Source organism: Vicia villosa, linkage group LG3, assembly GCF_029867415.1.
Source record: "Vicia villosa cultivar HV-30 ecotype Madison, WI linkage group LG3, Vvil1.0, whole genome shotgun sequence".
Classification (NCBI taxonomy): Eukaryota; Viridiplantae; Streptophyta; class Magnoliopsida; order Fabales; family Fabaceae; genus Vicia; species Vicia villosa.
The window spans coordinates 23,057,753-23,129,841 of record NC_081182.1 but is presented as its reverse complement, the minus strand read 5'-3'; the positions used below and the strand labels follow the sequence as shown (position 1 = coordinate 23,129,841).

Below are 72,089 nucleotides of genomic sequence, written 5' to 3'. Positions count from 1 at the left end.
ATGTACATGTCATCTTCTTTGTGCCAGCTATTTAATTTAAAATAATTACACATCAACACTTTTTTGAGCAAAAATTACAATGAAAAATCAACACTGTTTGAAAAAATAAAGAGAGATTAATTTCGTGAATAATTTAGGGGAACTAAAACTGTAATTTAACTTAATAAATAAAATATTTCTATTACTAAATTGAAGAAAATCTAACTAAAGCCATCTGATATATAATTTATTGTTACAATTTTATTAAATATAATTTTTTAATACTAAATACTCTGTTAAATAAAAATTAAAAAATAAATAAAAAATATTTAAAGATTTCACCTTGTTTGCTATAACTTCTTTTTATATAAAGTTTATTATATTTGTCATGTTAAAATATTTTAAACTCCTCTAAACTTTTTTAAATGTCACTTTTTAGAAGAGTTTTTTTTTTTTTCTTCCTTTTTCGTTTGTTGTTTTAAAAGTTTAAAGTAGAACGATCACTTTTTCTTCCTTTAATTTACACTAACGGAATCGTCTAGAGATACTAAGAGCATCTCCAATGGTAGTATTTTTCTTTTGAGTTCTTCACCTAGACATTAATATAATAATTAAATATTGAAACAATTTGCCATGTCATAGTAGAGTTGCATTGCAATGCAACTAGTAAAATATTGTGGTACCCAATCAAATTATTTTATGAGGTAAAGTTATGAGACCCATTAGAATTACATCAATAAAATAAAAATTAAATAAATTATTTTGAGATGATATGGCTAGTAAGACTCATAAAGAACTAAAAAATGAGTTGCACCATTGGAGATAGTCTAATGTGGTATGCATGCCTTTGTTTTTTAAAATGTTATAAAAATGAAATGATAGAAAGAGAAAATTGTTTAAGCAAAAAGTTCATTATTTTTAAAAGAGATAATAAATTAGTGTCTCTAATTTTTTCGTATATAAAGATATTTGAATCAATAATATATTTGGCATAATTTACTAAAATAATTGAATCAATAGTAAACTTGTTTTCGTTATTATTCAATTTTTATCAATAACTTCATTTTTTTCCCTTTCATATGATTTTTATATTAGAAAAAACAAAATTTATTAAAATTATAAATAAATATAATTTTCCTAATTAACTATTAAAACTTCAAACAAACATCATATCGTATTTTAAAATTTAATTTGAAGTTTCAAATATTTATATTGAATAAAAATAATTGTGTTATTTTGTTATTAAAAGAAATGATAACTTATGATATGGTAAAAAATTTATTTCTATTATTGATCATCATCAAAAATATTATTAACAAATAAAATTTGAAATTGACAAATTAAAATCATATATTAAGTTATTAAAATATTTGAATTAACAATATATATATTTTTCCGTAATTTTAATTTAATTTATAAAAATATTTGAATTAATAATAAACATGTTATCATTTATAAAAATAACACCGATTAAGTATTTGAATTAATTATAATTTTTCTGCAATATTGCTAAACTTTTATGAGTCATATAAAATGACAATTGACAGCTATAAGTCCACTTGGACAGGTGGGATTTGGATTGATATGATATGTTGTGAGCCAATGAATTTTTCATTAGTGGTGCAGATTTATTTGAATGTGTGAATGGTGTGAAATTTTGAATGCAGGGAATCATGATCTAGAATCTCTAGAAAATCAACTTGGATAACCACTCTTATAGGTAGAACCAGAATACAACAATTTCAATTGTTAAATGATATAAGCTAAGTCACTATATAAGTATGTATAGAAAATTATGTTCTAAACACAAATTTATAATATAAATATCTCTTATAACTTCATTATTTAAATTAGCAAGTAGAAAGTAAATGATTTGAGTGTCAAACATGTTACATAATATATTGAAACAATATCAACATTCAGACCCAACTAAGATAAGAAGCATAACAGACGCAACAATGATACCTATGACCGCTAAGGTGGCAACAATTGAACCTTGGTTAAATTATCTCTCTAAGCCTGTTCTTAAGAAATGCTGGAAAGCCTAATATGATGCAATCAACAAAGAAATTGCAACATATTCTTTTGTATCCCTGATCAACAGAATAATCATGTAATATAATTTTTTATTTTCATAAATATGATAAAGTTGACAACAGTTCAATGGCCCCAAAAACATGGATTTTCTTATCTTAATCTAACTAGTAAAGGACCCGTGCATTCGCACGGGTCACGTAAAGTCGATAAATATTAAATAAATATTATATAATTATGATTAAAAAATATATATTAATTTATACGAATTAATAGAAAAAAATTTCAATGTTGATTGTCATACAAATATTAATTTAATTTATTAAATTGTAGTAGTTGTCAGGATAAATATAGATTTGTTAATTGCTATTAAACCAAATATATGGTAGAAAAACATGTTTGTCCCGCCGGGTATGCCTGTAATTTTTATTAACAAATATTATAAAATAAAATATATTATATACCAAAAAAACTTATTGGTTTAATAATTTGATTAGATTTAATAAATTAAATAATATTATGTTTGTTAAATTTGTGTAGTAATTTAGAAGTTATATGCTATAGTAATTCAGAAGTTATTAAACACATGATCTCTAATATCTGTTCAATTTAAGTAAATATTTTGTCGGCCCGTCAAAAAAATAGGTTCAGCCCATCGAGTATGGCTATAATTTTTAAATTCTTGTGTATTGTAAATTTATAGATTCTGTTGATATTATATGATTTTATCATCTAATATAAAATAAATTTAAACATAGTTAAGTTGTATAAATAACAATGGTTGAAAAACTAAAAGAATTTTTTTTGAAAAATTGAATGTGATAAGTAAATTATAAAAAATAAAATAAAATCGAATTTGGTAAGTAAATTAATTAATTTTTACGTGAGAAAATTTTAATCTCAATTTTAAACTGAAATCTTATCCTTCCATTTTTACGTGTGAAAAATCTAATCCCAATTTTAAATTTTTATGTCCCTAATTGTAATTTAATTTCCTAATAATTTATAACTATTAAATACTTATAAAAATATTCTTCATGTCCTATTAAAAAAATGTTACATTCAAATCTTTTATTTTCATGAACTTAAAGAGAAGAGAGATATTGAATTGTGTGTTTCTATTTTATTTTATTTTTGAGAATGAAGAGATTGTGTTATATAGTAATTTAGAAGTCATTAAACATATGATCTCTAATATCTAATCAATTTAGTTAAATATTTTGTCGGCCCGTCAAAAAATATGTACGAATTAAAAGAAGAAAAAAAACTTAAATGATGATTGTCATATAAATATCTTAAATGACGATTGTCATATAAATATCTTCCATTTATCTTAATAAAAATATTTGGATCATAAAAAAAATTCATAATTTTTTTTCGAACTATTACCATAAATATTTTTGTAGAAAATGTATAAAATAAACCTCTAATTAATATATAATAAAGTAAGGGTCATGCTAACGTGTGCCCTAAGGGCATATGTTAAGGATACTATAATTAGAAAAAGTTAAATGTAATTAAATGTAATAGAGTCATATTTAAAATTTCAATACATTGAATGCACGCGTTCCAAAAAAACATTTCTATAAATATATCATTAACTTGTGCCCTTGGGGCACATGTTAGCTTTTCCCATAAAGTAAATTGAATGGAAATAATATATTGATTAATGAAATAAAAAAGATACGACACAAAAAAATTGCATTCTACTTAATAGAATATAAATGATTTTTTTACAGCTGTTATGACACACAAACAATTAAAATAATTATTTTATTAATCTAATTGAGATATTTATTATTAACACACATTTATCATAACAAAATAATAATAAAAGACAAAAAATAACTGTTTAATCACATTAATTGGAACATAATAAAAATAAATATTAATAATAATAATAATTAAAATGTTAATACTAAAATTAGTACAAAAATTGAAATCATAAATGTAATGAGAAGGTATTACTATAGTCTCCTTACAAAAAATATCAACGAAATAAATTTTTGATTAATTACATTATGTTAAGGTAACGACAATTAATATAAGGATGAATTATTGTGGATTTTGACTATGAAGTGTAATAATGAAATATATTAATGAGAATACATGTATTAAAAAATAAAAAAGATTTTCCTTTTTATTATTTTAAATTGGAATACATGTATAAAAAAATTAAAGCTTCAAACCTCAAAGAAACTAATGAAAAATTAGGGGACTTTACGTCTCCTAAGCCAAAATGATAATGATAAATGGACATTGGAACTAATGATTTTGTAAAGATAGGAACTAAATTTTGGGAAAATCAATGGGCCATAATCATAATAAAATCTGTAAATTATAGTTTAATTATTTTGGATTTTGAATACGGAGAGTCATTGTTGCAATAATCAAATATATTGGAATATATGTATTAAAAAATTTTGTTTACATTTTGAATACCTGTATTAATTACATTTATCAAATACATTAGTTGGAATATAATATTAGCCCCTCTTTTACCTTGATATATGGAAATTTTACCTTATATAGGGTATAATGTTTATTATTTTGAAAATTAATTAGAAATTTAGTAAAAAATTACAATTAAGGGAATTATACCAAGGCCATTATAATTAAGGGTATAATATTATATTAACTTTGACAATAATACTAATATGATTTTATAATTAGTATTTAATAAAAAGATATAGTCATAAATGGAATCAAAAAGATATGACACAAAAAGATCTATTATATTTAATAGAAAGTAAATAAATTCTTTTTACGGTATTAATCAAAAACAAATATTTTTAGAATTTCTTTAGAAAAAATATTAACATTTTATTATAAAAAATACAAAGTTATATTACATGTATTAAAATTATATTATCTCATTCTTTAGAATAAATATTAACATTTTATTATAAATAATAAAAATAATAATAAAGCTTTGTAATTTCTTTTTTTTGAGCTGACCCTCTCTTGTACCAAAAAAAATTTATATTATGTCATTCAATAAAAAATTATATATTATTGTGAAATTACATTAACATTTAAAATTGAATGATAATAAAATATATTAAATTAATTGTTTGCTTTTTCTTAGGAGAAATTATTCAAATTTTACCGACATGATAATAATCACCAAATTTGCGTAACCTAAAACCCATTGGCATATTGGATAATAAATTAATAATTTATTAATCATATCAATATTTTTTATTATTTATTAAGAGAAAAAATAAAACCTTTTGAGAACTTGTGGATAAATCAGTCTCAAGAAATATCATTCTATGTAATACAAATTTAATATTTAATACAAATTTAATAATTTATTGATTATATACTAAAACAATAAGAATTACTAATTTATTAATCATATAAATATTTTTTTATTTATTAACTGAAAGAAGTTGTATGCAAAAAGAACCGCTCAAAAATCTTGAAATTCAAAAAAGTTGTAGATTATTTTTTTCACAAATACCATCTAATTAAATATAGTTAGAGAATAAAATAATTGTGAGATATTTATCTTTTTTATTTAAATAAATCATAAGTTTTATTTTAGTTTCTTCCATATTTTTATTAATCTTTTCTAAAAATCTAAAAAATTACAAAATATCTTTTATTTCAAAATAAAAAGAATGAATTTCTAAGAAAAATACTACCATTAATTAGTATGAAGTGAATAATTTGTATGAATTTATTAGTGGTAAAAAAACATAAATATATTAAAGTTTCAAATAATTGTAGTCAAATTATTTATTAGTGTTACAAAAACATTAACAGAGACATTAATAAAAAATATTTGATTTCAAATATGATATGATTATATATACAAATTTTTTAAACTCAATTCTTCTTCTTTACATATAAGAAGTCGTTTCACTCCTTTCTTGTTTCTCTTTAACATTAATTTCTATTATTCCCAAAAGATTAATTTCTATTATTCTCAATAAACTGCAATTAATGAGAAAGATTAAGTCAAATTAACTCTCTCCACTTACAACAGCTGTTTCACTCCTTCCTTGTTTCTCTCTAAGATTGATTTCTATTATTTCCAATAAACTAGGCCAAATTAATTCTCTCTCTCCACTTGCATCATATTACACACTCAACACTTTCCTCTCCTTCTTCATGCTTCCTTTCTCTTTCTCAAACAGGTTCATTCTTCTTTTGCTTCAGTTAGTTTCTCACCCTTCATCTCAACATCTCAACATGTCTGTATCGTAAACAACAACTATTTGTTCTTCTCACAACCAAACAACAACAATTAACAACAAAGGTTTAATGATCATAAAATTGTGCTGTACTCCAGCAATTCTGCACATTTGCACACCAGACCAAAGATAATCTAAACAAATTGAAATTCTCGATCATAATTACATTACATGTTAAGAAGTAACTACTTATGTTAAATTGAAATTTGGCCATTTTAAGACTTCTTTATAAATCACAAACTTACCTTCTATGAAGAATCATAAGACAAACCTCATAAAGCATGATAATGTTGGTGAGAATCTTCTACAACATTTTATCAAACAGATAGTGTATCTATACAAAACATGAAAAATAGAAAATAAGAGCATTGAAAGAGAAGATGAATGGAAATGAATGAAAAGGCATACATCAGTCCAAATCAGAAAAAGAAAGTTGTTTCCTTTCCCAAAGAAGGGTGTCTGTCTTCCATCTCTTATTTGCACCATATGTCTGATTTTATAATCAACAACTGCAACAGATCAAATCGAAGACAACTGGAGCTTAAAGGTTGAGCTTAAAGATTCATCTACTTTGGGAACATGTGAGATTGAAAGCGGGTTCTTCCTTCTTCTTTTTATTCTTCACAACACTGTTATCATTCATTGTTGGTGAAAATTTGGAATCAATGGACTTATTATTCATATTCAATAACAATGAAAAATATCATTCACCAAAAAAAAACTAACAAATTAAAGGTGAAAGGTCAACAACGCTCATCGACACAGTCGTTTCATCTTTCAGCCAAATCCTCCAACTGCAAAAAAAAAAAGGACAAAAATGAAACAAATATGAGATGAAATTAACAGAAACGAAAGTGACGAAAAAAATAGGATTTTTACATATTAAAAATATCATTCACAAAAAAAAACTAACAAATTAAAGGTGAAAAGTCGACGCTCATCGTCGCCGTCATTTCATCTTTCAGCCAAATCATCCTCCAACTGAAAAAAAAAAAGGACAAAAATGAAACAAATATGAGATGAAATTAACAAAAACGAAAGTGACGAACAAAAAAGATAAGATTTTTAAAGATTAACGAACCATGGTCGAGGGTTTGATGAAATAATCAAATGAGACTCAAGTATATGAAAGGAACAAATAAATCAACGATTAGAGGAACGATTAACCAAATACATGAATAGATTGAAGAAGAATAAGAAGAGTTTCGTTGTTAAGGAGGAAAAGAAATTGAAGGTGAAGGAGCAAAAAACAATACATGAATAAAACGAAAATGAAAAAGGGATTTAGAACCCAACCTTTGATGCCGATTTCTGATGAAGACAGAGGAGAAAAAATGAAAATGGAGGAATTAGGGTTTGGGAGAGAATTGAGAGAAATAAGAAATAGTAGAAGACAAACCAATGACAATGATGCAGTGAGGAAGAGAGAAGATTGAAAGTTTTGAAAGCAAAAAAAATGATTACAAAGAGGAGAAGCGTGGAGGTGGTTTTGCTGTATTCCAAGAAAGATTGCACAATTCCAAATAAAGTTTTTCACGTTAATAATGATGGTAAAAGAAAAAAGGGATAATGAAAGGTTACAAAATGATTAAAAAATTTATTTATTAATTAAAATATTAAGGGAGATGCAATTACATCTATGTCCCCGTTTATCACCCTCAAAATGGTGATTAGAGGGATAATTATAGGATTTCATATGTATTCTACTTTATTATATTAAAAGTAGATAGCCTCATAAGGAGCTACAATCACAAAAAGTAATACTGTAAATGACAACTCAAGTTCACCTGTAATAAAAAAATATACAACATAATTATTTCCTTCTACCATTAAATAAAAACACATAAGAAAAAATCTACAATTCATTTGAATTATTATATTATAAAGTTAGGATTTCTATCTCGTTTATTGCTACAAGCCACCATAAACAATAAGTTGTATCTCATGACTTCCTTCTTGATCTTCATGAATAAAATAAAGTAGAAATAAAGAGAAAAGTTAAAGAATATAATAAAATCTGAATCTATTTCAATTAAATACCATTCTCTCTCTCTCTCTCTCTCTCTCTCTCTCTCTCTCTCTCTCTCTCTCTCTCTCTCTCTCGCTCTCTCTCTCTACTTTCTTCTTCGTCTTCATATTCAGCCATTCATCCATGGCTTCTTTCTCATTTATCCCTCACTGTTTGCATTGATTTTTAGTTTGAGCTGAAAGAAAGAACGCATTGCTTTAGAAATGCATTTTCGAACTGATCTCACCTACATTTTTTCATAAATACATTTCTGAAATAGTCAATTACTGGTTTTTAAAAATGTTGTTGTTTTGCTTCTTCTTAGATATGGTTCATCCGAATATGTTTCCCAAAGTAGATGTGCATGAAGATAAGGAGGATATTAAACCGGAAAAAGTGAAAGATGATGTTAAAGTGATACAAATTGACGTTGGTTAACGTTTTATAAATGAAGAATAGTATACTTCTCGCGAACATGTGCTTCAATGAGTTTGCATGGTAGTCATGAATTTGGGGTTTGAAATTGTAATTGGATGGTCTGACAATGGTTCTAATAGAAGACAAGCTTTTGTAACAATGACATGCGAGAGAAGTGATACGTATGTTCCCTCAATGCGAAAGTTGAAACGTGATGAAATTGGAACGAGAAAGTGTGGTTGTCTGTTTAAATGGCGCGAATATTGTAGCGTCTATGGGATATGGAAATTATGTGCTTTCTGGAACACATAACCATGTATTGTAAACAAAGCTAGCCAGTCATTAATCAGAGTGGCGCCAAAAAACGTACTTAAACCGGAGGAGAAAGAAGTTATTTAATTTCAGATATGTCTTTAATCAGAGTGGCACCGAAAAACGTACTTGCATATTTGAAACGGAAACACCCAGAAAGTGTTTCAAATATCAAGCATGTATACAGTCAGTGTCATAGAGACAACATGGTGATAAGGGGTCCAAGATCCAAAATGCGACGACTTTTGAAACTTTTGGATGAAAATAATTATGTTTCTCAGTACGCAGTATGTGATGATAAAGTCACTATCCGTGACATTTTATGGACTTCTCCTGAAAGCATCGAATTGTTCAATATATTTTCTACTGTACTCATTATTGGTGCAATATACAATACCAACAAGTATAAGTTTCCGCTTCTTAAAATGATTGGTGTTACTTCTACGGAGAAGACTTTTTCAGTGGGATTTGCATTTCTGGAATCCGATAAAAGAGGTTAATAATATATGGGCTTTGGAAGTGTGTAAGACTTTGTTGAAGGATCAAGAAAACATGCTGATGTTGAGTAAAATCAAATGTAAGTATTGTGTATTATCGTATCCACAGGGATTGAAGCGATATCAAAACCATTCAACATTTTCTATAGTTCTAAGCATAAAGTTTCCAGTTTGTTTGGTTTAAAGTTACGGAAAGTAAAAATTACGTAAATAGCAAAATATAAATTCAAAGGAATAGACTTGTTGGGAATTGGTTTTCATCCACCGATTCAATATGCAAATCTCGGATCAGTTATACACAATTTAAGCTTGTTTCATTATCATCACGTATTGCTTACCAACAAAGTTCATGTCTAAACATTTGTTGAGATTTCTACCTTATGGTTTAATCGATGATTTCTCAGCCTATTAAATGATATGATAGCATTAAGATTCAATACTTTTAGAGTGAATATTAAAATGTCTAACATTTAGAGTTTAATAGTTGTTATCTTAGATCGAGATTAGAATCGTATTTATCAATATCAATTCAATCCATGAAATAAACGGTAAAACAAAGATAACAACGATAATGATTCAAACATAAATTATATATAACACCAAAGAAAATACATACTATTTTGGTGAACTACGACCAATCCCAACAAGAGAGAGATTTAGCTACTCATGGTAGCTTGATGAACAGTGGAGGAATTATGTTGAAACGACATCGCGACTCTTGATGTGTTTCCAGCTTCTTCTCCCTAAAAACCTCTTTTGCTCCTACCTCTATTACAATTCTATAATGTATTTCAATAAAAACTGAATGAATGCTTTCTGAACTGGTTTCTGCTCTATTTATAGCAGTCATGGATGCCATAGTTCACTGCAGCAAACTACGTTTCTTCATCTTTAAGTCTTTCAGTTTGAACCTCCTTCAGCAGACCGCCAAAGTTCACTACAGCGAAATATGGTTTGCTACAACGAACTTCCTTTCTTCAGTGTTAAGTATTTTAAATATCTTCCAGAAACCGCCAGCGTTCGCTACAACGAAATATGGTTCGCTGCAGCGAATCTCCTGCGTTATTGCTTGCTGCTAGCAAAACTAAGAAATTTGCTTCTAACTTGGTTCGCTGCAACGAATCGGGCTTTCGCTACACATTCGCTGCAGCGAAGTATCTGTTTTCTGGAATTTTCCTTTAACTTCATTGGAGTTCGCTACAGCAAAATATAGTTCGCTACAACGAATGTCCTATTTGCTGGTTCTTGCTTTAAGGCGAAATCCTGCACAAATGCAAACCAAACCAAGTAATCTTGCACAATAATACTTTATTCAATAATTGAGGGTTTTTATGTGAGAAATGTGTCAAATAAGTAAGATAAGTGCTATATGTTAATATGATATTTTAATATGAATTAAACACTTATCAAACTCTCCCTAACTTGAATCTTTGTTTGTCCTCAATCAAAGTAAAACAAAAGCAAGAGTTTCTATACCAATCTTCACATAATTAACCAAATTCTTCTTTGAAGTACTTGAGGCACATGGCTCTTGAAGTTGAACATCCAAGGGTTGATGCTTTATGACTTCCTTTAGCATTTAGACATATTCATGAAACAAGTTTTCCACATAAAATTCATGTCAATCAATACAAAGCACTAAACATGTTAATCATGAATCACACTTACCAAATTTTTTGTATAAGTGAAAATGATGAGGTATGTTGATCTCTCACATGCCAAATTTGCTAACATCTAGATCAATTCATACTTTCATCCAAGCAAGATATGTTGATATGTAAAAACATAGATCACAAGGACTTTTCATGGTTGTAATGAAGTGTTATTCCTATGGCTGATGGAAACAAATTGGTATTTTCTTTGTGAAGCATTCATAAGTGTTGATTCTTTTACACATATTGCTCATCCAACCTTTTTTGTTTCATCCTTTGAACATTTTTCTTTTGATAATCATGTTTCTCTCCTTTTGTTACTTTTCTTTTTCTTTTGATTCTTACACATTCCTATTTTTCTTTTTCTTTGGAACAGGACTTTTTCTTTTTCTCCCCAACTTGAACAAAACCTCACTTTTCTTTGAATGCTCCTTAAGATTTAGCAAAGGATATTAATGGTTTTCAAGGTTCTTTTCAAGGAAAGGTAGAATCTATCATATATGAACTTTTATGATTTTCAACGATATAGAACAATATTCATTAAGTGGTTTACTCAATGTATTTGTTCAGTTCAGCAATGATAGATTCATAGCATATGGCTCAATAGGGGATGCAAATGATCACTCTCTCAAGGATATTGAGGTTATATTTGGCTTGCTAGTTATGCTCAATTTTTCAACAAAATGCCTTGATCCCTTTTATGTATATACAAATATCAACATAACTGTAAGATTATGCATGAATCAAACGAGTTAAAACAAGAGTTTGTCAGTCTCCTAAGCATATGGTGAACAATGGAAGGTTACCTCACTTTTATGGTTTAGAACTAAGTGATTCATAAGGAGACATGTCATGGCATAGGATTGAATGGATTAGTTTTATGCAGCTTACTCATGTCATGTATATGCTAAACTCTAAGAAAGCAGTAAACATATACCTTGGATAGTGCAATCCTTTCAAGTCATGTCCTTACCATTGTACCTTTGTTTAATCATGTGAAGGTGGTCTTTCACTATATGCTTTTTCTTTTAACTTAATGTTAGAGGACAAATGTTCAAGCACAAATATCGTGGATTGATCATTAATCACCTACAACTAACTACTATATGAAAACACACAAAATTCAAAGATGAAAAAGATGGCATGATTGGATTTTTTTTGCTGATTCTGCTGTATTCGCGTAGCAAACTCTGCAAAACTCAGTTTTCTGCAGAATTTCCTTTGTACCATTCCATGCCATTTTCTTCATACTACTCCATTAAATATGCATAAAGGAAATAAAATCTATAAATGGTTGGGTTACCTCCCAACAAGTGCTTGTTTAAAGTCATTAGCTCGACGCCTGTGTTACAGTGGTTTATATGAATTATTCAAAGCATCATCATTTGGCATATTTTTCCTCTCTAATTCTAGGCCTATTTCATCAGGAGTTTCAGTCTTGGAGTGATCTTCCTTGTTGTTTAACATTGTTGTAGGCTCTATATCCAAATTACTGATCTATTCAAGGAAGGACAGCGGAAGAAGATTGGTTCTTGAATCAAGTTCCATCAAAGTTTTATCCAATTTGATATTTTCAATGATAACTGGTAATGTAAGGCTTTCAGGATCAACATTGTTTTCTTCCTCCTTTTTCTCAATCTTTTCTTTTTCTACTTGGTTTTCACCAACAACTTTCTCCTTTTCAACACTCTCCTCAACTTTCGTTTTAACCTCTCCACCACTCTCTGTTGTGATTGGATTGTAGGTTTCTTTTGGATTATGTTGAGTTTTGATGGTGAAGGTTCCTTTTTGTTGTTTAGCCAGCTGTTTTTCTATTTGTCCTACTTGTATTTCAAGTTTTCTGATTGAAGCATCAGTATTTTTCTGGTTTTCCATGGACAGCTGCATAAACTGATTCAGTGTGTCTTCTATTTTTGAGAGTTTGTCAGGATGAGTACAAATTTGGTAGGGATTCTAATTGCCTCCCAAATTATTAATTTCTTCATTAATCGGAGGAAAAAAATCTGATTTGATGGCTGTAGCGGGGAAAATCTGAAATCGAAGCCATAGGATTGACTCGACTCAATATTTCAGTGAAAGTCGCCACCGCGCTTTATTTTTTCCAAAGGAAAAGGGAAAAGAACGAAAAAACCCAAAGTTTGTTTTTAAAACAAGAGAGATCTTAGGTACGGGTGTTGTTTATACAAGGGGAAGGTTTTAAGCACCCCTCATATCTGTGGTACTCCACAGGAACCTTTTTGAAAATCTGTGTCGTGTGTGCTAAAAAAGGAGTTTGTTTTATTTTTAAAATAAGCTCGGCAGGACGTTAAGCCTTGTGCCTACATACCTCCTCGATGCAATGGAGAAGTCAGAGCTAATGTAGTTCCGCTAAAAAGGGAAAACATTTTAAAAATGAATAAACACTTTATCGTCGTTGGAGAGAAATACTCAGCCATTGATTTTGAGCATGAGAACAAACGAGTTCTTTGCATCGCTAATGAAAGAAGGGCTCCAACTCGGATAAAATCAACGAGTATGCCACTAGCTCTCTCACGCGGAAAAGATCTCATTATATCAATCAATTTTCAAAATCAAAGGGGTATCGCCACTCGATTCGACAATTAGTCGTGTCTAAACTTTTGAAGAAAAAGGCCATTAAAGGCAAAAGATATTTTTAAAGAAAGGTTTTGAAAAGGTTGCAAACATAAGAAGGTTTTGTAAAAAAAGAGAGAAGATTTTGAAAATTTAAGAAGTGGGAGGAGATGAAGAGGCTATTCCTATTGCGTAAAATAAAAGCTAAGGAGAGAAACGGTCTAACCGAAGAAAGAAGCCAACACTTGACATTATGAGTCAAGGTAGATTTCCCATCCTTTGGACTTATCAATACCAAACCAAAACATTACCACTTGGGGATCCAGATGAACTTATTATCTTAGCACCACTTCGCATTAAGCACATTAAAATTCTGACGAAAATCGGGCAGAGTAACAGCTGTTTTCGGGTAAAATCCTTATCTCAATGCCTTGGAATTAACCATCAAGGGCTTTCAAGGAAGTACCTGCACATACAAATAGACAACAATCCAATGCCAGACAGACAGAATAACAGCAGAGTAACAACAGAATAAGGGTCCAGAGGTACTAAGTCCATAAGTCCGAATCTCCAAAATGCTAGGGATAGTAACCAATAGTCCAAAAGAGAGCCTTAGGTATTTTTTAGATTTTTGTTATTTATTAGTGTTTTAGCATAAAAATAAAGTATGGTCCAAGTGGACAAAAGAAAAATAGCGGAAGCATAAACATACGTCCAAATGGGCAAAAGGAAAATGGTGGAATGTAAATATGATGAAATGATAAAATAAAGCGATAAAGCGAGAAATATAAAGAGCGATATAGTAAATTGCGGAAATTAAAGTCAATTGTTAGATGTTAAAGATAACCATCTTGAAACTTGTCAAGTATGTTATCAAAGTTAGTAATAAAGATCGATGGTGAGTGAATGATGTTCTCGGATTTAAATTCAATGGGGTTTATCAGAAGCTTGATAAAATCATAGCAACTACACGATAAAAACCTCCACAAGTCTTAAATCAACCGCATACAATTCTCTTCCATATTTGATCCTTTTGATTCGGGACACGAAATATTGCGCTATGTTAAGCAGATCGCCAAGTGATTTATGTAGAAATCACCCTACAACGAGGCCGGTCAAAACTTTATGTGCTAATGCATGCGAGAGAAGCGATATGTAGATCACTCTCCGAAAGCAATACCGCACGAAAAGAAAAATGGTGGGTGATCTAGTCTTTACCAAGAATCCATAAGAATTCTCAAGGTATTAAGACTTTCATCGATCAAAATAAAGAGAAGTAAAAGATGGAACCACATTAAAAGCTCCTTTCATCCATAATTTCAATCACATAATTTTGCGGATTTGGATTCTCATCCTATCGACGCCCTAAGTCCATTGAAATTAGAGAGAAATTAGGCCTCTAACTTGTGATTCAAAGAAAATATCAAAAGAAAATATCGATTGCTCCTTCTTCAATTTTCAAAATCTGCGCAGTTTTTCAACTGTGCAATCGATTGCAGCAAGAGAGCAATCGATTGCACTAGGCAATTTTTTCAAAAAAACAGCAATCAAAAGGAGTAAAACTAGTTTAAACATAAAATCAAACACCTTGAGATCCTGGATCTATTTGTGCACGAAAATGTATCAAGTAAGCAAGCAAATCTCATCAATGTAGCACCAAAGGTGCATCAAGCATAAACAACAATGGATCACATCTTGAATTATGGGAAGGATCTAGAATTTTACCAAATCTTTCACAAACTTTGAATCTTCTTCAAGAACACACAACCACAAGCCTTGATCTCTCACTATTGATGAAGAAAGTAGTGTTTAGGTTGAGGTTTAGCTCTAAATTAGTGAGGTTCAAGATGTGACTCACTAATTTGTGTGGAAGAAAAAGAGCTTTGAGTGAGGGGTTTGGAAGAGGTGAGGAGAGAAAGAGCAAGAGTTTTCTTGGCTATCAAAGCTTGAAAAATGAAGAGGGGGATGCCTAAATTTATAGGAGCTAGGCTTGGGAATTTTTGTGGCTTGGAGTTAGGATTGGAAAATAGAATTAGGCTTGGAGAAAGGTTTTGGAGCCAAAAATGAAATCCAATGGTCTTGATGCAATCACATGAGGGCTCATGATAAAATGATGTAGGAAATCCAATGTGAGAACTAAGTCATGCTTCCCATGCTTGCAAATGATGTCAACACTTTCAAAAGCTGAAATTTGCCTTCATTTTTCCAAATTCGCACTGGTGCAATCGATTTGCATCTTATGCAAATCTATTTACATAGCTGAAAAAGGCAAAATCTGCGGAAAAATCAGTTATGCAAATCGATTGCTGTCTTATGCAAATCGATTTGCACTGTTGGCAGAAGCAAATCTGGGCAAAAATCAGTTGTGTAAATCGATTTACACCTTATGCAAATCGATTTGCATAGTGAAATTGTTGAAAAATGCCCTTTTGATGGATGTTTTGACTTGGTACCTACAAAACACATACATACAAAAGCACAAGGCAATATTTTTGGTATTTTGGTTAGTAAAACAATATATACAAGACTAAACATGGGTGCTTGATGATTCCCTTGCAGATGAATTGAGCACAACACCGAGAGCAGAGCTTTTAAGGTGAAACTCTTGATTAATGATTGATATGCAAATAATGTATGATCTTAGGGTCAAAAATTGGGGTATGACAATGGCCACCAGTACAAAGCTCACAAAAGGCAACTTGTTGTGGAAGATTGGATAATTTCTTGGTTAATTCTTCCATTAATTGGGTGAGAACCTCTTGATTTCCATGAAGAGTTGCCATGCTTTGAAGCATAAACAGAAAGTTTACACCTAACCACACACTTGAAGTATATAAACTATTGCGATGTTTTTATATCTTAAACGCCAATCCCCGCCAACAGCGTCAATTTGATGTTTGAGTAAAATCAAATGTAAGTATTGTGTATTATCGAATCCACAGGGATTGGAGCGATATCAAAACCATTCAACAATTTCTATAGTTTTAAGCATAAAGTTTCCAGTTTGTTTGGTTTAAAGTTACAGAAAGTAAAAATTACGTAAATAGCGAAAGATAAATTCAGAGGAATAAACTTGTTGGGAATTAGTTTTCATCCATCGATTCAATATGAAAATCTCAGATTAGTTATACACAATTTAAGCTTGTTTCATTATCATCACATATTGCTCACTAACAAAGTTCATGTCTAAACATTTGTTGAGATTTCTACCTTATGGTTTAATCAACGATTTCTCAGCCTATTAAACGATACGGTAGCATTAAGATTCAATACTTTTAGAGTGAATATTAAACCTAAATATATGTCTAGCATTTAGAGTTTAATAGTTTTTATCTTGGATTGAGACTAGAATTGTATTTGTCAATATCAATTCAATCCATGAAATAAACGGGAAAACGAAGATAACAACGATAATGATTCAAACGTAAATTATATATAACGCCATGATCAAAGAAAATACATACTGTTTCGGTGAACTACAACCAATCCCAACAAGAGAGGGATTTAGCTACTCATGGTAGCTTGAGGAACAATGGAGGAATTAAGTTGAAACGACATCATCGACGATTTCGCGACTCTTGATGTGTTTCCAACTTCTTCTCCCTAAAGCCTCTTCTGTTCCTACCTCTATTACAAATCTATAATGTATTTCAATAAAAACTGAATGAATGCTTTCTGAACTAGTTTCTGCTCTATTTATAGCAGTTCTGGCCGCCTTAGTTCGCTATGCGAAGTATGGTTTGCTGCAGAGAACTACGTTTCTTCATCTTTAAGTCTTTCAGTTTGAACCGCCTTCAGCAAACCGCCAAAGTTTGCTACAACGAAATATGGTTCGCTACAACGGACTTCCTTTCTTCAACGATAAGTATTTTAAATATCTTCCAGAAACCGCCAACGTACGCTACAGCAAAATATGGTTCGCTGCAGCGAATCTCCTACGTTTTTGCTTGCTGCTAGCGAAACTAAGAAATTTTCTTCTGACTTGGTTCTCTGAAGCAAATCGAGCTTTCGCTACACAGTGCATGGACCAAGTGAAGAAGAAGATTGTCTGTGCATAGACCGATCAGTTTAAACACCTCGGTACTACAACAACTAACAGATTTGAATCAGCGTATTCGACATTGAAGAAATAGTTGGATGATAGTAAAGGTGATTTCTGTAAATATTGGGACATGTGAACCAAATGATCCAAAATCAACATTCTGAAATACAAACCATTTTTGGTCGGAGCATAATGGTTCAAGAACATAGATTCAAAGATAAAATTCTCTATTCACATTTGGTTGGATGCGTCTCGTGGCCGACATTAAATTTCATCTTTCACGAAGCAAAGCGAGTTGAACATATATCTACGAACTCGACAAAGTGTGGATGCACAGTTAGGAAGACCTAGGGTCTTCCATGTGTTTGTCTCTTTGCAAAAAAGATAGATTAATTTCCTGATACGTATGGATGAAGTGTATAGTCATTGGAAAAGACTATGTTTTGATGATGATAGTGTGATGAAGGATGGTAACACCGGTATAAGCATCCAGATTGAGTGGGAAATAATCCAAGATAGATTTGCAAAGGTGGATGACACCATAAAGTTGCACGTCAAAGAGTAGTTGCAGAAGATTGCATATTCGGAAACCACATATTTGAAACCACATTCGCAACTGGTTAAAACCAAAGTTCCCCCTAAAAAATGTAAAACCGACTCGAGATGAAAATTCAACAAAGCGGTCTCCATCATACTTTGAACATGTTGATTCATATTTCCCAAATTCTCCAACTCCAAAATCTCAAAAAGTGTTCAAAAGGGTGCTCGCATTAGCAAACCACCTCCACATCCTCCTCCACCACCTCCACTACCACCTATGTCTGGGATTGAATTCATTGATGAAATGCCGCTTTTTATGCACAAACACATTGAGTGAATTGCGAATGTTGGGGACGCTGGTAATTATGGTTATTGGGCTATATCAGGATTTCTTGGTAAATTTGAGGAGGATCGCCCACTTCTCTGCATCGTACGTTTGAAAGAGTTGATGATGCATAGGGAATTCTACACAAAGTTATACGAGTCCAATTTTTTTATATTCTGTTCACAGTGAACTTATACCTTGTCCTAGTGGTAAGGCATCATTTCAAAATGGATGTGTTTTCCTAAAATCGGCTACTTGATAGCAAGTGCATATGACCGAGTATGTATTGATCTGACAACACATGGGTTATCAGAGACATTTTTCCTGTTACGCAATGGTCCACCTAAAAATGGTGTCGGATGCATCATATGCATAGTGTTTCTTTCAAAGGGTCTACATTTTGTTCAGGTTTATTTGAAACTCGGGTGTCTAATTCCAGCTACATCAATCGAGTGGACAACACATTCAACAATTGAGGCAAAAACTTGGCCGAATCAATTTACATAGAGGATGATAAATTTCACCAAGTTGATGAAGCTTCAAAGAGAAACAAATAAGAAAGCGTCAAAGGAGGAACCAGTTGAAGAGTCATGTGGTACTGGATCTTTTGATGCATTTTAGATTATAATCGATACACTTTTTGTATGTATTAATTTTGATAAAATTTAATACATCTTCATTTTATGGTTTACTTATGTTTACTTTGCATGTGCATGTTAACAAGCGTTCTAGTTCTTCTGGTTCAGTGAAGACTTTGAAAATGTTACTCTGAAGTCACTCTTTTTGAAATTAAATGTCTGGTTAATTCGAATATGTGTATCACAACTCACCCTTTTGTAATAAAACGTGTAATTTATTCAGATACGCATTTTTTAAGTCTTACCTGACACATGATAAGAATTTTGCGGTCCAAGTTACCCAATACTTGTATAAATATGGTGTGTCTCAACCCTTATATGTTGCACCGAAATACTAAAACCAGAGAGAATGACTTCATATCCCCACCTAGCATTTGGGTATTTCAATGGCGAGAAATCAGCGCTTCCGTTTAGGAGTCACCGAGGAAACAAACCTCGCAGATCTGACATCCAAATTGAATACTCTGTTGCGCTCTACAAAATATCGTAGAGTTATCAAAGTCGAGTATCGCTCACCCTCATTTGACAGCGAAATGAATGTCCATTTCACCAACCTTGAATTGAAAACGGATGAAGATCTAAAGTTATGTGGAGTATTTTCTTCGTTATGAATCAAAGGGTCAGATTGAAGTTGATGAGAAGATTTAAAGATCCGTCGAGGATATAATCATTATGTTTCAATGTTCCGATAAAATGGTTATTTAATATTGAATTTATTTTAATGGATATCTATGTAATGAATGTTTTTATTTAATGCAATATTGATGTTGGTGTTTGTATATTTTTTATTTTACTATCATGTGTCCATTGATGATGTCTTGGGTGAGTTCTGAAAAGGTCTAGTTCGGAGATGCATCTCCGAATCCACCCTAAAGATGACTTCGTAGATGCATCTTTGAATATTTTTGTGGAAAAATTGAGATTCTTTGCGTCTAGAGATGCATCTCCGAAAATATGGAGCATTTTGGAAATTTCGCGTAAGTTGTTGGAGAACATACAAGGGTGGGAAGAAAAATTGTCCCGGTTTGAGTGAGGTAAATTAACCACCCGTTACATTGATGAGCCAGTTAGGATAAATCTATCGCACGTCTACAAATCCATCGCACTAAAATCACAACAACAAAGTTAATATTCATCAAAATCATTAAAATTATAATAATAAATATTTGATTAGTGAGTTAGTGGGTTGTTTGGGTCGGGCTTTACTTGAAACTCGATTTTTTTAATGAGTGTTTTAGGAATATTATACTTCGTACCCCTACAACTATACCCATAGTCCTACATGATTTTTTTGGGACTGAAATACCCTTGTATAAATAGTTCATATTTTAAAAAAATTCACTTTTTCCTCACATTTCTGAAAAGCTTCTGGAACGCCCAAAAGTATATAAACCGAAACACTTTCAAAATAATTTGGTAAAAAAAAAATTAACTTTTAATATACGGAACACTGGGAAAAAGAGTTCTGATAGTTAAAATTTTCAAAATGCATACCGAAACACTTAGTTAAATTATTCCGATAGTTTTAACATTGATTAAAGTGGGGTTTGAAGTTGCATGCCAGAAAACTTACTTATTTAAAGTGTTCCAATGGTTTAATTTTTTTTATTTAAAATCTAGATTTTAGACAACGATTATAAACCGTTGCCTAAATTTATTGGTCCATAGGAAACCGTTGCCTAAGGTGATTGCTTAATCTTTCTCACACCCACATAGATTTTTTTGCCAAATACACTTTAGGCAACGGTTTTATTTTATTTGTCATTCACTTTAGACAACGGTTTTAAACTGTTACATAAAGACTAGAATTAAAAAAAAAAACCACTGGTCCGGTATGCAACTATAAAAACAATTTGAAAATTATCGGAATTCTTTTTCTAAGTGTTCAAGTGTGTTTTTTTTAAACCGGAAGACTTTGAAAAAGTGTTTCAGTTTATATATTTTTGGGTAATTTTTCTAAAATATGAAAAATGAAAATTTTTAAAATCTGAACTATTTACACGAGGGTATTTGGTCCAAATTTTGTGTGTGTAGGAGTATGAGTATAATTGTAGGGGTACGAAGTAAACATTTTGTTTTTTAGTTTTTAAATTCATATCCACGCAATTACCCTGTTGTTAGGTGCCAATTTGTGTTTATATTTAGTTTAATTAATGGCACCTTTCGACCGTTTTTATCGGATATTCGTACAATTCCCTGAAGTTTTAGATAATTATTTATGGTTTATAATATTAAGCTTTCATTTTATGTTAATATGTGTTTTAGTTATGATTTTGTAGGTTTTAGCCAATTTTGGGGAAGTTTGGAGCTTGTTTTGAGCTTTGCAAGAGAGTGCCTGGCAGAAGTATGCGCGCGTCGCGCTGGGATGTGGGCGCGTCGCGCCCTGGGCAAGATATTTTGGAGCTTCCAGACAGAGAGTTGCGCGCGTCACGCGCATGGGCGGTTTATAATTTTAAGTGTATTGGCGCGAAGCGCGCTGGAGGGCGCGACGCGCCCTGGACAGATTTCAGAAATACTATATAAAGGAGTTTTCAGATATTTTAGGTTAGTTGGTTGATTTTGAGAGCTAAAGAACACTTGTGCACTGTAGCAAACAAAGAATCGAAGATTGGAAGCTTTGATCGTCGATTAATCGCCTTTGATGCTTGTTGATCTTCATCCTTTACTTCTTGAGCAAGCTACCATTTTCATGGATAGCTAAATCTCTTTTGTATCAAGATAAGATGTAATCTTCCTAGCCTTTTGTAGGTTTTTCTTGTGAATATATGTGTATGAACAAGTGATGATCAATATAGATGGTTTAGTTTGTTTATTAAAGCCTTTTCTTTGGTATAAGTGTTTGAGACATCAATATTTGTATCTAGATCTAACTTTATCATCTATCAAACTATAAATTGCAGACATGGATTTAGCGTTTGATGCTTACTTAGTATCGGTTTTAAAACGTTATTTGTATTGTTTAAACGGTGGAGAAATCGTCGGTTAAACAATACGGTAAATCTAACTATATCGTTGCGGACACGGACGATATAGGCGTCGATACGTAATTATGTTGATCGTTACCATGTTCATATACGTATATTTATAAGGAGACATACAAATTTAGGTCGATGAAATCGAATCTTGATACATTTTCTTTAACTTAGAACTTTCATTAATTTACTCTTTGCTACTAAAAGAATTGAATGACCTTTTGCAAACCCAAATTTAAAGTAACATTAACTCAAGACAAAATAGGCTATAGAACGGCGGTGATATCGCAATAATCCCTGTGGATACGATAATAACGAAAAGTACACCACAATACTCTTTCAACAAAATGGCGCCGTTGCCGGGGATTGTTGTTTAGATATTGCAAGCATTGCAATAGTTTGTTTTGTATTGAGTCTTATAATTAATATCTTGTTTCTAAATTTATTTTCCTTGTGTTTGTTAATTTGCTTGGTTAGTTTTTCAGATTACAGTTTATGCGAGGACGTGTACCTGCAGATCAACTCCTTTTTGATCCTGAGATTGAGAGGACTGCTCGTAGAGAGAATAGCAAAACTCGTAGGAGGAGACAACTAGCTAGGGAAAGAAGACAACAACAAGAGGCATCTTCTTCTTCAACTCCGGTTGAAAACTTAGTTGAGGGAGAAATGGCAGGAGAGATTCCTAATGTTCCAGCTCGAGGGCCTTGTGTTAATAGCCCTCGACTCAATGCACAATTTGCTCGTGATCAAGCCAATGGAAGAAACTCCGAGATGAAAACGGGGTTACTTCAATTACTTTATCAGAATCCTTTCACAGGGGCAGATCACGAGGATCCATTTACTCATCTAACAAAGTTCTACGAGATCGCCGGAACAATTGGTGCTCCGGAAGACCAAGAAGAACAGGTGTTCAGGAGACTTTTTCCTCATTCCTTAATTGGAAAAGCTAAGGAATGGTACCTTGATCAACCTAATAATGTCATGACAAATTGGAACGAGTTAGAAGAGAAGTTCTTGGATCGGTTCTTTCCTCACAATAGGTTCATGGAAGCGAAAACTTCTATTGCGGTGTTCTCTCAAGGGTCGAATGAATCTCTCAATGAAGCATGGGAGAGGTTCAAGTCCATGGTTAGAAAGTGCAAAGGTCATGGGTTTGATGAGTTGTCTCAAATCCATATCTTTAGAAATGGACTCCAACCTCAACCAAAAACTCTTTTAGATGCTACCGCGGGTGGTTCGTTGATGTCAAAAACTGCTGCAGAAGCGATTGCTATCATTGATAGAATGGCTTTGAATGATCATCAAGGGCAACACAACCGTAGTGCATTGCAAAGAAAACCGGGAGTTCTTGAATTGAATACTAGTGATGCAATACTTGCTCAAAACAAGTTATTGACACAACAAGTAGAATTGCTCACTCAACAAATGTCAAAACTCCCTCAACAAATCAAAGAGATAAATGGGAGCCCTTCTAAAAATCAACATGTGATGTGTTGTGAATTGTGTAGGGGTGACCATCAAACAGGTTTTTGTCCTCCACCGGGTGAAGAGGTGAATTATGTGTCTAATCCTAATCAAGGATATGGTGGAAGACAACAACAACAACCTTACAACAATAACCAAGGTTACCAACAAAGAGGTAATCAAGGTTATCAACAAGGATGGAGGCCGGAAGCGGGCCCATCGAATCGTCAAAATCCTTACCAAGGCGGTTACAATCAACAACCTCAACAAACAAAGCTTTCTATCGAGGACACTCTTAGCCAATTCATGCAATTGCAAATTGCAAGCCAAAAGAGTACGGATGCCGCAATTAAGAACCTTGAAACTCAAGTCGGGCAATTGTCAAAGCAACTTGCCGATCAAAACAAAGGTCCTTTTCCGGCTACTACACAAGAAAATCCTCGTGAGCATTGTAAGTCAATTCTAACTCGTAGCGGTAGAAATATTGATATGGGTGTAGGAGAAATAGTTGAGGAGGAAATTGTTGAGAGTGAAAAAGATAGGGTGATTGAAGTAGAAAAAAATGTTGAGGGTGATTTAGTTGAAAATGAGAAAGAGAAAGAATTAGTGGAAAAAGAAACTCTTGAGAAAGTTGTAGAAAAAGAGAGAAAAAAATTGAGTGTGAGTGAAAAGGGAAAGAAGAAGGTGGATGATTCTATACAAGTGAAGAAATTACCTTACCCTCCCGGTCCGTCAAAGAAAGAAGATGCAAAGCACTATGCTCGGTTCTTGGATATTTTTAGCAAGTTGCAAATTAATGTTCCTTTTTCCGAAGCATTAGAGCAAATGCCGATGTATGCAAAATTCATCAAAGACATCATCACTAAGAAGAGAAGATTCTTGGATCAGGAGGTAGTAACGGTGAGCTCTTGTTGTAATGCGTTAATTCAACGCACTACTCCGATAAAATCGAATGATCCTGGGCGGGTAACCTTACCGGTGTCTATTGGAAATGTTCACATAGGCAAAGGTTTGGTCGATACCGGTTCTAGCATTAATTTGATCCCATTGTCTATGGTGAGAAGATTAGGAATCAACGATTTGAAGCCGACAAGAATGACGTTATCATTAGCAGATAAATCCACAGCTCATCCTCATGGAGTTGCGGAAGACTTGCTTGTCAAGGTTGACAAATTTTGGTATCCTGTTGATTTTATTGTCATAGACATGGAAGAAGATCCTGAGATTCCATTGATCTTAGGAAGGCCTTTTATGAAGACGGCCCGAATGATGATAGATATTGATGATGGCTTAATGAAATTAAGGTACCAAGATGAAGAATTATGTCTTGATCTCTTTGAAGCCATCAAGCATCCTAATGATGAGGATGATTGTTTTAGAATCGATGCTACCGAAAGGGCTATTATGAAAGTGGAGAATCAAATGCACTTGTCGAATCCTCTTGAGAAGACTTTAATGGAAGCTCTCGAAGTTCTCACCAAAGATCAAGAGAAGGAAATTGAAGATTGCTTGAGAAATTTAGAGGCTTGTGAGGAGATGAATCCATTTGAAACTCAAATTGAAGAGTTGAAGGATGAACCTAAAGTTGAAGAGCAAAAGGTGGAGTTGAATGTGTTACCATCTCACTTGAAATACGTGTTTCTCGGTGACAATTCTACTAAGCCGGTTATCATTAATAGTGGTTTGTCTAACAAGGAAGAGCATCGATTGAAGGAAGTGTTGACAAAGAATCAAGAAGCAATAGGATGGGTTTTATCCGACTTGAAGGGTATTAGTCCGGCCTATTGTATGCATAAGATTATGTTAGAAGAAGATTTTCGGCCCGTGGCACAACCTCAAAGGCGATTGAATCCAACCATGAAAGAAGTTGTTAGAAAAGAGGTTGTGAAGTTATTAGAGGCGGGGATGATTTATCCCATCTCCGATAGTGAATGGGTGAGCCCGGTGCACGTGGTTCCTAAGAAGGGTGGATTGACAGTTGTGAGAAATGAGAAGAACGAGTTGATTCCTTCGAGAGCGGTGACCGGGTGGCGAATGTGTATTGATTATAGGAGATTGAACCAAGCAACAAGAAAAGATCACTTTCCATTACCTTTTATGGATCAAATGTTAGAGAGGTTAGCCGGAAGAAATTTCTATTGTTTCTTGGATGGTTATTCGGGATACAATCAAATATCAGTGAATCCGGCGGACCACGAGAAAACTGCTTTTACATGTCCTTTTGGCGTTTTTGCATACCGAAGAATGCCATTTGGACTATGTAATGCTCCTGCAACATTTCAAAGGTGCATGCAAGCTATTTTCTCAGATTTGATCGAAAAAAGCATTGAGGTGTTCATGGATGATTTTTCTGTGTACGGGTCATCATTTGACTTGTGCTTGAAGAACCTTGATGTGGTGATGGAGAGATGCATTGAGACAAATTTGGTTCTCAACTGGGAGAAATGCACTTTCATGGTGACGGATGGGATTGTTCTTGGCCACAAGGTTTCTTCAAAGGGGCTTGAGGTCGATCCGGCAAAAATTGAAGTTATTGAAAAGCTTCCCCCTCCGGTGAATGTGAAAGGCATAAGGAGCTTCTTGGGACATGCTGGGTTCTATAGAAGATTCATCAAGGATTTCTCCAAGGTCGCAAAGCCTTTGAGTAATTTGCTCAACAAAGGTATGGAATTTAATTTTGATGAATCATGTCTAAAAGCTTTCCTAGAACTTAAAGCAAATTTGACCACCACACCCATAATTGTCGCTCCTAATTGGTCGCTTGAGTTTGAACTCATGTGCGATGTGAGTGACTATGCGGTTGGTGCGGTCTTAGGCCAAAGGAAGAACAAACAATTCCATGCTATACATTATGCGAGCAAAGTTTTAAATGAGGCACAGGTTAACTATGCCACTACCGAAAAAGAATTGCTCGCAATTGTATTTGCATTGGAAAAGTTTCGCTCTTACCTCATTGGTTCTAAAGTGGTGTGTTATACTGATCATGCCGCAATCAAATATCTTCTCACCAAGCCTGATTCAAAACAGAGGCTTATTCGGTGGATTCTTTTGCTTCAAGAGTTTGATCTTGAAGTGAAAGATAAGAAAGGTACAGAAAATTTGATTGCGGATCATTTGTCTCGGTTAGTGAATACCGAGGTGACAAACAATGAAAAAGAAGTGAGGGAAGAATTCCCCGATGAAAAACTGTACATGGTACAAGAAGTTAGACCCTGGTTCGCAGATATGGCTAATCACAAAGCATCTGGCTGGATACCGGAGGATCTAACTTGGAATCAAAGAAAAAAGTTTTTGAACGATGCTAATTTCTATGTTTGGGATGATCCTCACTTATTTAAGTTGAGTAGTGACAATCTTCTGAGAAGATGTGTCGCGGATGAGGAGGCGAAAAGCATTTTGTGGCATTGCCACAATTCGCCTTATGGTGGTCATTTTAATGGTTTGCGTACGGCCACAAAAGTCCTTCAATCGGGATTTTGGTGGCCTACTTTGTTCAAAGATGCTTACCACCATGTTGCCTCATGCGACAGTTGTCAAAAAAAATTTGGTAAACCGAAAAGAGTTCTGATAGTTAAAAAAATTAAAGTGGGGTATATAAACCGAAACACTTTCAAAATAATTTGGTAAAAAAAAAATTAACTTTTAATATACGGAACACTGGGAAAAAGAGTTCTGATAGTTAAAATTTTCAAAATGCATACCGAAACACTTAGTTAAATTATTCCGATAGTTTTAACATTGATTAAAGTGGGGTTTGAAGTTGCATGCCAGAAAACTTACTTATTTAAAGTGTTCCAATGGTTTAATTTTTTTTATTTAAAATCTAGATTTTAGACAACGATTATAAACCGTTGCCTAAATTTATTGGTCCATAGGAAACCGTTGCCTAAGGTGATTGCTTAATCTTTCTCACACCCACATAGATTTTTTTGCCAAATACACTTTAGGCAACGGTTTTATTTTATTTGTCATTCACTTTAGACAACGGTTTTAAACTGTTACATAAAGACTAGAATTAAAAAAAAAAACCACTGGTCCGGTATGCAACTATAAAAACAATTTGAAAATTATCGGAATTCTTTTTCTAAGTGTTCAAGTGTGTTTTTTTTAAACCGGAAGACTTTGAAAAAGTGTTTCAGTTTATATATTTTTGGGTAATTTTTCTAAAATATGAAAAATGAAAATTTTTAAAATCTGAACTATTTACACGAGGGTATTTGGTCCAAATTTTGTGTGTGTAGGAGTATGAGTATAATTGTAGGGGTACGAAGTAAACATTTTGTTTTTTAGTTTTTAAATTCATATCCACGCAATTACCCTGTCCAACCCATCTTTATAGAGTTTTATGGACGAATTTGACCGAGTTTTATGAGTTGACCCAACTCATATATACCCCTAGGTAAAATCATCTTTAAATAGTTTATGTGGATGTAATGGTATATTTTTTATTTTTCTCAAACTTCATTTCTAAATTTCATTGAGTTCATATTAGCTCTCTTTTTAAAGTAATATAAAGTAAGATTTATAATTTTTTTATGTTAAGTGCAAGATATTTCTGATTCATTTTACGTTTAAGTATAATTTATCTACAGGGCAAATAACATATTTGAATCATTTAGTGTAATTGTTTTTATATATTTGTGATTATTAACATTTTTTATGATTAATTTTATTAACGGTAAAAAAACTTAATATACTTTCCTAAGTCTTCAAACCCGATTTCCTTGGATGATTATAGGCCGATTTGTTTGGTGGGTTGTCTATACAAAGTGGTTGCTAAAATTTTGGCGGGTAGATTGAAAAAAGTATTACACTCAATAATTTATCTGTGCCAAAACGCTTTTGTGTCGGGGAGACAACTTCTTGATGGTGTTTTGGTGGCAAATGAAGTTGTGGATTTTGCAAGGAAAGAGGGGAGGAGTTGTATGTTCTCCTTTTCTTTTAGTGTTGGTTACCGAGGGTTTTACGGGCCTTGTGCGGAAATCCTTCGAGAATGGTGATTTTAGAGGGGTCGGGATTAATGGATGTAGCGGGGTTGACATTCTTCAATTTGCGGATGACACTTTGTTAGTGGGTGAAGGCTATTGGAGTCAAGTGTGGGCTTTTAAAGTGGTGTTGAAAGCTTTTGAGTTAGCGTCGGGTCTCGGAATCAATTACCATAAAAGTAAATTGATTAGGATTAATGTTAGTAATAATTTTTTACAAGCCGCTTCTTATGTTCTTGCTTGTAAAGTGGAGGAAAGCTCTTTTTCTTTTCTTGGGATTATCATTGGTTGTAATCCTAGGAAATACTCTTCTTGGATCCCTCTTTTGTTAAAGAAGAAGAAGCGTTTGGCGGGTTGAAAGAATTGGTTTCTTAACTTGGGTGGTAGGATCACTCTCTTGAAATCCATTTTAAGTTCGCTCACCATTTTCACGATGTCGTTTTATATAATGCCGATAATGGTGGCTAAGGAATTTACTAGGATGCAAAGTAATTTCCTTTGGGTGGAGGATAGTAAGAGGAGGACTCATTGGGTTAGTTGGAAGAATGTTTGTCTTCCGATTGATAAGGGAGGGCTTGGCATCAAAAACATAACGGATTTCAATTTGGCTTTGCTTAACAAATGGAGATGGAGAATTCTTAAGGGGCACGATCCGCTTTGGCATAAATTGTGGAAAGCTCGTTATGGCGACGTATCCATGAAGATCTTTTGTGGATGTATGAATTCTTTCTTATCTATTCCTTCTTCTTCTTCTTAGTGGTGGAAAGATTTAATTTCGGTGGGAAAGTGTTTGGGTGAAGATCCTATGGTGTCTCATTGTCGTTTTAAGGTGGGTAATGGATTCACAACTCCTTTTTGGAAAGCGAGGTGAAGTGTGGATTTTTGCTTGAAAGAGGAATTCCTGGACTTATTTTTTTGCCTCATCTTTGAAAAACTTGTCGATAGCGAGTATGGGTGGGTGGGAGCACAGGGTTTGGAAATGGGGGAATTGCGGTATATCGTTGCCTAATTTTACCGAAGCGTCCTCTAGGTTGGAGTTCACTTGTTTTCAGAATTTTCTTAATGGTTGTGGGGTGTTATGTGACGTGAAGGATGCCACTACGTGGATTATTTCGCCGAATGGGGAATTTTTCGTTGCCTCTTGTTATTGGCATTATGTCGGGAAGCGCATTCCGTTCGGCCCTTTTAATAAGAACGATGTCGCATTGTCTTTAATTTAGAAGTTGGATGTTTCTTTCAAAATTAAAGTGTTTGGGTGGTGAATTTTTTTGAATTGTCTTCCGACTTAAGACTTGCTTATATATAGAAGTATAACTTTATCTGTGGATAATTCTAAATGTGTTTTTTGTGGTGTTGATCCGGAAAGTAGGATGCATTCTTTTTTTAAGGGCAAGACGGTGGAGTTGGTGTGGAGGGAGGTTGCTATTTGGATAGGGAAGTCGGTTGGTGGTATGGATGAAGAGTGTTTATCTTGTTTCATGGATTGGATATCTTTTTGTAAGAACAAGAAGGTTGAAGAGGGTAAATTAGGTGTGGCGTGGTTAGCTATTTTATGGATCCTTTGACTAGCTAGAAACGGAATTTGCTTTCGTAACGAGGTTTGGAGTGTGAATACTACGGTATGGAGCATAAAATCTTTGGTTTGGAAGTGATCTTTAATAGGAGAGATTACTCGTCCCATTTGTAATTATTACGAATTTAACAAAGACCCTTTGTTACTCCTTTCGTAATTCTAATTGGTTTGTAATTTCTTCCTTTTTATTTTGGCGTATTTCCCCGTTCTTGTGTAAACAGGTTTTAAGAACACTTAGTTTTCAATTTATTATAAAATTGCTTAAAAAAAACATATGACAAGTTTATAAATAGATTGGTTAAATATATATTTGACAAAAAGGTAATGATTACTTTCTCATGTTGTTTATATTGTAACATGGATTTTACATTTATTGCAATAGTATCATTTGATAACATTACTAGTATCACAATTATTGAAAATGTGAATTCTTTTTTATCCAACTCAAAAAGTTGGGTAAGATTACATCCTTTGTAAAATATTTTGAAAACAACAAATAATTATAGTATTTAATAAATAATTAAATATGTTAAATTAGATTGTTTCATGTGATTGGTTGAGGTACTCTACCCAACTTTTTGTAATGAATAAAGAAGTTGTCCCATTACTCAAATACTTGTAATCTGCTTCAGCATACTAACACGGATATGGATCTATCTGAAGTTATCTCTGCGGGGTAAATGCCTTTTTTTTTTGCCATTAGAACATCAATTCAAGGCTTTATGAAAGTTCCTTTATTACTAGCTAACTCGTAATTATTGTGCAGGTTTCTCTCGATGGGCTCATCGTTACCCCATATCAGAGAGGCAATCAAAATATGATTTTGATTATACTAATGTGTATTAGTTGTACATGGATGCTTTTAACTTTCAATAAAATTAATTAGTTTTTTTAGGTGATGTTTGTGTTGAGTAATTATTCAGTCAGGAGCATGTAAAAATGTAAATTCAAGCAGAGCATATACTATAGGATTTTGAACCTTAAAATAATAAAAGATGAGTGAATCAATCGCACACAAGCATCACACAATAAAAGAGACTACTACCAAATTACCGAATCAATGAAAGGTACTGCTTAAACCTGATATTTTCATCCTGCTAATTAAGAGGTTTTGTCAGGTAAGGCTCCCATCCAAGAAGGAGGCAACATCCCTGTTTGCTCATGAACAGTCTTAAACAGAGGTGGCAACATCTTGTACACACCAGCAAGATCTTTCATACCACCTTCTGTTATTCCCCCACCATTATCACCACCATTGCTCCATATACTAATCTTAGGCTCAAGTCCACGAATTGCCTCAGCATTAATCTTTGCAATCTCTTGAAACACGCCACCATTTATCATCAAATAGTCCCTTAGAGCTGTGTAGTTTCCTCCAAGTGCAGTCAGAAGTGTACTTATATACACTCCTTGAGATTGTCCAAGTGCCACAATCCCCTCAGCCTCTTTTTTCTTTGCATATAGATCTGCCTCAGCTGCTTGCTTTTTAGCATAAAATGTTGCGTCTGCCAATGCAATCTGTGCTTCTGCCTCTGCCTTCTTCTCATACAGAATTGCTTCTGCCTCTTTTTGTTTCTTGTACAGCTCCCAGTTTGCTTCTTGTACCTACACAGTCCACCACAATTTCAATCACCAAATAACATAATTTTATAATGACACACTAAATTAGCAACTGTTAAACGAAAAGTTCTTCCATCTTGAAATTTAATCAGATAATGATATCATTTTTAATGTGCACTTATGTGTATACAAGTCATTGGTATTAACTATGGATTGTGGCCCCATCAGTTAACATTTCCCTACTTCTCTTTCTATAATGTTTACTCTGTCAAGTGGATGCCTCTGACTTTTGAGAAGCAAACAATCAAAAGCCAATTGTAATCTCATTGTAGGGTCATAAGGCAGCAACATGTAGGGCCATTGAATAGTAATAAACAAATCATGAGTTATAACTTTATATACATTTATTTGCATGGAGATAACTAACCTTGGTTTCATATTGAACACTTGCTTTACTCAGAAACTCAGCTTTAAGCTTCTCAGTAGTTGTCAAAGCATTCATCCTCTCCACCTCACCCTGCAATTCAGCTTCCCTAAGAGCCACAGCTTTAGCAGCTTCAACTTCAGCCACTTGAGCCGCTTTAGTCCAAGCCGCTTTCTTCGTTGCCAATTCAGAATTAGCCTGAGCCACTTCAGCTTCTCTCTCATTCTCAAAAACCTTCACTTCACTCCTCACTTTAATTCCTTCCTTTTCACCCTCTCCAGTTCTCCGCACAGCAATAACCTTCGTCTCTGCATCAATTTTCGCCGCATTCTGCAGTGTTTGTCCTTTCCTCAATTTCGAACCAATCTCACCTTTCATCGTAGCTTCCGCCACATCAACCTTAGCTTGATTCGCGGCTTCCATTTGCGTCTTTTGCCCTAAATATGAGAAATACTCATGGCCTGGAACATCAACCAATTGCTTAACATTTGCATTGTAAATCAACAATCCAAATTGGTTAAGTTCAAGTTGAACTTTCTCAAACACTTCTTGTTTAAACTCCTTTGTTCCTCTGAAAACCTCTTCCATCGTCATCGAAGCAGCGAGAACACGCGTCTCGCCTTCGATGATTCCTTGAACGAGTTCTTTAACATGATTGGAGAGCTTATCATGTGGTGAAATCAATTTGGCGTATTTGAGGAGGCTTTCGTGATCATTGACACGAGGACCGATTGTGAAGACGGCGGGGAGAACGAAAGGGAGCTTCTCGGCGCTCATTGCTTGAACTTCGAAGGTGTAGTTGACCGGAGAAAGGTCGAAGACGGTGTAGGATTGACCGGGGAGAATCCATGCTTTCTTTGCAAGCTTGATGTCTTTGATTCCGACTCCGGTTATCACAAGGTACTCTGAAGCTTTTGCTACCTTATACATTTTGTGGATCTTGATTTGATTTTTGAAAACCTAGAACAAGAAGAAGAAAATTGAAAGGAAGAACTTGTGAAAAAGTGAGTGTGTTCTTCTTACGTATTAGGGTTAATATCTATATATAGAGATAGATAGTTTGTTAGTATTAAACTAATTAATTAAACGCGATTAATAATTTGTTAGTATTAGACTAATTAATCGCGATCAAAGAAACTGCAGCGAAAGTGTTAATAGCGTGAATTGGAGATTTTTTTTGCCAGAAAGATAGCATGAAATTTATCGTCATAGTTAATAGGTGCACGACAATTTAAGATCTTTTTGTTTTATTATCAATTTTATTTTTTATTTACTTGTATAATATAATATAAGGTGATGAGTTGGAACAGTGACAGGAACTATTTGTTTAATTATTTATTTTAAATTTTTATATGTTTGTATATTTTTTATATGGTAAAAGGAATTGAACGTTAAAAGGATGGTGATGTTGCACTAAACTTGTTGAACAAGTTAACTCATAAACAGTTTCTAGCGGGGATAATCTCCCCTAAAATAATGATTTTAAATACGAAGAATACTGATGAATGACTTAGACTCACTATTTAATTTATTTCTTTTTTAATAATTTAATAGTAAGATATATCTAAAAGCATTTAAATGAGATAGTATTTTCTCTTCGGTTTAGTGAATTTAACTTTGGAAATGTAATAATGTTAAATTTTTTTAGAAATTAGTCTTTATTTATTGTTTTTTCCTCATATTTGAAAAATTAATTTTTCTTTATTATAATTGATTTATAGAAATAAAAATATATATTGAAATTTTATACAAAATATTGTATATGTAAATAAATCTTTCAATATTTTCAATTGGTTCAGAGGGAGGTGACGTCAAAGATATTTTCATTGGTTCGCAAACGTAGAAGAGAAGTATTTAATTCCTGAAAGATACTTAGCGTCAATAAAAAAAATCAACGACTATAGGCCTAACATAGATCTTGAAGAGGCAATGACAAACATTTGGAAGTCCAAGGTTTCGTCGAAAGTTCAAGTTTTTGGATGGAGATGTTTGAACGATAGAGTCACAATAAAAGAACAACTATTCAAAAGGGGAATTATTTCTAATGATAATGATAAGTTGTGCTCAATTTGCGCAATTTCGTGTGAAATCGTTGGATCATTTGCTCATCTCTTGCGCAAGTTCTAAACTTGTGTGGTCCAAGGTCTCAACCTAGGTGGGTATTCCAATCGGTACATCTAAAACTGTGGTGGGACATCTGTTATGGTTTGAAAATGCTATGTGAGGCAAAATTTCTCCAAAAAGAAGATTACTTCTATGGCTATCAACTTATTGGGTGCTATGAAATGCACAAGATGCATTCATTTTCGAAAACGAAACGCATAACGTGGACGACATTGTGGTTAGCGTGAAAACTTTTTCTTGATTGGCATGTTATCGATTTGAAATTCAACGATTATAGAAATTTCTATTATTGGTGTCAAAGTCCTACGGACTTCTTGAATATTTTGTAATCGCGTTGGAATTGGGTGAGTACCCCTTTACTCTTTGATATAATAAATTTCATTACCTATAACAAAACTTTCAAGATATTTTTATCGAATTCAATTTAATTTGTTTTCTTATGAACCTGGTTAAGTTTTAGTATTTTATGAAATGTTACAAATTTTAAAATAAATTAAAAAATATGAAATAAAAAATAATTTAAATAAAAAAATTGTATCAGTCATTAAATATTTTAATTTAAATACTTGATATGTTGAAAAGATTCACTTATTCATTTATTTCTATTTAAGATATTTGTAATTTTTTTATTAAATTATTTGATTAAAAAATTAGTGCAATTAGGGGGTGAAAATAGGCTGGGTCGAGTTAGGCTTTGTCAAGCTTGAGTCTGATCTTTCAAATAATTCAAAACCTAACAAAGACTTATTTTTTGGACTGAGCCTGACTTTTTCAAATTTCTGATTGACCTATTAGCCTACTTAAAAAACCTATATCATATGAACATATGTAAATAAACAATTCAACTAATGTTTAAATAGACTAAAGAATCAAAAATATAATGGGACTAAATGTTTGTTTATATTAACTTATGAAAACACTTATAACATTATTCTTAGAATTTCTTTCAACTTATTTTCATAAGTTCCTCGAGATAACTAAGTTTCACTTTTGTATTTTAATATAAAGTATAAAATATAATATTAAAAAAATAAAGGCTTAAATAGTTTTCTGGTCTATGTAAGTTGACGTGTTTTTGGTTTTTGGTCTCTGTATCTTATTTTTCTTGAAAACGATCCCTGAATGTTAAAATTCTTTTGGTTTTAGTTCCTAAAGTTAAAATCCGCATGAAAATCTGTAGGTTTCTTGCGGATTTTCCTTTGAATTTTCCTGCGAATTTTAATTTTAGGGACTAAAACCAAAATGATTTTAACATTCAGGGATCATTTTCAAGAAAAAGAAGATATAGGGACGAAAATAAAAAACACGCCAACTTACACGGAGCAAAAGACTATTTAAGTCAAAAATAAATTTATTTATATTTATTAAGATAGGCCGGCTTGATACGTTTATAAGGTTTTTTTATGGCACGTGGCTTACCCTATTTATCTAAATAAACTTATAAAAAAGCTTAAATCTTTTTCTACTTAAAAAAAGTCTGGTCTGACCTTGACCTATGTAGATTAGGACGTAAATCCCTATTAGTTGCCATGACCTATTCCACCCCTAAGTGCACCAGTAAGTGTAGCTCATGTTAAATGAATAAATAGGAAAATCCTAAAGGGAATTGTCTAAGAAGTTGATTTGTAGAGGCTAGTTCAACTCTATTTGAGGACTTTTTAGCAGATAACTTGCAATACTTGGAACTCCAATTGGCCAAATTTTTCTATATAAAAAAGTCAAAAGAATATTATGAAGAGCTGAACTTTTCAAAATTTTAATCTTAATTGTTTGTTTTTTCTTTGTGATTTTTACCTTCTGTTTTCGGAGGCACCTGCAAGGTATTGCCAAATGCGATGATGTTTATTTCTACTATATTGTTATGTTGACCAACGCTTCGTATACTCAGAAAATGAAATTTGAATTTCGATGAAATGACAAGGATTTCAAGATGTTCACTTCTCGGATTATTCATTTTTAAACTTTATATTATTGTCTTTAGAAAGAGGCAAACAAATGCTCTCATGCATAAACAATAATTAGAATGGTTAATTTATATGGACCTGTCTAACTTAGCTTTACTTAGAAAGAGTTAATATGTTAGTATTAGATTAAGAGAAAAAAGATGGTGAAATTATTTTTATATTATGTAAAGCGCCAAATTATACTGTAAATTTAAAAATATGTTTATAATGTCACACCTTAAAATATTTTAATTAGGTGTATGTATAATTTTTTGTACACTAACAGTGTACTACCATTAAACTTTTGGATTAATTAAACGCACCGAAGGAAACTACAAAGAAAGAGTTATTAGCGTAAATCATATTATTTCTTTGAAGAAAAAATAACATGAAATTAATCGTTATAGATATTAGGCGATTAGTTTGATTTATTATCGGAGAAATAATTGTTTGACAATTAGATGAGTTTTTTTTGGTCAAATGAGGTTTTATTTTAAATTACAATAATATATAATATCAGAGTAAATTAATAGTGTAATTTTTAAAATCAATTTGCGCCATCACTTTTACTTTTATGAGGTTAAAAATGGTAGTCTCACTTTGGATGTAATTGTGGAATTGTTTTTAGTTTTAACCCTACGATTTTTTTTTTTTTGAAATAAATTTTAACCCTACGATTTTGTAAGGGGCATTTTACTCTATTAATTAATCGTTATTAATTTATGCCGTGCGGAGACAATTTAAGAACTCTTTGTTTTATTATTTTATTATTTTAAATTTACATATATAATATATGATTAAATATACATTTCTGTCAGCGGATTTTGATTTTCCTTCCTATAATTTTTTTTTCTCCTATAGTATTAATTTTTTTGAATTTTTCTCTAAGGTACAATTTTAACACTGAATTTAGAGATAAATTAAAAGAAAGTTTTTTTTACAGGAGTAAATTGTGTCCTTAGGAGGTAAAAGACATAGAATTTTCACATTTTAAGAAGAAAATCGAAATTTTTTATAAGGGGTAAACTGAATCTCGCCTATATTGCAGAGATAAATTGACATTAATCCTATAATATAAGGTGATGCATTGGTGCACCGACAATTTAACAACTATTTGTTTCATTTTTATTTTCAAAGGTTCATACTTTTATATGAAAAAATAAATAAATTGACCATTAAAGGTTAATGATTTAGAGTGTAGTTTAAATAAGGAAAATGATAATGGAGCTTAGGTTTATTTAGTTTGGGGGGAAGAATAACTCTTGTTAAATCGATTCTTAGTTCTCTTTCTATATTCACAATGTCTTTCTTCAAGATGCCATCTTCGGTGGTTAAGGAAGTGGAGAGGATTCAAAGTCATTTCTTGTGGTGCGGTGGTTTGATTGAGAGAAGGAAGATTCATTGGGTTAGTTGGAAAAATGTTTGCCTTCCAACTTCTAAAGGGGGGCTTGGTTTTAGGGATGTTGGTATTTTCAACCTTGCTCTCCTTAATAAATGGCGGTGGAGGATCTTAAAGGGGGACGAAGCGCCTTGGTACAAAGTCCTAAAAGCTCGGTACGGTGATTTGGTGATGAAGTCTTTTGGTGGAGGTACGTCTTCTAATTTTTCTCATTCTTCTACTTCTTCTTCTTCTTCTTCTTCTTGCTCGGTGTGGTGGAAAGATTTGATTGCTTTAGGCAAAGATGGGGCGGAAGACCCGATAGTGTCAAAGTGTAAGTTTGTGGTTGGTAATGGTTATAATACTCCGTTTTGGGAATCTTGTTGGGCCGACAAGTTTAGTTTAAAGGAGCGTTTTCCGAAGTTGTTTGAGTTATCTAGTTTAGGTAACGTTTCGGTGGCGTGTATGGGCGGTTGGGATCATGGTGAGTGGAAGTGGGGGAGTTTAGGGGTGGACTTGAATGCCGTTCTCGACCCTTCGGTGGAGGCCGAGAAGGTTGGTATTGGTGCGTTGTTGTCGGGCCGTACGGTTCACTTGGAGGGGAGAGATAAGGTTGAGTGGAGCGGTTCGGATGGTGACTCGTTTTCTGTTGCTTCTTGTTATGAGTATATGGCCGGTTTAACCTATCCGTTTGGCCCTCCAAATAGACTTGAAGTTGTAAAGGAGTTAATTTGGAAGGTGCATGTGCCGTTTAATATTAAGGCTTTTGGTTGGAGAATTTTTATTAATAGATTACCAACAAAAGACTTATTGATGGGAAGAGGTATTCTTTTGTCTATAGAGAATTCTTTGTGTGCTTTTTGTGGTTCTATTCCGGAAAGTTGCGATCACTCTTTCTTCAAGTGTAAAGAGGCGGGGGAGGTGTGGAGAGAGATAGCGGTTTGGGTTGGAAAACCGATTGGCGGATTGGTAGAAGATTGCAATCAAAGCTTTATGGATTGGTTCCTCTTTTGTAAAAAAAAGAAAGTTAAGGAAGGTAAATGTGGGGTGTTATGGTTAGCTATCGTTTGGATTTTTTGGTTATCTAGAAACGGTTTTTGCTTCCGAAATGAAGGTTGGAATGTTGATAATACGGTGTGGAATATCAAGTCTTTGCTATGGAAGTGGTCGTTTTTTGGAGAAATTACGCACCCAATATATAGCTTCTATGAGTTTACTAAAGACCCTTTGTTTTTTCTCTCATAGCTATATTTGGTTTGTAATTTCTTTTGGCGGATTTTTGTCTTTTCCGTCCGTTTGTGTAAACAGGTTTGAGAACCCTTAGTTCTCCTATATATTTCATCTTGCTTACACAAAAAAAAAAGGATAGGAGAATGTAGATTGGAAGCATGTCTAAGACTTGAACGTTCTGGAAAGAATTCCTATATTCATGCGGTTGTTAAGACATTATAAGCTTATGACAAGTTTGGAACGAATCAACTCTGCGTGTGCTTCGAGACTGCCATAGGGCCATGCAAGTTTGGAACCGTGTGGCTCCCAATGGTATAGTGCATAACTTCTTCTGTGAGATGGATCTTGATGAGTGGTTTTCTAGGAACATTTCCAATGCTGATAATTCTTCTTTACCGTTGCATTTGATTTGGGCTACGAGATGCTACTATATTTGGACATAGAAGAATAAAGAGGAGCATGTGGAAGAAGCAAATCGTCCTTAATTATGACCCAAGGGAATTCATTTTTAATAAAATCAAGGAGTATGCAACTGCCATGAGATTAATTCAGGTTGGCATGGGCAAGACTAAGATTACTAAGACCTTTTGTTGGAGTCCTCCTCAAAAAGCAATTGGGTGAAGTTGAACTCGGATGGAGCTTGTAAAAGCAATCGGGTAGCTGGCTTTAGTTGAGTGATAAGGGATGAGAATGACAGGTGGTTGAGAGGGTTCTCAATTTTTTTTTTTTGGTCTTTGTAAAGTCTTTATGGATGAAATGTGGAGTTTTATTGAGGGCCTTAAACTCACTATGTCTCATAACTTAAATTCAAATTTTAAACAAAGGTATCACACATAATAAAATAATAAAAAATTACAAAGTCTAATTGCAAACAAAGTCTAATTACAACATAATCTAATTGAATAGTTTATAACAAAATAACTCCAATGTGTACCAAATTTAATTCAAAATAGGATCCTCCTAAAAAGAAAATCAAATAAAATTCAATATGTTTATGCTATTTAAGAAAATTTCTTAGCAAAGATAACAAATAGACAATAAAGTTTTTAATTTGTCACTAACGAAAAAAACTATGTGAGAATGCTATTTAAGTAATACACTATTAAATATATTAAAAAAAAAGTTTAAAAGAAATGTTAAAAAAAAAAATTAAAAAAACAAGTTTAAAAGAAATGTTAAAAAAGTTAAAAAAAAAAACAATTAAACCGCCGGTTTCCACCGGTTTGATGGCATAGCCATCCGACTATTGAACCAGACCAGTTACCTGGCCGATTCCCGGTTCGACCGGTCCGACCAGCCGGTCTGGTCCGATTTTTAAAACACTGACTAAAACTAAAATTGTAAGAGAAACAGGCGCCCCAATTATACAGTTTCCCAAAACAAACTTTCAAAGTGCAAGATACTAAATTATAATAATACGGGATAATCATGAATAATTTTATAAAATTTATGGTGTATAATCAAGCATATTTATAAATTTTACTAAAAATTATAAATAATAATTATATAGAATCGCACGGTGATGACTTTTTCAAAACAAAAAAATTAAATATATTTAATAAAAATTTTGAAATAGTACTTCTGTCTTTTTTTTTCCGAGTTTTCGCCCGTCCTTTTATAATTTTATTTTAGAACTTTTGATTCTTCTTTATTAATATATCTTGATTAAAAAAAATAAAAAATCCACACCAACCTTCTCCTTAAAACACTCCATCATGGAGCCAATGCTATTTCTTTTTTTATTGAATGAAGGAATATAGTTTCCTAGGATTTTTCATAAGATTTTACTATCAATTAATTATCAAAAACTAACATTAACATTACTAATATTGAAATCAAACACAAAATTAATACAAATTAAAAGTATGCAGGAACGTGACATATATATAAGATCGAGAGTTAAATCAAAACTAATTGAAAACATCTAAAAATTAAAGCAAACAAATAATAATACAAGGGGCAAAAACAAAGTTTTTAGAATGGAGTTATAGCCTTTTTATTAAAATAAAAAATAAAATCAAACAGAAACTTAGTAGAAATTAAACTCAACGTGACTCATAAAACAAATAGCCTACGTTCATGCACGGAGACTTTAATAAGTGTATTCAAAATAAGAGTAATAAAACCATAAAACTAACCCTAATAACCTAGATCATCATCATCATCATGAAATATTTAAAGGTGGTTAGAATGAAGTTGGTTGCAGAGTGCAAGATATGCTGAATAAACAACTCTATCTTTTGCACCGGTTCGATGACTGTTGTTGTATTTGCAGCAATATCTCAGCTGTACAAGATTGCAACAGCCAAGCATTTGTCCCAGAAACAAAAACAACCAATTAATCTTCTTTTTCTTGTTAGCAATGATTGGCTTCACGCAGTTTTTTTTGTTACAATGCATACAGTCAGGCAACGTTGGATTCATCCATACCTCTGGTGGCGCCCTTTCATCCATGGCTTGACTGTTATTCATAATATAGTTAGAGATTTCAGGAAACCTTTCTCTCACGTCAAATGACATGTCGAATTTTCTTTGGCATTTCATGCACTCAACATCTCCTGTAATATCAAAGATTTCATTTTGAATAAGATAATGGAAACTGTGAACCCTTGCTCTTCGATTAGTAGCCCATCTGAAAGGTATATCGATGGTTTCGGGTTTTTCACTTTGTTGGTCACGGCGAGCACGTTCCCGAGGAGGAAAATTCAAGATTGGTTGTTGAGGTGGTGGTGGGATTGATAGAGGAAACAGGCTGTCAAACTGAAACAAAGTAGGTTTTGGAATAGGATGATGAACCAGTTCTTGAACATGACTTTGAGCCAGTGGTGGAGATGGCGGGACTGGTTGAGAAAACATGCTCTGAATTTCACTTTGAACTGGTTCTGGTTCTGGAACCAGACTTTGAACCGGTTCTAGAATATGACTCTGAACCGGTTCTGGTTCTGGAACAGGACTCTTAACCGGTTCTGAAATAATTCTTTGAGTAGTAAATAGTTCTAAAGTAAGGTTCGGTTCTAAAGTAGGCTTGTCTTCAGTAATAGGAGTTTGAACAAGTGGTTGAGGTGTTGGTATAAACATACACGGAAATAGTTCTAAAGTAGGGTTTCTTCGTGGAAAAGTAGGGTTTACTTCTGTAATGCGAATTTCAACAAATGGATGAGGAGGTGGACTTGTTTCAGAAAACATGCGCTTGTCCATGATTGTGTCCTAGTTGAAAGGTAATTCAAAGAGAATATGGCTGTGTCGTAGAAGAGCTAGAAAGAATTTGAAGTTGAAGAATATAACTCACTTTTGTAGTATATATAGAGATATGAGGAGAGAAAATAGGAAGAGCTAGAAAGAATTTAAATTTGAATCTTAGTTTGTTTTCTATATCAAAGGTTTGTGGTTTGCAACAGAATTAATCAGGATAATACAAATAATTTGGGGCGGAGGAAGTAACATTTTTACCAATTTATTTTAGGCAAATTTTTAGGTATACTCTATTATTTTAACTATCATTTTTCTAAGTTGAATTTCTATTAAAATTTAAAATTAAATTTTTCTCTTATTATATTATTATTAGTATTTTTCTATTTTTAATTAATTATTAGAATAATTGGGAGTGATAATAATGTAATGAGTGGAATTTAGAGTTAATACATGTTCTATTTTTAAGACATTTTTAATTAATTAATTATTTTAAAAAATTGAGAGTGGTGGTAATGGAATTAGTAGAATAATTAACTTTTATCAATAAATAAATATATTAATTAATCATAAAAATGAGAAAATAAAATTACACCCTAAAATTTACCTTAAGATTTAATCAATGATTTAAATTTAATACAAATAAAAATGAGAAAACCAATCTTCTTTCCACACCCAATCTTCTTTCCACATCTTCTCCAACCTCCACGAACTTTTAAACAAATTCTTTTCCGTTTCATTATACTAATAGATAATGTTAATGTTAAACACATGAATTTAAGAACTCCAACCCACATTCATCTTAAACTTTTTTTTCTTTCTTTCAAACTCTCCTTTCATTGCTTTCTTCTTTCTCCTCTCTCATGTCATTTCTTTAAAGTTATACCCATAAAATGTTTAGTATATATCTAATTCATCTTATTTGTTGAAATTGTGAAGACAAAAGTTTTTTTTAAAATTCTTGAGCAAAATATTGGTGGTGTGTTTGAGGGAATTGAAGGGACTGTGAGTTATCAATTAGAAACATAATTATTACTTAGCAAATTTTTTATTGAGAAATATTGTTTTGACTCTATACATAGTGCCAAGATTGCATATATGCTAGAATTTGATGACAAAATACACGATGTCGTGATTGCAATGTATGGTAGAATTGGATGGAAATGATGCAGATCATCAGAAAAAGAAATAAAAGTTAGCATGAAAGTAGAAAGACAAGGAGATAAGATTGAGTTAGGAAATATCTAAATGTTTTTAGACTAGCTGGTAGCTGATAGCAGGTAGTTGGTAGTTGATAGCTGATAGTTGGTAGTTGGTAGTTGGTAGCTGATACTCTTCATTGAGTAATGAATGTATTTGGTCTACATAATATACCAGATACATTCATTATTCAATGAACCTGAAAAAAGAATCTTTGCTTATAAATAAGGTCAGAGGGACTAGTTGGTAGCTTATAGCTGGTGATTGATAATTGATAAGCTAACATGAGTCTTTGGTAAATTAGTTGTTTCATTAGCTGATAGATACAAAATGACATAAAAGATTATTTTAATTAATAAGGGTAATAATATTTTGTTAAAATAATAAGGGTAGAAATGGAAAAAAAAATCACAAGCTCAAACGCTACTTCAAATAACTTTTTTTTTAAAAAAAAACTAAAAGCTAATAAAATAGCTACAAGCTAAAAGCTAAAAGCTAAAACAGTGTTACCAAACAGAGTTTTTTCATTAATGTGAGCTAAAAAATTAAAAGCTAAAAATTCTTTTTTATGTCTTACCAAATAAACCCTAATTTTAGTTTTTATCAAATATAAACCATTGATTAAATTCAATAGTATATTTTAGGGTATCACCGGTGAAAGACTTAATTGCATCCTCGTTATAGATGTCACCGTGTTATAAATATAAAATAAATGAAACCAATAAATATAGTGAAACTACATAAGAAAAAAGCTCTCACCTTTTGAATTCCAACACAATCTTGCCAATTTTATCAATATATCATTGAGAGTGATAAAATACAAAAGAAATCTAACAGACAAAGTAAAGAATATGCGAGGTAGGAAGAGTAAAATATAACAAATGAAAATTGTGATGTGATTAGTATGTTAGGAAAAGAGTTTTCAATGAAGATAGTGAGGATGCTTTGTTTTTTATAATAACAAATTTTAATAGTTATTGAATATTCTCTTTTTCCCCGCCTCATAAGATTACCGGAAGACTATCACATTGACAATCCCTCTCCGACATTATCCCTATCCCTAGGGGTGTGCATGGATCAATAACCACTAGTGCAGAAAACACTTTTTACATCGGGCGAAAAGCACATTTTACATCGGGTCTAGGTCCGATGTAAATCCAAGTGATGTAGTAAATCAAAGACATTTTACATCGGGCCACAACCCGATGTGAAAAATACACTTACCACATCGGTTGACAGCAACGTCTGATGTGAAAAAAAACCAATTTTACTTTTTAAAAAATAAATGATGGTTTTAACATCGGTTGTACATAAGGACCGATGTAATATGTATGTTTTAACATCGGTGCTTTACTTGAACCGATGTAATATGTTTAATTTTTTAAAAAATTAAATAGACTATTTAGTTGATTCACTGTAATTTTTTTTGGTACCTAATTATTCGTTATTTTTCTAACTAACATGTTAATTTCGTTATACCAAATAGCTAGAATGCACATATATACTCTTCAAAATGAAGAATTGATTTATAAAATTAGTACTAATCTAGAATACGCACAAGTGTACAAAATTATAAAGTTTACATGGTGGACTCCTCCAGCAAAACCAATGATAACATACAAAAATATCCAACTAATTATAAATCCTTTCCCACACTTGAATTACCATGCAATCCACAGGGTGAGTTGTAGCTTCAGTAGACAACACCAAAGTGACATCTTGTGTTAGTTTTGTTGGGTCATCAAATACCTACAATACATAAATAACAATATAGAGTTAGTGTTTGAAAATTCACAATAAGTTGCAAAACGCAAAGTAAATAAAAAAAATGTCACTAAAAACAACTCAACGTTAAACACTGACACCCACAAAATTTACTCAAATCAAAATTTAATGTATGATATACAATGTGTGGGATTCTTTCAATCATAAGAACTGCAAAGAAATAAGATGGCTGAAAAGGATAAAAAAATAAAGACGGGGTGGAATAAAGCCAAACTCGCACCTTAACCAAATGAATTGAAACAAAACCTGCTTCACAATTCTCTTAGATATTAGAGCATCAATAATTTAAGTCACTATCTTTCTACTCTGACAGGAAAATATTCTATTTTTGTTGGCGCAGACTATTAGGCTATTATGTTTGCTAAATTAAGTGAAGGTTGTATTTTTGTACTTTGACAAAGAAAGATGGATTACCTTTGCCATTGTTACTGTATCAGGTTGAACACCATGGGCTTCAAACCCCCAAAAATGGCTACCAGTGTGAGCAAACCCAACTTGAACCTCGTCAGCAATACAAAGACCTCAGCTTTTTTGACTCTATCATAGGCAGCAGACAAGTAACTAGGCGCCAATTCAACAATGCCCCCCACTCCCTACCATAAACAACAAGAAGAAAACAACAAGAGCATTATATTACCAATTCATTTTGAATAAAAGTTATACAAAATAGATTTACGCCATGATATATCAGTTTACACTATGAGTATTTTTAGGCAATTTCTTAAATTGGTAAGACTAATTTAATATATAAGACTAAAAAAGTGGTCTATATAGAAGTTTGTGTCGTAATCGCAAGCACAATTTAAAAGCACGATCTAATGAATAATGATGCACACGGGTTATATCTGAACCTTCTTTTTTCATAAAGACTTGATTTAGATGGAACTTGTATATGCTTCATTTAGATGTATACATGTATAGATTCATACATGAATGCAGCAGCATTTGCGAAAGTTCCAAAGTTAATGATATCTTGAACATCTCTTGCATACTTCTCTCCAAAGTTAATGATGCTTGAAATAGGAAACAACACGTAAAAGAGAAAAAAAAACAATACACAAGTTTGCATTTGCATGTGAAGAACTCACATTGGAATTGGCATCAAGTAAAATACATTACCTTAACGAGAAAAATATGAATTTTGGGCCAGGAAACATAATGACATAATTAAGAATGTATAAGACAGCACATAATGACATAATTTTATGATTATTTGTTCAAGACGGGTACACATTTTCTTTATCATATAAATCTTTATCCTGGCACTTTAGAAACTTATCCAAACTAACTTAGTTTCCACAGATATATTCCTATTTTTAATAGTACAAATAACAAGGTGGTCACTTTCATGGTTGATAGAAATGTGCCCACTGATGCCAAACTCCGTTGCGGTTACTATCACACACACACACACATACATATACATATAAAGCTTAGTGAAGTATGCGTCATCTACCTTGACGTGTTACTCCACTACACTGGCCAAATAAATATCATTGATATAAGTCTTTTTTTTTAAAACTTCCTATTCGGTCTTGCAACCGACTAATCCAAATGATCGATCTCACTGTCCAGTAGTCGAGAGATGATTTAAAACTAGAGCAAAACTTTGGTTGGACGACCTTAATACATAAATTGTTAGAACCTAGCGAAATTCGGCACTCATTTCAATCCTTTACCAAAAGGCCCATCTCAGATGTTATAGTTGGTATTAGTTAAATATAGTGCATAATTATAAAAGAATATTGTGTGGTCAAACTTAAAAAAGATAATATATTACCTGAACGACATTAAATTTCTAGATACTTTGAGCTGTGGCCCCCATTGTCCCACTTGCATTCCCATGGTAAGAATTTCTAATTGAAATTATATCATTGCATCCGGTGTACAACCTTGCTATCAGCATTTCCAATTCGTTTGCTTCTGTTAATAGACACAAAACCAATTGCAATGAAATTCTCTCAGTGGCCCAAGCTAGTATAAGAGTTTTCCCAGAGAAAACCAATGCAAAACACTAAAGAGTCGAGCAACGACAACAAACATCCACATAAAAACAACTAAAAAGAAACTAAAGAAAAACAGACACTCACATGTGGGCAATACTTAGCAATAGCAGTGGCAAGTGACTTGACAATGCCGGCATTAATGTTGAAAAGATCATCACGAGTCATTCCAGGCTTTCTAGGCACACCGGTAGGAAATATAACAACATCAGCACCCTCCAAAGCTTTACCGAGCTCTTCCTCACCAGCATACCCAGAAACCTGCAATCAAAACCAAAAAAGAAACAAAAAAAACCTCAATTCATAGCCCAACAATATTACACTACAATAAAATTAGCATGTAACTGCAGAAGGTACAACAGTAGAATCTACAATGGCATAAAAAATAAAAGTTGCATCAGATCTAGAGTTACATGTAGAAAAAATCAATTAAATATAGTAGAAAACCATCAAAATCGATTGAATACAGGTCAAGAATGTACGGTACCTCAGATCTGGAGTTGTTGTGGCTAACATCAGCGGCAACACTAGGGGTTCCAGCGATATCGTAAAGAGATAGGGTCGAAAGGGTTAAGCTTCATCAGAAGAGAGAGGGGCTGGCCGATCCCGCCGGCAGCGCCGAGGATGGCCACCTTGCATTCTGGGACCGATTCGGTAGCATAGCCACGGCGAAGTAGGTGAGAGCGGCTGCGGGAGACGGCGGAGTGGATGGATCTGAGGATGGATGGCCTCATTATTCTCTCCGTTGTTGGATGCTTTTTTTCTCTAGTTTTTGGTGGTGAAAGCTTTTCGAGAATACTCTAATGTTTAGGGTTTTAGGAAAAAAAGGCCGTAACATTTCCCATCGGTTTTTGAATGGCCCGATGTGAAGGTCCCCAGTGCATAACATTTTCTATCGGGTATTACTTAGGCCCGATGTAAAATACGTTATAATAAGATTTTCATTTTATTTGCCACCGCATGTTTATTTTTCCTTTTATTTACAATACTGCCACTACGTTATATATTTTCCATTTTTTTATATATTTTTTATATCATTGAAAATAAATGTCTGATGTAAAATCTTTTGACAAATATTTTTCACATCATGTATTTTGATACCTGATGTAAAATCTTGTAAGCAAATGTCATATTTTTAGTAGTGTTAACCAAACCAAATAGAACCATATATATGGTTTGGTTTGGATCTTAAAACTATTTCTTTAAAACCGGTTTATATTTTTAAAATTGGTTTATACGTGGATCGGTTCAGTTTTAAATCGGTTTTTCATAAAAACCAGTTTTTTAAAAAAACCAGTTTAAAACCGGTTTTTCTCAAAACCATATTTTTTTTATAAAAAAAACCAATTTTATATAAAAAAAACGGTTTTATTTTCTTTAAAAAGTCTATTTATTTTAACTAATTTATGTCAAAACAAATTTTTTAAAAGAAATTGTTTAAATTTGGCTCTTAAAAAAGTATCTAGTTAAATCTAAATGTATTTCTATATTATTTTCTTTAGTCCAAGCTGCTTTCTTGGTAGCCAATTCAGAATTAGCCTGAGCCACTTCAGCTTCTCTCTCATTCTCAAAAACCTTCACTTCACTCCTAACTTTAATTCCTTCCTTTTCACCCTCTCCAGTTCTCCGCACAGCAATAACCTTCGTCTCTGCATCAATTTTTGCCGCATTCTGAAGTGTTTGTCCTTTCCTCAATTTCGAACCAATCTCACCTTTCATCGTCGCTTCCGCCACATCAACCTTAGCTTGATTCGCGGCTTCCATTTGCGTCTTTTGCCCTAAATATGAGAAATACTCATGGCCTGGAACATCAACCAATTGCTTAACATTTGCATTGTAAATCAACAATCCAAATTGGTTAAGTTCAAGTTGAACTTTCTCAAACACTTCTTGTTTAAACTCCTTTGTTCCTCTGAAAACCTCTTCCATCGTCATCGAAGCGGCGAGAACACGCGTCTCGCCTTCGATGATTCCTTGAACGAGTTCTTTAACATGATTGGAGAGCTTATCATGTGGTGAAATCAATTTGGCGTATTTGAGGAGGCTTTCGTGATCATTGACACGAGGACCGATTGTGAAGACGGCGGGGAGAACGAAAGGGAGTTTCTCGGCGCTCATTGCTTGAACTTCGAAGGTGTAGTTGACCGGAGAAAGGTCGAAGACGGTGTAGGATTGACCGGGGAGAATCCATGCTTTCTTTGCAAGCTTGATGTCTTTGATTCCGACTCCAGTTATCACAAGGTACTCTGAAGCTTTTGCTACCTTATACATTTTGTTGATCTTGATTTGATTTTTGAAAACCTAGAACAAGAAGAAGAAAATTGAAAGGAAGAACTTGTGAAAAAGTGAGTGTGTTCTTCTTACGTATTAGGGTTAATATCTATATATAGAGATAGATAGTTTGTTAGTATTAAACTAATTAATTAAACGCGATTAATAATTTGTTAGTATTAGACTAATTAATCGCGATCAAGGAAACTGCAGCGAAAGTGTTAATAGCGTGAATTGGAGATTTTTTTTGCCAGAAAGATAGCATGAAATTTATCGTCATAGTTAATAGGTGCACGACAATTTAAGATCTTTTTGTTTTATTATTGTTGGTGGTATTCTAGAGGCGGTATGTTATAAATTATAGTGTTGCAGAATTCTGCAGAGGAAAACTGGTTTTTGACACTTTTTGCACTATACTTCCACTGGTGGAAGATATGCTTTAAAACTGCACTGGACACTTTTTTCACTATACTTCCACTGGTGGAAGATATGCTTTGAATATGCTATTTTACTGAATTCACCACCAACTGATATATATTTCTTAGCATTACAAAGCCCTTATATAGGCTTGACTCAAAACTGACATAGAAGACAATAAGATGAAAATTAAGATGAGGACTCTTTGGTTCTCTCAATCTTAATGATACAATTCTAACATAACTCTAAATAAAGACAGTAATTATATTATGATGGTTACAACTCTTTTGCACTTCTTTCATAATGCTTACTCATAGTGGTGGTTACAACACATTAATTTTAACACTCCCCCTTAATGTGTTGCTCTTTAACTCCCATTGCTTCTCTAAGTTGCTGAAATCTCCCTCTTGGTAGTGCTTTAGTAAAAATGTCTGCAAGCTGCTCTTCTGAATTGCAGAACACTAACTGCACATCACCATCTTCGATCACACTTCGAATGAAGTGGTGCTTTATATTAATATGTCTTGTTCGACTGTGGAAAACAGGATTCTTCGCCATGGCTATTGCTGATTTATTGTCACAGTGAAGCAGTAGACTTTCTTCTTGCTTTTCTCCGATATCTTCAAGTATTTTTCTCAACCACAATGATTGTTGTGTAGCCAAACCAGCTGCCATATATTCTGCTTCAGCTGAAGATTGCGCTACAGTGTCTTGTTTCTTCGAACACCAAGAAATTACTCCTGAACCCAGGCTGAACACATAACCAGAAGTGCTTTTCATGTCATCAACACTTCCAGCCCAATCACTGTCACAGTAGCCTTTAATTTTGAGTTTAAAACTCTTTTCAAACCTGATTCCATGCTCCATGGTTCCCATGACATACCTTAGAACTCGTTTTGCTGCTCCAAGATGTAAATGACTTGGTTTACTCATGAACCTTGAGAGTAAACTAGCAGCAAACATTAAATCAGGTCGTGTAGCTGTTAGATAAAACAAACTTCCAACCAAACTTCTATACATGCTTGCATCTACTAATCTTCCACCATCTTCCTTCTTTAATTTTTCATTCACCACTAAAGGAATGTCAACAGGTTTGCAGTCTTTCATTCCAAACTTTTTCAAAATATTTTCAGCATATCTCCTTTGACAAATAAAAACTCCATATTCATCTTGGTAAACCTCAATACCAAGAAAATGATGCAGCAAGCCAAGATCACTCATCTCATATTTTTTCATCATTTCTATTTTAAAATTTTCAACCATTTTCTTGTTGTTACCCGTATACACCAAATCATCAACATAAAGGGCAACAAGAAGGATATCATCTTTACCTTGATGTTTCACATACAAGGTATGCTCACTTGGACTTCTTTGAAATCCTTGTTGAATGAAGTAGCTGTCAATTTCACTATACCATGCTCTAGGGGCTTGTTTCAACCCATAGAGAGCTTTCTTCAACTTGTAAACTTTTTCTTCTTGGCCTTTAGTCACAAAGCCTTGAGGTTGCTGCACATATACCTCTTCTTTTAATTCTCCATTCAGGAAAGCTGACTTCACATCAAGTTGGTACAGGTTCCACCCTTTTTGAGCTGCTAATGCAATAACTGTTCGTACAGTATCCAATCTTGCAACTGGGGCAAAAGTTTCACTATAGTCAATTCCAGGCTGTTGTGCATAGCCTTTTACTACCAATCTAGCCTTGGCTCTTTGAATTGACCCATCTGGATTATGCTTTAATTTGTACACCCACTTTACTCCAATAGCTTCTTTGTCATTTGGCTTTTCAACTAGCTGCCATGTTTTGTTTTTCTCAATGGCATTTATCTCTTCTTGCATCGCATTCCTCCAAACATCTTCTTTGATTGCTTCATCAAAATTGTCTGGTTCCACAACACAATAGTTACATCTTGCATAAATATCACTCAAATCCTTCAATTTTATTGGAGTTGAGCTGGGAGATGATGAACTTGAACTTGGTGAACTTGGAGAGGATGAGGAACTTGGTGTACATGGAGCTGGTTGCTCATTCTCAGCTGCTGAATTTTGTTGTTGTAATATGATTGCAGGGACTGTTTTCTCCTTCATTCTGTCTTCTTCCCAATTCCAAGAAGCATTCTCATCAAATACAACATCCCGGCTAATGATCACCTTGTTTGTCTTCAAGTTGTAAAGTCTATAGCCCTTCGACATGGAACTATAGCCAATAAAGACACATCTTTCACTTGTTTCTTCCAGCTTTGTCCTCTTTTGTTTAGGAATTTGAGCATAGCAAACACATCCAAAAATTTTAAGATGGTTCACCGACGGTGTTCTCCCACTCCAAGCTTCAAATGGAGTTTTTTTCCACACTGCCTTTGTTGGACACCTGTTCATCAAATACACAGCAGTGTTAACGGCCTCGGGCCAAAAGGTTTTAGGTAAACCTTTCTCAAGTAGCATAGATTTCGCCATCTCCATCACAGTTTGGTTCTTTCTTTCAGATACACCATTTTGCTGAGGTGTATAGCCAACAGTGAGCTGTCTTTCAACACCTTCATCTTCACAAAATTTGTGAAATTCATTTGAGGTGTACTCCTTCCGTCGATCACTTCTCAGCATTTTTATAAATCGGCCACTTTGTTTTTCAACTAATGCTTTAAACTTCTTAAAGATTACAAACGCTTCAGATTTTTGTCTCATGAAATATACCCAAGTCATGCGGGTAAAGTCGTCAATAAACAAGATAAAGTACCTATTTTTGCCATGAGACAGAGTATTCATAGGACCACACACATCTGTGTGTACAAGTTCCAACACTTGTTTGGCTCTCCATGCACTTTCTTTTGGAAATGGTTGCCGGTGGTGTTTGCCTAGGACACATCCTTCACACACACCAGATTTTTCTTCGATTCTTGGTAGCCCATACTCCATCTTCTTTTGATAGAGTAACTTGAGACTTTCGTAATTCAAATGCCCAAGTCTCCTGTGCCATAAACATGAGTCATTCTCTTCTCTGGCCATCAAGCTTACATTTTTCTCATAGTTGAAAGATAGTGGAAAGCTCCTGTTGCTAGTCATCTTCACAACGGCAACACTTCTTCTTTCTGAGTCAAAAATTCTGCACTCTCTATTCTCAAAGTTTAGAGAATAGCCGTGCTCCAGAAGTTGTCCAATGCTAAGCAAATTTTCGTCTAATTCTGGCACATAAAGCGTGTCATGCATGACTTTGCTTCCTTGCTTTGTGGTGACTCCAATGCTTCCTTTCCCTTTCACTTCGACATGTTCTCCATTGCCCAATTTAACTTTTGAGGCAAATGAAGAATCAATGTTTATAAATGCTTCCTTCTGTCCGGTCATATGGTTGCTACAGCCGCTGTCCAAATACCAAACATTTTTACCTTCTTCATGCAATGCTTTTTGACAAGCAAAAAACAAATTTCCTTCATCAGATTCTCCTTCTGCGTACGAAGCATGTTGCTGATTTGCAAGACGACAATCCTTTTGAAGGTGCCCGAATCTCTTGCAATTGTGACATTGCGGTTTGCCTTTGTTCCAACACTCCTTCTCGTCATGAGTGCCGCTGTTACAAATTCTGCACCATTTGTTTGATGCTTCATTCCATCTTCCGCCATTTGTGCCTCTTCCAGATCTGCCACGTTGGTTTCGACCTCTGCCTCTGCCTCTTCCAAATCTGCCACCTCTAGAAGACTCACCTCTAGTTTGTATTTGGGGCTTATTTTCACCATTGTTGGACTGAATGTTGAGTTTAGACTGAAAGGCACTCTCAATTGATTTTTCAGAATGTCGTAACATCCTTTGCTCGTAGGATCTCAAAGACCCCATCAACCCTTGAACAGTTAAGGTTGATAGATCCTTGGTTTCTTCTATCACACCCACCATTGGGTCAAATCTTGCTGTCAAACTAATCAGAATTTTGTCAACAATTCTGCGATCTTCTATCGTATCACCATGCGACTTCATCTGATTCACCAACTCGGAGAGTCTGTTGAAGTACTCATTCAGGCTCTCGTTCTCCTTCATCCTTTCATTTTCGTAATCTCTCTTAAGAGATTGAAGCTTCACCGTTCGCACCTTTGAGTCTCCTTCGAACTCTTGTTGTAGGATACTCCAGGCTTCTTTCGATGTTTTAGCTCTCATAATCCTTGGAAAAATGGATAGAGAGACTCCTCTTTGAATCATTCCGAGAACTCCAGCATCTGTGATCTTCTTCTTCTTCAACTCTTCAAGCCGTTGGCTTGATTCTTCAGCTTTTTCTTTTGATTTTTCAGCCTCCGTTGGTGCCGGTTCTTCATATCCGTTTTTGACATACTCTAGAACATCCAAAGATGTGAATAGAGTCTCCATTTTAACAGCCCAAAAATCATAGTTCTCTCCTTCAAATAGAGGAACTTTGACATTGCTGTAAGTTGCGGAAGGGTTGTTTGTAAAAGCCATAACTTTTGTTGTTTTTGTTGGGGCTGCAAGGATCTGCAGCTCTGATACCACTCTGTTGGTGGTATTCTAGAGGCGGTATGTTATAAATTATAGTGTTGCAGAATTCTGCAGAGGAAAACTGGTTTTTGACACTTTTTGCACTATACTTCCACTGGTGGAAGATATGCTTTAAAACTGCACTGGACACTTTTTTCACTATACTTCCACTGGTGGAAGATATGCTTTGAATATGCTATTTTACTGAATTCACCACCAACTGATATATATTTCTTAGCATTACAAAGCCCTTATATAGGCTTGACTCAAAACTGACATAGAAGACAATAAGATGAAAATTAAGATGAGGACTCTTTGGTTCTCTCAATCTTAATGATACAATTCTAACATAACTCTAAATAAAGACAGTAATTATATTATGATGGTTACAACTCTTTTGCACTTCTTTCATAATGCTTACTCATAGTGGTGGTTACAACACATTAATTTTAACAATTATCAATTTTATTTTTTATTTACTTATATAATATATAATATAAGGTGATGAGTTGGAACAGTGACAGGAACTATTTTTATTTTAAATTTTTAAATGTTTGTATATTTTTTATTTGGAAAAAAAGAAATTGAACGTTAAAAGGATGATGATGTTGCACTAAACTTGTTGAACAAGTTAACTCATAAACAGTTTCTAGCGGTGATAATCTCCCCTAAAATAATGATTTTAAATACGAAGAATACTGATGAATGACTTAGACTCATTATTTAATTTTTCTTTTTTAATAATTTAAAAAAATGCTTATTAGCAAGAAAATAAAAAAACAAAAAATACAAGAAGAAATCAAAACTATTCATTATCATCACAACCTCATGATCCCTATTAAAAAGGAAATTAAAATTAAAATTAATTTAAAATTCACCACTAAAATAGTGACACATGTTTATTTTTGCATTTCTTCTTCAAATATCTTGGTACTAAATAGTAAATAGCACTACTCATAATTTAATAGTAAGATATATCTAAAAGCATTTAAATGAGATAGTATGTTCTCTTCGGTTTAGTGAATTTAACTTGGGAAATGTAATAATGTTAATTTTTTTAGAAATTAGTCTCTATTTATTGTTTTTCCCTCATATTTGAAAAAGTAATCTTTGCTTATTATAATTGTCTCACGGAGATTTTACAATTATACACATCAAATAATTGATTTATAGAAATAAAAAATATTTATATGTAAATAAATCTTTCAATATTTTCAATTGGCTGAGAGGGAGGTGACATCAAAGATATTTTCATTGGTTCGCAAATATAGAAGAGAAGTATTTAATTCGTGAAGGATACTTAGCATTAATAAAGAAAATCAACGAGTATATGTCCAACATAGATCTTGAGGAGGCAATGGCAAGCATTTGGAAGTCCAAGGTTCCGTCGAAAGTTCTAGTTTTCGGAAAACGGAGATGTTTGAAGGATAGAGTCGCAGCAAAAGAACAACTATTTAAAAGGGGGGTTATTTCTAATGATAATGATAGGTTGTGTTCAATTTGCGCAATTTCGTGTGAATCGTTGGATCATTTGCTCATATCTTGCGCAAGTTCTAAACTTGTGTGGTCCAAGGTCTCAACCTAGGTGGGTATTCCAATCTGTACGACTGAAACTGTGGTGGGACATTTGTTATGGTTTGAAAATTCTATGCGAGGCAAAGTTTCTCCAAATAGAAGATTACTTCTATGGCTATCAACTTGTTGGGCACTATGAAATGTACGAAATGCATTCATTTTCAAAAACAAAACGCATAACGTGGATGACATTGTGGTTAGCGTGAAATTTTTTTCTTGGTTTTGACATGTTATCGATTTGAAATTCAACGGTTATAAAAATTTCTATTATTGGTGTCAAAGTCCTACGAACTTCTTGAATATTTTGTAATCGCATTATAATTGGGTGAATATCTCTTGTACTCTTTAATATGATAAATTTCATTACCTATAAAAAAACTTTCAATATATTTTTATCGAATTCAATTTAATTTGTTTTCTTATGAACCTGATTAAAATTTAGTATTTTATGAAATGTTACAAATTTTAAAATAAATTAAAAAAATATGAAATCAAAAAGTAATTTAAATAAAAAATTGTATCAGCCATTAAATAATTTAATTTAAATACTTGATATGTTGAACAAATTCACTTATTCGTTTATTTCTATTTAAGATATTTGATTTTTTTATTAAATCATTTGATTAAAAGAATAGTGCAATTAGGGTGTGGAAATAGGCTGGGCCGAGTTAGACTTTGTCAAATCTTCTAAATAATTCAAAGTCTAAGTCTGACATGTAGCCTATCAAAGATTTATTTTTTGGCCTGATCCTGGCGTTTTCGAATTTTTAATTGACCTATTAGCCTACTTAAAAAGCCTATACCATATGAGCATATGGAAATAAGCAATTCAACTAATGTTTAAATAGATTAGAGAATTAAAAGTACAATAAGACTAAATGTGTGTTTCCATTAACTTATCTGAGCTTACCTAGTAATATAAATTTTGTGAGATAATTTGTTTGAGAGAACTTATGAAAACACCTTATAACATTATTCTTAGAATTTCTTTCAATTTATTTTCATAAATTTTTCATGATAACTAAGTTTCACTTTTGTATTTTAATATAAAGTAAAAAATATAATATTAAAAAAATAAATTCATTTATATTTATTAAGATAGACCAGTTTGATAGTTTATAAGACTTTTGTATGGCATGTGGCCTAATCTATTTATCTAAATAGGCTTATAAAAAAATTTAGATTTATAAGAAAAAGTCTGGTCTAACCTTGACCTATATAAGTTAGAGCGTAGATCCCTGTTAGTTGATTAATTTATTTCTACCGCATAGCTCATATTAAATGAATAAATAGGACATCCTACCAAAGGGAATTGTCTAAGAAATTGATTTGTAGAGGGTAGTTCAACTCTATTTGAGGACTTTTCAGCAGATAACTTGCAATACTTGGAACTCCAATTGGCCAAATTTTTCTATATAAAAAAGTCAAGAATATTATGAAGAGCTGAACTTTTCAAAATTTTAATCTTAATTGTTTGTTTTTTCTTTGTGATTTTTACCTTCTGTTTTCAGAGGCACCTGCAAGGTATTGCCAAATGGGATGATGTTTATTTCTACTATATTGTTATGTTGACCAACGCTTCGTATACTCAGAAAATGAAATTTGAATTTCGATGAAATGACAAGGATTTCAAGATGTTCACTTCTCGGATTATTCATTTTTAAATTTTATATTATTGTCTTTAGAAAGAGGCAAACAAATGCTCTCATGCATAAACAATAATTAGTGGTTAATTTATATTGACCGGTCTAATTTAGCTTTAATTAGAGAGAGTTAATATGTTAGTAGATTAAGAGAAAAAGAATAGTGCACTGACGGTGTAAATTATTTTTATACTGTTAATCAATGTAAATTTAAAAATACTTTTTATTATTTTTTTTTTTGTGTAAGCAAGATGGAATATATAGGAGAACTAAGGGTTTTCAAACCTGTTTACACAGAGAGCGGAAAATAACAAAAATCCGCCAAAAGAAATTACTAACCAAATATAACTATGAGAGAAAAAACAAAGGGTCTTTTGTAAACTCATAGAAACTATATATTACTTTTTATGATGCGACACTTTAAAATATTCTAATTAAATATATGTGTAATTTTTTTTTACACCGACAATGTACTATCACTAAATGCAGTGAAAGAAACTACAAAGAAAGAGTAATTAGCATAAATCATAGTATTTCTTTGAAAAAAAATAACATGAAATTAATCATTATAGATATTAGGCGACTAGTTTGATTTATTTTCGGAGAAAAATAACCCTACAATCTCATTGGCTATAATAATTGTTTGACAATTAAATGAGTTTTTTTGGGTCAAATGAGTCAAATGAGGTTTTATTTTAAATTAAAATAATATATAATATCAGAGTAAATTAATAGTATAATTTTTAAAAACAATTTGCGCCATCACTTTTACTTTTATGAGGTTAAAAATGGTAGTCTCACTTTGGATGTAATTGTGGAATTGTTTTTAGTTTTAACCCTACGATTTTGTAAGGGGCATTTTACTCTATTAATTAATCGTTATTAATTTATGCCGTGCGGAGACAATTTAAGAACTCTTTGTTTTATTATTTTATTATTTTAAATTTACATATATAATATATGATTAAATATACATTTCTGTCAGCGGATTTTGATTTTCCTTCCTATAATTTTTTTTTCTCCTATAGTATTAATTTTTTTGAATTTTTCTCTAAGGTACAATTTTAACACTGAATTTAGAGATAAATTAAAAGAAAGTTTTTTTTACAGGAGTAAATTGTGTCCTTAGGAGGTAAAAGACATAGAATTTTCACATTTTAAGAAGAAAATCGAAATTTTTTATAAGGGGTAAACTGAATCTCGCCTATATTGCAGAGATAAATTGACATTAATCCTATAATATAAGGTGATGCATTGGTGCACCGACAATTTAACAACTATTTGTTTCATTTTTATTTTCAAAGGTTCATACTTTTATATGAAAAAATAAATAAATTGACCATTAAAGGTTAATGATTTAGAGTGTAGTTTAAATAAGGAAAATGATAATGGAGCTTATAGGTTTATTTAATTTGGGACTGACGATGGTTCTTTCTCAGTTAAGGATAGGAGAATGTAGATTGGAAGCATGTCTAAGACTTGAAAGTTCTGGAAAGAATTCCTATATTCATGTGGTTGGTTAAGACATGATAAGTTTGGAACGAATCAACTGTGCATGTGCTTCGAGACTGCCATAGGGCCATGCAAGTTTGGAACCGTGTGGCTCCCAATGGTCTAGTGCATAACTTCTTCTGTGAGATGGATCTTGATGAGTGGTTTTCTAGGAACATTTCCAATGCTGATAATTCCTCTTTACCGTTGCATTTGATTTGGGCTACGAGATGCTACTATATTTGGACATAGAAGAATAAAGAGGAACATGTGGAAGAAGCAAATCGTCCTTATGACCCCAGGGCATTCATTTTTAATAAAATCAAGGAGTATGCAACTGCCATGAGATTAAATTCAGGTTGGCATGGACAAGACTAAGATTACAAAGACCTTTTTGTTGGAGTCCTCCACAAAGCAACTGGGTGAAGTTGAACTCGGATGAAGCTTGTAAAAGCAATCGGGTAGCTGGCTTTAGTTGAGTGATAAGGGATGAGAATGACAGGTGGTTGGGAGGGTTCTCAATTTTTTTTTTGGTCTTTGTAAGGTCTTTATGGATGAAATGGGGAGTTTTCTTGAGGGCATTAAGCTCACTATGTCTCTTGGCTATCGGAAGGTTGAAGTGAACATGGACTCTCTAATGGTGGTTCAGGCCGTGGACAAAGGATGTTCACAAACTAGAGAAAGTTTGGCGATTATGTCTCAAATTAAGTAGTTCATGGAGAAGCATAACGAAGTTCGTATTTAACATTCTTTTAAAGAAGCAAACAAGTGTATTGATGTGCTTGCGAGTATTAGTTGTGTTAGTGGCCCTGATATTGTGATCTACAATTGGGTGCCTGATTGTCTGCTTAGTCTTTTAGACAAGGATTCTCGTGGTGTCTCTTATTATGAGTAATGGTTATGTCTTGAGCAGATATTCGATCCACCTTATTATGACTTCCACTAGGGATATGTAGGCATGAGATTCACAAGGAATCTTTGCGAGCGAACAAAAAACCAAAAACAATTAGTTTCCTTGTTTTCTTTCAATTCTCTCTCCTATCACAAAGGAGAAACTTTCACAGTAAACAAATAGAAAACAACCTAAAACACAAACATAAATAGCAAAGGGCTCCCATATAGTACTATGGATACATAAGGTGATAATACTTTTCCTCTGTATAACCAACCTCCCGGACCCTAGATCTTTATTAGGTGATATCCCACAACAAAAACTCCCAAGGTTTATTTATATTTTTCCCCTTCCTTCGTTTTAGGATAAATTAAAAGTTCTACTGTACCGCAAGAAGGGTGGTAGCACCTGAAAATTGCGCGACAGTCAGGTCTTGACTCGACTCGATAACAAGAACAGTGGGACGGTTCAAAAGCAACGACGTGTAACGCGCGCTAACTGAACCAACTCGATGAAATGTGACGGGGGTCGATTATGAACCCTTTCTGCTTGCCTACCATGAGGACTTAACGGTGTTGCCTTCTTGAGTTCTTATTGCACCATTGACACCCTTCCGCAAGCATAAAGATAAACAAACACAAGCATGGCCTCCTAGAGAGGACTTCCAGCTAACAGATGAAAAATGAATGTCTAACCTACTTTTCATGGAAAAAGATGATGCAGATAAGAGGATAAAAGGGAAGCAAGAATCATTACCAAATGGATAGTAATCCTTAAATAACAACAAACTGTCAAAAAGAAACCCAGAGGTCTGCGTGCAAGCTAGCATCAAGCAACAAACAATGTCAGAAGTACGATAGACGACATAAGCATCAACAAAGCACAATGGCAAACGCAAAAGTAAACCGCGTGTCAGAATCATAATGTGTATCGGTACATCCGAATAATACACCTGCAAGAAAAATCACAAGACAGACAAGTAACAACAGGCATATATATCGTGTCTCAACGGGTGAGACGAACGAATCAGAAGAGAAGATATTGTCGTGTTCCACAAATAAAGAGGAACACGGAGCAACACGCGTCCATCGGAAATCGTCCTTAAAGTTCCTTGCACAAGCTATCACACTTATTATAAACAAAAGGAAATTGCAATCGGAATTGCACAATTGCATTATGTAACAAAATAGAAGTGAAAGACGGAAAATGAAATGGAAAACGCATGTCGGAAGCGCAAGATAGCATACGGGGCAACAATGACGCAAAAAGGTAACACAAACGGAATATCAAGTCAAATGCTCACAAAACGGTAAACGATTATGTTAAATCACAAAGTATGAACAGACTAGGTCCGAATCAAGCAGACACAAGAGAATTAGTACACAATTAACTAAGCCAACATGAATACAAGTCAAGTAAAAGTGAAAGTACAAAATACATGTTAATCAGAAGCAAAAGCCGTAAAAGCGAAAAAATAAGCATCAAAATTTATCGACTAGGAATTGAACGAAAACCACATGGTCAATCGCAAACATGCCAACGGACTCAAAAACAAAATCGGTTTGAATTAATTCTGCCCAGAAGTGAGCCTTTTAGGCCATTTTCGTTGGTTCGCAATAGCAAAATTGTAAAAAAAAAGTGTCTGAATTTGACTAAAAAGAATACCAATAGTTCCTGAATCATCAACAAACTCGAGTTACATTATTTACAAAGTTAAAAACTCCATACGGTTAGGAAATTAAGGCAAAATCAAGAAAACCGACACAATAACGTTCATGAGCAACCAAACTTTTAATTTCCCAAACAATTCAACATCAAGTTTCATCAATAATAGTTATTAGCAATGCGGAAAAATAAGCACAACACAATTAAGCTCAAAGTTCGACATATATCGTATTTAGGCATTTGTTCACAAATTCAAGAATCTCACATATTACCACAATTATTCACAATTCCTCAAAAATTAAACTATGTCATCAACAATTAGTATCACAATTCAAGTCAATCACATCATTCAATGTCTATGAGGAAATTTCACATACACCTAAAGTGGAAGAATTAGTGCTATGTTTATGTCTCACATTATTCCACAATTCACACAAACATTATCACAAACACATGAAGTGCACAATTTTATTCACAAATTCTATGACAAAAATTCTAGATTTAAACAAATCTACATCATCAATTCACCTCCAATTCACAAATAAAAAATTAATTTACCAATTCATGACAAGAATTAAGGTACATGTGATTACCACTTGAAGCTTGGAGGAAAAAATTGAAGGAAGATGATGATGATGATGATTTGCGATAAAGAAGAGAGGAGTGACAGGGGGTTTCGCGAGCCGAAGGGAGCGACAGAGGGATCACGTGGCCGAAATTTAGAGTGGGTATGGTTGGCGTGGGGGAGAAGAGAGAAAAAAGATTTGAAGAATTTCCGGAAAAATCATCTTTGTGTTCTTGAGATTGTTGTTTACGTTGTTAGTGTTCTTAAATTTTTGTGGTTTTTGATTCAACAAAGAATGGAGAGAGAGTTGTAAGAAGTTTGTGAAGAGAGAGAGAGAGTGTAAAGTGGTGAATGAGGGAAAAAGAGAGGGAAAAAGTATTTATAGTGAGTTCAAATTTTAAATCGAGGAAACGTGATTCGGTGCACAAGTCAAAATTGAGACTACCAGAAAATCGAAGATGACAAAATTTATGAACTATTTCTTTCGGAACAGACTCAATCTGATAAACGCTGAAGAAGTTATGCGAGTTTGAACAGCGATAAATTCATCTAGTCATCTGAGGCGGAAAACTTGACAGTGTAGAATTTTTGTGCGCATTGCTCAAAGAATGCAATGAAACTCGACCTTGTGACCAAAATCCGAGCTTGAGGTCTAAATATAAATCGAAGCCGACGAAATTTTTGAAAGAATGCCACCGGTTGGAGCTCAATCGAATAAAAATCGAAACAATTATGCAATTTTGAATTTTGTTAGACAGTGTCCGAAAATGCATTTCGATGGTAAAATCATTATGCTTTTGCAATAAACTGGAATTTCTGGTGCAAAATTGGTCTTAGGTCTTAACATATGAATAGTCGGGAACATCAAGATGGAATTACTGTTAAAATTTCAGCACAATCGGATAAACGACATGAGAGCTATGAATTTTTTAGCATCCAGAAGACAGCAGAGTTCAACACCTTTTTTCACCGTAAAACCTCAGGAAAATTGCGAATTCGAGTTCCTTCCTCAAAGAAACAATTGTTGACCCCAACTTATGAAATATAGTAAACTTCGAGATGGAACTTTTGGCATATGGCTCGCTTCAAAACAGTATCCCGATCAGAAGTTATGGATTTTCAAATATCCAGAAGACAATGGAACGACAAAATGAAATTTCAGAAACGATTAATTCCCGCCCCTTTTCTTGATGAATTGGCCTCCGGGTTGAACACAATATAGAAAGTGAAACAGTCTCGGCACGCGAGAACCAAGTCCATACGACTTTCCAATCGGAAGTTATGGAATTTGCACTTGCACCGTAAAAACTGACTTCTTCACCAAACCGTCTTGAGACTTCTTCACGAAATAAACATATTCCATAACTTATAGCACAAATGAAGAGGGCAAATTATAGGGTGCAACATCGATGACCATGTTCTTTCCCTCTCTTAGGTTTACTCAGTGTTTCCTTTCCCTCTCTTGGGATAAATAACATTGATGGCGACTCTTCTTTTGCCTACCCTATCGCGTCTTCGGATGAAAATTCGAGATGCGAAAGCACCCTTACATCCATCATACTCACTTGGGAGATTAAAGAGATTCACACTTGGGCGAGAAAAAGAGTGATGAGTTGAAATTATTTTTAAGTGTTTTGTGAAAAGGTTAGACAAATTGAGTTTTAAGAGGTCTTTAATGGAATCCACACATTCAAACAAAGGCTTAAGAGCCTTCACCGAAATGCTTTAGAACAACTTGCACTAGTACGTGCAAACCCTTCTTGATCCATTCATCATACACTAAACTCGATTCGATTATTAAAAAATATTTTGACTATGAAAAAGAAGTTGGAAAAAAGGCACTTGGTGTTGACCAAGATTTGTTGTGAAATTGTTTGAAGTGAGAAATGAGATTTGAAAATAAAGATGGAAAAGTTGACGGCGATGCTCAAGACGATCGACTTCCAAGGATTAAAAATGACTCGACGTTGGATCGAGAATTTTTTAAAGTGAATGGCAAAAGATGAATGAGATATCATGCATAAAAAAAATATGGCAAGCAAATCATACAAGGACAAGATTATTTCTAAAAGATAATAACTAAAAGGAAAAGAAAATCTTTTTGTGACTTTTTGAATATTTTTAGAAGGAAACAAAACCCTAAATCTAAAATATTTTTGTGATTATGAAGATATTTTAAAAATAACTGAGTCAATTTTTTTTTGTCTCTTTAACATTTGATCTAGAAAATAAAGGGAAAAAAAATCATTTAAAAACATGTTATTACTTATTAGCATAATTCATATTAATTTAACTAATAATTAAAATCTAAATGATAAAAAAACAAACTAAATTAAAAATAATAAAATAAACTAGAAAATGGGAAAAGGGCGCCCCACTTTCCATTATTATTAAAATCTATTTTTTAAAACAAAAATCAAAATTAATAAAATTAATTAAGTCACTCGGTTCATTTATTGGTCAATAATTAAAAACTTAATAACAAAAATTAAATTGAATTAATTATAATAATAAAAAAAACTAATTCATCCTAAAAATGGGAAAGGGAACGCCCCATTGCCCCCACTCCTTCAATTTTAACCCGTGTTTTAAAAACCGGATCGGTCTTCAAACCAATGAGGGTATTGGATCATTGGTTCATTGGTTGAACCATTGAGTTACTGGTCGAATCGCATGACTAAATCGGATTAAACCGGATAAACTCGGTGGAATAAACCGGTCTCTATTGCAATATTATATATTTATTAAATCGGTCGAACCGAATAACTTTATTGCAATAGTAATCATGCATAATTTTATAAAATTTATGGTATGTATAATCAAGCATATTTATAAATTTTATTAAAAATTATAAATAATAATTATATAGAATCGCACGGTGATGACTTTTTCAAAACAAAAAAATTAAATATATTCAATAAAAAATTTGAAATAATACTTCTGACTTTTTTTTCCGAGTTTTGGCTCGTCCTTTTATAATTTTATTTTAGAACTTTTAATTCTTCTTTATTAATATATCTTGATTAAAAAAATAAAAAAATCCACACCAACCTTCTCCTTAAAATACTCTATCATGGAGCCAATGCTATTTCTTTTCTTTTTTTTTATCGAATGAAGGAATATAGTTTCGTAGGATTTTTCATAAGATTTTACTATCCATTAATTATCAAAAACTAACATTAACATTACTAATATTGAAATCAAACACAAAATTAATACAAATTAAAAGTATGCAGGAACGTGCGTATATATAAGATGGAGAGTTAAATCAAAACTAATTGAAAACATCTAAAAATTAAAGCAAACAAATAATAATACAAGGGGCAAAAACAAAGTTTTTAGAATGGAGTTATAGCCTTTTTATTAAAATAAAAAATAAATCAAACAGAAACTTAGTAGAAATTAAACTCAACATGACTCATAAAACAAATAGCCTACGTTCATGCACGGAGACTTTAATAAGTGTATTCAAAATAAGAGTAATAATACCATAAAACTAACCCTAATATGAAATAATACAATAATAACCTAGATGATCATCGTCATGAAATATTTAAAGGTGGTTAGAATGAAGTTGGTTGCAGAGTGCAAGATATGCTGAATAAACAACTCTATCTTTTGCACCTGTTCGATGACTGTTGTTGTATTTGCAGCAATATCTCAGCTGTACAAGATTGCAACAGCCAAGCATTTGTCCCAGAAACAAAAACAACCAATTAATCTTCTTTTTCTTGTTAGCAATGATTGGCTTCACGCAGTTTTTTTTGTTACAATGCATACAGTCAGGCAATGTTGGATTCATCCATACCTCTGGTGGCGCCCTTTCATCCATGGCTTGACTGTTATTCATAATATAGTTAGAGATTTCAGGAAACCTTTCTCTCACGTCAAATGACATTTCGAATTTTCTTTGGCATTTCATGCACTCAACATCTCCTGTAATATCAAAGATTTCATTTTGAATAAGATGACGGAAACTGTGAACCCTTGCTCTTCGATTAGTAGCCCATCTGAAAGGTATATCGATGGTTTCGGGTTTTTCACTTTGTTGATCACGGCGAGCACGTTCCCGAGGAGGAAAATTCAAGATTTGTTGTTGAGGTGGTGGGATTGATAGAGGAAATAGGCTGTCAAACTGAAACAAAGTTGGTTTTGGAATAGGATGATGAACCAGTTCTTGAACATGACTTTGAGCCAGTGGTGGAGATGGTGGGACTGGTTGAGAAAACATGCTCTGAATTTCACTTTGAACTGGTTCTGGTTCTGGAACCAGACTTTGAACCGGTTCTAGAATATGACTCTGAACCGGTTCTGGTTCTGGAACAGGACTCTGAACCGGTTCTGAAATAATTCTTTGAGTAGTAAATAGTTCTAAAGTAAGGTTCGGTTCTAAAGTAGGATTGTCTTCAGTAATAAGAGTTTGAACAAGTGGTTGAGGTGTTGGGATAAACATGCACGGAAATAGTTCTAAAGTAGGGTTCCTTCGATGAAAAGTAGGGTTTACTTCTGTAATGCGAATTTCAACAAATGGATGAGGAGGTGGACTTGTTTCAGAAAACATGCGCTTGTCCATGATTGTGTCCTAGTTGAGAGGTAATTCAAAGAGAATATGGCTGTGTCGTAGAAGAGCTAGAAAGAATTTGAAGTTGAAGAATGTAACTCACTTTTGTAGTATATATAGAGATATGAGGAGAGAAAATAGGAAGAGCTAGAAAGAATTTAAATTTGAATCTTAGTTTGTTTTCTATATCAAAGGTTTGTGGTTTGCAACAGAATTAATCAGGATAATACAAATAATTTGGGGCGGAGGAAGTAACATTTTTACCAATTTATTTTAGGCAAATTTTTAGGTATACTCTATTATTTTAACTATCATTTTTCTAAGTTGAATTTCTATTAAAATTTAAAATTAATTTTTTCTCTTATTATATTATTATTAGTATTTTTCTATTTTTAATTAATTATTAGAATAATTGGGAGTGATAATAATGTAATGAGTGGAATTTAGAGTTAATACATGTTCTATTTTTAAGACATTTTTAATTAATTAATTATTTTAAAAAATTGAGAGTGGTGGTAATGGAATTAGTAGAATAATTAACTTTTATCAATAAATAAATATATTAATTAATCATAAAAATGAGAAAATAAAATTACACCCTAAAATTTACCTTAAGATTTAATCAATGATTTAAATTTAATACAAATAAAAATGAGAAAACCAATCTTCTTTCCACACCCAATCTTCTTTCCACATCTTCTCCAACCTCCACGAACTTTTAAACAAATTCTTTTCCGTTTCATTATACTAATAGATAATGTTAATGTTAAACACATGAATTTAAGAACTCCAACCCACATTCATCTTAAACTTTTTTTTCTTTCTTTCAAACTCTCCTTTCATTGCTTTCTTCTTTCTCCTCTCTCATGTCATTTCTTTAAAGTTATACCCATAAAATGTTTAGTATATATCTAATTCATCTTATTTGTTGAAATTGTGAAGACAAAAGTTTTTTTTAAAATTCTTGAGCAAAATATTGGTGGTGTGTTTGAGGGAATTGAAGGGACTGTGAGTTATCAATTAGAAACATAATTATTACTTAGCAAATTTTTTATTGAGAAATATTGTTTTGACTCTATACATAGTGCCAAGATTGCATATATGCTAGAATTTGATGACAAAATACACGATGTCGTGATTGCAATGTATGGTAGAATTGGATGGAAATGATGCAGATCATCAGAAAAAGAAATAAAAGTTAGCATGAAAGTAGAAAGACAAGGAGATAAGATTGAGTTAGGAAATATCTAAATGTTTTTAGACTAGCTGGTAGCTGATAGCAGGTAGTTGGTAGTTGATAGCTGATAGTTGGTAGTTGGTAGTTGGTAGCTGATACTCTTCATTGAGTAATGAATGTATTTGGTCTACATAATATACCAGATACATTCATTATTCAATGAACCTGAAAAAAGAATCTTTGCTTATAAATAAGGTCAGAGGGACTAGTTGGTAGCTTATAGCTGGTGATTGATAATTGATAAGCTAACATGAGTCTTTGGTAAATTAGTTGTTTCATTAGCTGATAGATACAAAATGACATAAAAGATTATTTTAATTAATAAGGGTAATAATATTTTGTTAAAATAATAAGGGTAGAAATGGAAAAAAAAATCACAAGCTCAAACGCTACTTCAAATAACTTTTTTTTTTAAAAAAAAACTAAAAGCTAATAAAATAGCTACAAGCTAAAAGCTAAAAGCTAAAACAGTGTTACCAAACAGAGTTTTTTCATTAATGTGAGCTAAAAAATTAAAAGCTAAAAATTCTTTTTTATGTCTTACCAAATAAACCCTAATTTTAGTTTTTATCAAATATAAACCATTGATTAAATTCAATAGTATATTTTAGGGTATCACCGGTGAAAGACTTAATTGCATCCTCGTTATAGATGTCACCGTGTTATAAATATAAAATAAATGAAACCAATAAATATAGTGAAACTACATAAGAAAAAAGCTCTCACCTTTTGAATTCCAACACAATCTTGCCAATTTTATCAATATATCATTGAGAGTGATAAAATACAAAAGAAATCTAACAGACAAAGTAAAGAATATGCGAGGTAGGAAGAGTAAAATATAACAAATGAAAATTGTGATGTGATTAGTATGTTAGGAAAAGAGTTTTCAATGAAGATAGTGAGGATGCTTTGTTTTTTATAATAACAAATTTTAATAGTTATTGAATATTCTCTTTTTCCCCGCCTCATAAGATTACCGGAAGACTATCACATTGACAATCCCTCTCCGACATTATCCCTATCCCTAGGGGTGTGCATGGATCAATAACCAAACCAAATAGAACCATATATATGGTTTGGTTTGGATCTTAAAACTATTTCTTTAAAACCGGTTTATATTTTTAAAATTGGTTTATACGTGGATCGGTTCAGTTTTAAATCGGTTTTTCATAAAAACCAGTTTTTTAAAAAAACCAGTTTAAAACCGGTTTTTCTCAAAACCATATTTTTTTTATAAAAAAAACCAATTTTATATAAAAAAAACGGTTTTATTTTCTTTAAGAAGTCTATTTATTTTAACTAATTTATGTCAAAACAAATTTTTTAAAAGAAATTGTTTAAATTTGGCTCTTAAAAAAGTATCTAGTTAAATCTAAATGTATTTCTATATTTGATTTCTCCATGTCTTCTTGTATTTAGGGCCTGAAGAAACGAAAAAGTAATTCTGTTAATTTTCATTATTGTGATAGTAAAGAAAATTCGTAACTACTATGTTTAATCTACTGTGATTAGTCATTAGTGTTGTTAAATACAGATTACAGAAAATAGCTGGTTGTTTAGATTCTGTTATGCACTGATGATTTATTATGTAAGATTCTGTTATGCACTGATGATTTATTATGTAAGATTCTGTTATGCACTGATGATTTATTATAGAACAGTACTGCAAAATAATCCAGTGCTAACTGTTGCATAATTAGGGGTGTAAAAAAAACCAAATTTGGGTACCCAATAACTAAACCATATGGGTACCGGTTTATATTTGGATAACAAAATGGATACCCGTTTTTATATTTTAGTATTTGGATTGGGTTTTAAAAAGTGGAATAATTTGGATACTAATTTGGTTAAGGATAACCGGTTTTTCTGCACACCCCTACCTATCCTTACATTATTCTTCTCCCTATCTATTTTTATTTCAAGCACTCCTAAACCCATCAAAATAATATTTATTTAAATAAAATTTGTGAAACTATATAAGGTCTTATTTAAATAATATTTATACTAGGTCTTATGTTGGGATTGCTACTAAACATTCTATCCTTCTGTGTTTTTTTTTTATAATCAACTATGTATTCAAGAAAAAGTACAGAGAGGTATTTTAGAAAAAAAAATTTAAATAACCAGGTTTATTAAAAAAAATACCAAAAAAACCATGTTTTCGGGGTATTTATCAAACTGTCTAGGTTTGGGACCGACTCGAAGTGAATGCGCCAAATGGTTTGGCGCACAGGTATTATTTTTTAGTGAATACGCCAAACCATTTGGCTAACACTAATTTAATAAGTGTTTGCGCCAGTGGCGGAGCCAGGAATTTTATGCAGCCTGGGCAAAAACTTTACACCATTGATTATTCATCTGTTTTAATTTTCACACCCTATTTTTACTAATTTTGCCCTTAATTTTGCCCCTGAATTTGTCTAAAAATCGACTATTAAATTGGAGGAGTACAAAGAAAATAGGGGTTGAGCCCGGGCGCCTGCCCGGGCTAGCTGGGCCTTGGCTCCGCCCCTGGTTTGCGCCAAATGGAATGGCGCATTAGGTTAGGGTTTTTGCCGTAATAGCCAAACCATTTGGCGCCAAAGTGTACCCCTCTTTTTTTTTTTCAATTTTTTTTTTAACTTATGTTACTATATTTTTTTTTTCAATTTTGTTAAATTATTTTTTTTTACCTTATGTTAAATTATTTTTTTTTCTTTTTTTTTCAATTTTTATTTTTTAAAGTTTTGTTAAATATATAGGTTTTTACCTAGTTTTAAAACTAATTTTTTAGGGTTTATAGTTTTAAAATTGCATTTTTTTTAGTTATGTTAAACATACCTATATATATATATATATCGATGCTTAAATATTGTATTATTTGTAAAAATGTAGTGCACAAAATGTAAAATGAAATTTGATAATCGAAAACAAAACATTGGTTATAATAGATCAAAGAAAGGAAACATCGATTACAACTGATTAAAAAAAACAAAACACAATTGATTAAAGAAAACACAACAAAATGCTCAATGGCGTCCATCGCCAAGATAGCCATCCGTTCCGCACCCTGGTCTTGTTATGACGCGTTTACCGCGATCGACGATCCCGCCACGAAGATTGGCACCACCCCTTTCCCTAGCTCTACCCCTACCCCTGACCCTTTGTGCTTCTTGCTGGGTCTGTGTCATTGGGCCGGGAAGTGGGATGTCTCGTGGGTCGCTGTCTATGAATTCGTCGACTCCCCCATAATTTTCCGGAAAACGGCTGTTGTAAAGTCGGTTACCCATCCCCTCAAAAGTGTTAAGTCGTGGTGGTGAGGTTCGTAGCACCCAGCAGCACTAGAACTACCCTGAATAAACCCGAATTGGTTCGATGGTGTTGCATATCCGGAGGGGGTGCCTCGGTGAGAGGATTCACCATAAGGACCATCGTCGGGACTTAGATGTAGGCTAGAAGAACCGGGCGTAAGGTTTTGGCCGAAAGGCCTTGAGGACCCTGCAAACGCTGTAAATCCTAATGGTTGTGAATGGGTCTCATATTGGCCCGCGGAATGATGGTGGTCTTCAGATTGTTGAAAAGGCTGGGACTGGGATTGGAACATATTTGGTTGTCGGTAGTTGTGTGCGGAACGGGAGGAGTGCTGAAAATATTTTGTTGTTGCTGCTGCTGTTGTTGTTGTTGTTGCTGTAGTTGCTGGCGTTGTTGTAGGCGTTGTTGTTGCCGTAGTTGTTGTCGTAGTTGTTGTTGTTCTTCTTCTTCTTCTTCTTCCTCCTCAAGGTTGTTGTTGTGGTAAGATGTAATTGTGAGCACGAGGATCAATTAAATAGAACGGAGCTGCAATAAACAGGTTAGGGGATGTAATTGTACGATACCAACTCATGTACTCGGCGGTCGGTTTCATCTCATGGTCACTGACGGGGAAGTTGAGGACATGTTGGCGACGGTTCTTCCACATCTCATGGTCACTGACGGGGAAGTTGAGGACATGTCCATTGATGATTGACTCGTTTGAGGTGCCACTGTCCCACGTCAATTGGAGGGTCTGGTATACGTTGGCGCATTCCGAACTGTAGCATAACCCGGTCACTATGATGCATTTCAATGATGTTGTACCGGATTATGCAACACTTTGTGGTCCAAATTTCTGCATCCTGAGCTCTAGGCACATGCTCACATTCGAGACACGGTCTCCATATAAACTGCATGCATAAGAGTTATACATTATCTCGGGAAATTATTTATAAAAAATAAACTTAGAAAACAGGAAAAG

General features: G+C 33.1%; 4 protein-coding genes across 4 annotated transcripts; 1 reads left to right on the top strand and 3 right to left on the bottom strand.

Annotated features, from left to right (window-relative positions):
- The first annotated feature begins 28,519 nt into the window (after nucleotides 1-28,519).
- LOC131657718 (uncharacterized) lies at nucleotides 28,520-28,996 on the top strand. Its single transcript, XM_058927084.1, has one exon. The coding sequence runs from the start codon at nucleotides 28,520-28,522 to the stop codon at nucleotides 28,994-28,996; it is 477 nt and encodes a 158-aa protein (XP_058783067.1).
- A 2,176-nt stretch (nucleotides 28,997-31,172) lies between these two features.
- LOC131660652 (flotillin-like protein 4) lies at nucleotides 31,173-33,391 on the bottom strand. Its single transcript, XM_058929938.1, has 2 exons — nucleotides 32,199-33,391; nucleotides 31,173-31,816 (listed from the first exon to the last, which is right to left on the bottom strand). The coding sequence occupies exons 1-2, from the start codon at nucleotides 33,123-33,125 to the stop codon at nucleotides 31,313-31,315; spliced, it is 1,431 nt and encodes a 476-aa protein (XP_058785921.1). The 5' UTR covers nucleotides 33,126-33,391; the 3' UTR covers nucleotides 31,173-31,312.
- A 7,654-nt stretch (nucleotides 33,392-41,045) lies between these two features.
- On the bottom strand, nucleotides 41,046-42,068 carry LOC131657717 (uncharacterized). The gene has a single exon (XM_058927083.1). The coding sequence runs from the start codon at nucleotides 42,066-42,068 to the stop codon at nucleotides 41,046-41,048; it is 1,023 nt and encodes a 340-aa protein (XP_058783066.1).
- A 6,394-nt stretch (nucleotides 42,069-48,462) lies between these two features.
- LOC131660649 (flotillin-like protein 4) lies at nucleotides 48,463-49,509 on the bottom strand. The gene has a single exon (XM_058929934.1). It carries the CDS (start codon nucleotides 49,316-49,318, stop codon nucleotides 48,485-48,487), a length of 834 nt encoding a protein of 277 aa, XP_058785917.1. The 5' UTR covers nucleotides 49,319-49,509; the 3' UTR covers nucleotides 48,463-48,484.
- Between the last annotated feature and the right edge of the window lie 22,580 nt (nucleotides 49,510-72,089).

Bases quoted from the DNA above. Each gene is read 5' to 3' on its own strand.
- LOC131657718 (XM_058927084.1), top strand. From the start codon at position 28,520: ATGGTGTTTTGGTGGCAAATGAAGTTGTGGATTTTGCAAGGAAAGAGG.
- LOC131660652 (XM_058929938.1), bottom strand. From the start codon at position 33,125: ATGTATAAGGTAGCAAAAGCTTCAGAGTACCTTGTGATAACCGGAGTC. The intron at 31,817-32,198 runs GTTAGTTATCTC...TGGACTGTGTAG, and splicing joins GTGTTCAATATGAAACCAAG to GTACAAGAAGCAAACTGGGA.
- LOC131657717 (XM_058927083.1), bottom strand. From the start codon at position 42,068: ATGGACAAGCGCATGTTTTCTGAAACAAGTCCACCTCCTCATCCATTT.
- LOC131660649 (XM_058929934.1), bottom strand. From the start codon at position 49,318: ATGTATAAGGTAGCAAAAGCTTCAGAGTACCTTGTGATAACTGGAGTC.